The following is a 72,089-nucleotide window of genomic DNA, read 5'->3' on the forward strand; positions in this document are numbered from 1 at the left end:
CCTCAAAGCAGCCCAATCCCGCCAGAAGAGCTACTATGATAGTAAGCACCGTGATTTGGCTTTCGAGATCGGAGATCATGTTTACCTCCGCGTCTCTCCTATGAAAGGTACTCGTCGCTTCGGTATCAAAGGGAAGCTTGCCCCAGATACGTGGGACCTTTCAAGATTGTCAGCAAGAGAGGCGATCTCGCCTATCAACTCGAGCTTCCTTCAAACTTTGCAAATGTTCATGATGTGTTCCATGTCTCTCAGCTCCGAAAGTGCTTCAAGACTCCTGACCGCACTGTCAACTTCAAGGACATTGAGCTCCAAGAAGATCTCTCCTATCGTGAGCACCCCGTGGCTATTCTGGAAGAGATTGAACGCAAGACTCGCAATAAGTCAATCAAATTCCTCAAAGTCAAGTGGTCACACCATTCCGACCGTGAAGCTACCTGGGAACGCGAGGATCACCTCCATTCTGAGTACCCGACGTTCTTTCAATCCTAGATCTCGGGACGAGATCCTTTCGTAGTGGTGGAGTGTTGTAACACCCCGGATATGATTTACCCAATATGTACTCCAACTCTTGCCGTTTCCGGCCTTAACTTATTTTATTTTCTCGGGTTCGGGTTTTTGTCTCCGTGTGTTGTTGTCGTTGTCATGCATCTCATATCATGTCATCATGTGCATTGCATTTGCATACGTGTTCATCTCATGGATTCGAGCATTTTCCCCGTTGTCCGTTTTGCATTCCGGCACTTCGTTCTCCTCCGGTGGTCAATTCTACCTTTCTTTCGTGTGTGGGGATTAAACATTTCCGGATTGGACCGAGACTTGCCAAGCGGACTTGGTTTACTACCGGTAGACCGCCTGTCAAGTTTCGTATCATTTGGATTTCGTTTAATACTCCAACGGTTAACCGAGGGACCGAAAAGGCCTCGTGTGTGTTGCAGCCCAACACCCTTCCAATTTGGCCCAAAACCCACCAAAACCTTCTCCATCATCTAGAGCGTTCGATCACGATCGCGTGGCCGAAAACCGCACCTCATTTGGACTCTCCTAGCTCGCTATGCCTACAAATAGAACCCCTCCTAATCCGGATCTTCTTCTCCCCCGAAAACCCTAAAATTCTAACCGCCGCCGCCGGACACGTCCGACCTGCCACCGGACATCGCCGCCGCCCCAACCGCAGTGTGCCACCTGGCGAGCCGCGCCCACATCGCCGCCCGCGGCCCTCCCGGCCCGCGTAAGGCCCCCGCGGCCCAGAGCGGCGCGCCGCCGCCCGACTCCTTCCTCCTCCCGCACACCCGAGCGCCCGCCGGCTCCGGCCACCGGGAGCTGCGCCGCCGCCGCCCTTCGCGAACTCCGACCGCCCAAGGCGCTCGGGAGCCGCCGGCCCTCACTGATGCCGTCCGACCCCGTGCCAACGCCGACCAGCACCGCGGCCACTCCGGCCATCCCCGCCCCCGCGCCTACCTCCTCCTCCGTCGACCGACTCCAACGCCGGCGAGTAGTCCGGCCATCCTCGGAGTTCATGCCGCTGCTACAGTGGATCTGGATCTGAGATCCAAAATGAGGGTTGACTTTTTCCCTAACCCTAATTCATTTGCTCTTGTTCATCGTGCCGTAACTCCTCATCCGTAGCTCCGTTTTGGGCATATAGCATATCAAAATGTTCGTCTCAGAGAGTACATCATTTCATCTCATTGCATCATTTTCATTTGAGTTCATCTTGATGCCCGAAATGATGTTAGGAAAGTGCTACTAATTGTCAGATCTTCTGCTCCATTTAGATATTTGTCATTTTTGCCATGATTATTATGTGCATGATATGCCCATGAGCTCTACCTATGTTTTTTAAGGGTTTTGCCATCTTTCCAGAGGTGCAAGCCATGTATTTTTGTGATGTGTGTGGTGACTAGCACGAGCTTGCAAAGTGAGGCATTTGCTAATGCTGATTTCAGAGACTTAGCATTTCCACTAAGTCCTTGGTCTGTTTATCTCATATGGCCATATGTTCATGTTGTTTCCTAGTGATCCGTGCCTCTTTTGAGGATGATCAGTAAGGATGATTTGTTAATCTTGTAGTGCTCTATCCATCCATGTCTTTGTTTGCAATTATGGAGCACCCTAGCTTGAGTCAATCGAGCTCTACTTTTGCTATTTCGTGAATCTGGGCAGATTGTCTACTTATTAGCGATTTTGCCGAGGATGTTGTAGTTGATCCGTGCATTCTATGTTATTGTTCTTGCCATGTCTAGCTTGCATTTTGTGTATTCTTGATGGGTGTATGCTTAGATTGTCATGACATGCTCTGTAGTGAGTGCATCGAGCTCGTAAAACATGCCTACTTGATATCTGTTTCAGCATGTTCCAGTTTTCACTAAGTCTGTGATCTGATTATGTTTTTGCCATGTTCACATGCTTGCAAATGTATTTTCTGATCCCTTTTGGCTCAAGGTCACTAAGGGACTTTTGTTAAGCTCTTTGAGTAGCTCCATGCCATGCTTTTATTTGCCATGTTCAGGTCCTGTAGCATATAGTTTTCATGCTCCGAAGAGTGCTATCTGATCTGAAATTCCAGACAAGTGTTAATTTCACTAAGTCTGAAATCTGTTTGTCAAATGCATTTTTGCCATGCTTGTTTGAACCTGTTAATTGATGAATTGGCCGTAGCTCAGTGCTAGACTTTAGTTAAGCATCATGAATGGATTCCTGCCATGTATTTTGATGCCATGTTTGGGTGCTGTAGCATGTTCATCTTGTTGCATTTAGATGGCTACTTGCTATAAATCGCAGAAAGGTGGCCATATTTGAATTGGTTGCCATTTCCAAAACGTAACTCCGATTCCGGCGTCCTTTATATCGTTTTCAAGCATTTTCATCTCATCTTTCCAGTGGCACACTTGGAATTCCATTTTTAGGCCAGGTTCATGCTTTCCTTGTCACATCTTGCATATGCATCCCGCATCGCATCCCGCATAGCATACCATCCTTGCATCATATTGTTTGAGCTTTGCACGTGGTTGATTGTGTTCCGTTTGCTTGTTTGTCTTGTTTGGGTAGAGTCGGGAGACGAGTTCGCTAACGACGAGCCCGTTGAGTTTGCTTTCGAGGATCCAGTCAACTCTGACAACTGTGTAGGCAAGATGATCATACCCTCGAAATCACTACTATCTTTGCTTTGCTAGATGCTCGCCCTTTTGCTATGCCTATGCTACGATGCCTACCACTTTCTTCTCATGCCTCCCAAATTGCCATGTCAAACCTCTAACCCACCATGTCCTAGCAAACCGTTGATTGGCTATGTTACCGCTTTGCTCAGCCCCTCTTATAGCGTTACTAGTTGCAGGTGAAGATTGGAGACCGTTCCTTGTTGGAACATTATTTACTTGTTGGGATATCATTATATTGCCATGTTATCTTAATGCATCTATATACTTGGTAAAGGGTGGAAGGCTCGGCCTCTCGCCTAGTGTTTTGTTCCACTCTTGCCGCCCTAGTTTCCGTCATATCGGTGTTATGTTCCCGGATTTTGCGTTCCTTACGCGGTTGGGTTATAATGGGAACCCCTTGATAGTTCGCCTTGATTAAAGCTTTTCCAGCAATGCCCAACCTTGGTTTTACCATTTGCCACCTAGCCTCTTTTTCCCTTGGGTTTCCGGAGCCCGAGGGTCATCTTATTTTAAACCCCTCCCCCTGGGCCAGTGCTCCTCTGAGTGTTGGTCCACCTGTCAGCTGCCGGTGGCCACCAGGGGCAACTCTGGGCTGGCCTACCCGTACCTAAGACAATCTGAGTGTGCCCTGAGAAAGAGATATGTGCAGCTCCTATCGGGATTTGTCGGCACATTCGGGCGGTGTTGCTGGATTTGTTTTAACCTGTCGAAGTGTCTTGAATTACCGAGGTACCGAGTCTGATCGGAACGTCTCGGGAGGAGGTCTATTCCTTCGTTGACCGTGAGAGCTTGTCATGGGCTAAGTTGGGACTCCCCTGCAGGGATTTGAACTTTCGAAAGCCGTGCCCACGGTTATGGGCAGATGGGAATTTGTTAATGTCCGGTTGTAGATAACTTGAACCTTAACTTAATTAAAATGAATCAACAGTGTGAGTTACCGTGATGGTCTCTTCTCGGCGGAGTCCGGGAAGTGAACACGGTGTTGGAGTAATGCTTGCGCAGGTTGTCCTCTAGTTTCTCGCTCGCGCTTTGCCTCCTCTTCTCGCTCTCTTTTGCGCACAGGATAGCCACCATATATGCTAGTCGCTTGCTGCAGCTCCACATATTTTTACCTTGCCTTTCCTATTAAGCTTAAATAGTCTTGATCGCGAGGGTGCGAGATTGCTGAGTCCCTGTGGCTCACAGATTACTTCCAAACCAGATGCAGGGCCTGATGATTCCGCTCCAGGTGACGCGCTTGAGCTCAAGTGGGAGTTCGACGAGGACTCTCAATGTTACTACGTGTCTTTCCCTGATGATCAGTAGTGGTGCCCAGTTGAGGGTGATCGGGACCGTGTCGCATGTTGGGTTATCTTTTATTTTGGCGATGTAGTTGGGCCATGAGTGTTTGAATGTTGTAATGCTATTTATGTACTTTGTGTGACGTGGCGAGTGTAAGCCAACTATGTATCTCCCCTTTATTATTTATATTACATGGGATGTTGTGATGATTGCCTAACTTGCGACATTGCTTTCAATGCGGTTATGTCTCTAAGTCGTGCCTCGACACGTGGGAGCTATAGCCGCATCGAGGGCGTTACAGAGGCCCAGCGGGTAGCCGAGGTAAGGGGCCTTTCCCTCTCTTTTAGTTTTTCTGTTTATATGAGTAAACAGTCAACAATGGGGAACGTTCATGTGTTTTTGATCAGTAATATGGATATAGAAATATATATCTGGAACCCTGGATTTATGCACTATTTGACAAAATTGATTTGGCAATTTTAGAGATAGAAAAAATAATTCAAGTTTGAATTTAATTCTAACTTGAGCCATTTTTTGAACCCTACCAAAGCAACTACAAAACAGATGAAATTTGGCAGAGAGGGTGTAGACAAGGTGCATGATTAACAGGAAATAAGTGAACATTAAAGGAAGAGGGGAAAATGTCACCTGCAAAAGAATCATGAAAGAAGAAAGAAGGAAGATGTGATGATGCATGGCCAAGGTTTGAGAGAGAGGGATGGCAAGGGGTGATGTACACACATCAACTAGAGCAACACACAACATGTATAAGGGGCAATGCACAAGATGATCATGGCAACAACATAATGCAATATGACAATGAGATGGGCATGGCAATGCAATATAACCAAAAGAGATGAATGGTGCAAGAAGCAAAGATATGACAAAGCACTCAACAGCGAATAACTAGGAGACACCTGGCGCATCGGTCTCGGGGCGTCACAATGCAGCACCAGCACCCAAAGCTCAAAAGCTTATGGGAGATACTATAAGGGTAGGGGCTGCTCTATCTAAGCCCAAAACTGCTCCTAAGACTGCTGCTCCAGCTCCAAAGCCAAAACCCAAGAGGAGCACTAGGAACATCCCTGCTGAGGAGAAGAACAAGGCCTAGTGCCTCAAGCTACTGAAGAAGAAGATGATTCTGTTGTTTTGAGGAAGTTGAAGCCCAAAATTCCAGATCACAATGATGCCCACCCAGTTGCAGAGAACATGAAAATCAAGAAGGATTCGGGATTAAGGCTATGGAGAGAGTCTGATCCATATGCCACTAGGAGAAGGACTGTTGTGGACTATAGGTTCCATACAAAGGAACAGCAGGACTTCTATGAGACTATTTTACTTGACAAGAAGCCCATAGTGTGTGACATGAGATGGGTTGATTGGAAATTCATTGAGGAAAATGAGGATCACTTCCCTAGTGTATATGACAACTTCAAGGCATCTGCAGTCGATGAGTTTGTGGCTCAGAAGCTCACAAAGTGGAATGATGAGCTTATTATGCAGTTCTACTCCACAGCTCATTTCTACCCATATGGAAGGATTGTCTGGATGTCTGAAGGTACTAGGTACCAGCCAACGGTTGAAGAACGGGCAAAATTGATCAATGCTCCCGAGGAGCATGAAGATGACTTGGATGTATATGCCAAGAAGACGAAGGATCATAACACCATGGAACATATGTACAAAGAGATCCCAGATGCTACTCTTGAGGCACACAAGTTTGGATCAGTAAATTACCTTCTGTCAGGCTTGCCAACAATCAACTGGATCCTCAGGCACACTCTCTTGCTAGGTGATCACAAGATGATCATAGGCCATGCAATTAACCTGCTTCACATAATTGATGTGCCTCAAAAGTTCAAAGTCATGATCCTAATTGTGGAAACCATAAAGAGAACAGCTGCAGATCAGAAGCGAAGTTGTGGGTATGCCCCACAGATCCAGGAGCTAATCAACTCCTGGATGGGCACTGACACATATCTCTTGGACAAGGAACATATACCCATCTACCCAGACTTTGAGGACAACACTGTGGTGATGGATGAGAATGAACCATCTTCTGTGCAAGCACAAACAAAGAGGGAGAAGGCAACGACTGAAAAGGCTGCAAAGATGCCAACCATTGATGAGGCATCTCAGTATCTTCTAAAGAGCAAGCAAGATTAGCTTGGCTACTTGATTGCCTCCACTCTGAGGATTGAGAATGGACTGGCCACCCTGACTCAAAACCAGGAGAGCTTGGAGAGGATCATGGAGCATAAGTTCTATGATTTAGATGTGAAGGTCACTGAGATCCAGTCAGTTGTTGAGCAACTTCAGGATGAAGTGCAGGAGAAGAAGGGAAAGCATACCATTGATGCTTTTGCTAGAGTGCCCAGAGGACAGAGATCTGCTGCAGTGCCTGTTACAGACACCAGAGCAACTTCATCTGCACCAGCTACAGCTTCAGTGCCACCAGCTCCAGCACCCACTCCACTAGCTCCATCTACATCAACTGATGCATTGGTCCTTGGAGTTTTATCTACACCACCACCTTAAGACCAAGCCTGAGAGTCGATCTAGCTCTATGCATTTTTTATGAACTTTTTGGTAACTTGTTGCCAAAGGGGGAGAAAATGTATAGATCATAGGCTTCGAGAGAGAGTGTTGCTTTTTATTCTCTCTTATTTTTTGGTGGTTGAACTTTGTTTATTTGCTTGTTTGAGATACTTGATGCTTGTGTGTGATACTTGGATGATGATGTGTTTGATCATATGCTACCTTAATGCTTGTTGGATGACATTATCCTTTTATATCCCCATATGATCATTCACTTTGCTTGGTGATGAGTGAATGTATTTAATTATTATCATTTTGAGTGCTCCACCAAGATGTATGTGACATGGAAGAGTAACCCACGTTCCTAACTCATTGTGCATTTCCAGTCCAAAGCAAATCTTAAACTATGCACAAATTTAGGGGGAGCTCTTACTTTCACATACTTCTCAAAGCAACAATGTCTTTCACTCTTATTATCATTTGTCGAAGCTTTGATCTATATGTTGTCATCAATTACCAAGAAGGGGGAGATTGAAAGTGCAACTATCCCTAGGTGGTTTTGGTAATTCCTAACAACATATAGCTCATTGAGCTCATGTTATTTCAAGATTAATATCTCAGGAAAGCTCAATGATTGGCATGGCATGGATGAGAAAAGTGAACCCCTCAAAATGCTAAGGAAAAAAGGATTGGCTCAAGCTCAAAGCTCAAGACTCTACATTTTCTATTTTAGTGATCCAAGATCACATTGAGTCTATAGGAAAAGCCAATACTATTAAGGAGGGATGAGGTGTTGCTTAATGAGGCTCTTGCTCAAAATGCTTAGTGATATGCTCTGAAACCCTCAATTACTCTCTCACATCCACATATGACCTAAACCAAAAGTCAAACTCAGCCCCACCGATTCTTTCTATCTGGCGCCATCGAGTTCAAATGTCATAGCCACTGCCACAAACCCTAGGCAAATCGGTCTCACCGATAGGGATCTCGGTCTCACCGAGACGGCGGAGGTGCTCGGAAATGCAGCTCAGGTGACCAAATGAGCGGCGGAGAGGCTCTACGGGGAGCTAGTGATCGTGCGCATCTAACGGGACAAGCATGAGCAGCTGGGGTGGACCGAGCTCGTCGGAAGCAAGCTCACGGCGGCGGTCGGAGTTCGGCCAACGGCGGTTTGCACGTTGTGGGGCATGTCCGGAGTCGCGGATGGCCGTGATCGACTCGCGGGAGTGCAGCGAGTGCAGTGGTGGGCTCGGGCGCGCGCTTGCACGGCCGTAGTCACGGTGGCGACATGACCGGTGGCGAGGAGCTGTTGGCTCCGACGGCCACGGTGGTTAGAAGGTGCGGATGAGCATGGGGAGAGAGGGGAAAGGGGAAGGGGCTCACGGTGAATCCAGCAGAGGCAACGGCGAGGCCAGGGAGGGGCTAGGGCTCGTGAATCCCCGGTGAGTTCGCCGGCGGTCAGAGGTTCCGGCGGGGTGTGGCTCCGTGGGGAGGAAGAGGGGGTCGAGGCGGAGCTTCTAAGCGCTTCGGCGAGGCGAGGCAGTGGCTGTGACCATGGCAACAGCGAGCGGCGGCGGCGACGACTCTCGGGTGATGCCAGGGAGGAAGCCAGATGAGGGAGAAAGGCATGGGGAGGGCGAGAGAGCGGTTGGGGGCTGCATGGCGTCACCCGAAGAGGCCAGGGCGAAGCGGCAAGCAAGAGGTGGCCAGGCGTGCGCCGTCGTGCGTCGGCCACGCGCTTGTCCTCCTAGCAAGGAGGAATACGACAGGGGAGGGGGCCAGGTGGCTGGGCCGGCCACTTGGGCCGCCAGGTAAGCCCAGGTGAGGTACCTTTCTATTGTTTCTATTTTATGCAATTGTTTTGGCTTTATTAAAAATGCCAAAGCATTTCAAAAAATCCTGAAAATATTTGTGGGCACTATTGAAATTATTCCCAACAGCCCTCAACTAGTTTCAGAATTATTAGAGCATTTAAAATATTTATAGGATTTAAATGCCCCAATTGAAATACAATATGAGTTAATTCAAAAATCCAAAATGACCTTGAAATATGTTTATCATTTTTGGCAGAGGTTTTTACATTTATCAGAAATGATGAACATTTCCAAAGGGCATTTTGGGATCATTGGAAAAGATTTTTGTAAACCCTAGTTATTTCCAGGGGGTGCTGGGGGTTCTGTCATCCCCATTTCAACTTTTTGTGAAAAGTAAACATGATGCAACACCAGATGCCAGAACTAGGCATGTCAGAACTAGGTATGTCACAACTCACCCCCACTAAACAAGAATCTCGTCCCGAGATTCAAGCGTAGGGTAAGATGGAAGGGGGGACACTGAAAGTGCAACTATCCCTAGGTAGTTTTGGTAATTCCTAACAACATATAGCTCATTGAGCAAATGCTATTTCAAGATTAATATCTCAGGAAATCTCAATGATTGGCATTGCATGGGTGAGAAAAGTGGACCCCTCAACATGCTAAGGACAAAAGGATTGGCTCAAGCTCAAAGCTCAAGACTCTACATTTTCTATTTTAGTGATCCAAGATCACATTGACTCTATAGGAAAAGCCAATATTATTAAGGAGGGATGAGGTGTTGCTTAATGAGGCTCTTGCTCAAAATGCTTAGTGATATGCTCTAAAACCCTCAATTACTCTCTCACATCCACATATGACCTAAACCAAAATTCAAACTCGGCACCACCGATTCTTTCTATCCGGCGCCACCAAGTTAAAATGTCATAGCCACTGCCACAAACCCTAGGCAAATCGGTCTCACCGATAGGGATCTCGGTCTCACCGAGATGGGATTGTAATCTCTCTGTTTCCCTTCGTGACGTTTCAATCCCACCGAAATGAGCGATCGGTCCCACCGAGATTGCAATGTAAACTCTCTATTTCCCTTTTGTAACATTTCGGTCTCACCAAAATGAGCGAATCGGTCCCACCGAGTTTACCTGACCAACTCTCTAGTTAGCTTATTACCAAAATCGGTCTCACCGAGTTTGTGTAATCGGTCTCACCGAGATTACATTATGCCCATAACCCTAACCATATCGGTCCTACCGAGTTGCATGTCGGTCCCACCGAAACTCCTAACTATCACTAGCTTTGCTGAATCGGTCCGACCGAGTTTATCAATTTGGTCCCACCGAGATTGGCAAGTTGTGTGTAATGGTTAGATTTTGTGTGGTGGCTATATATACCCCTCCACCACCTCTTCATTTGTGGAGAGAGCCATCAGAACAAACCTACACTTCCAACTTACTTTTTCTCAGAGAGAACCACCTACACTTGTGTTGAGGCCAAGATATTCCATTCTTACCATATAAATCTTGATCTCTAGCCTTCCCCAAGTTGCTTTCCACTCAAATACTCCTTCCACCAAATCCATATCTTGTGAGAGAGAGTTGAGTGTTGGGGAGACTATCATTTGAAGCACAAGAGCAAGGAGTTCATCATCAACACACCATTTGTTACTTCTTGGAGAGTGGTGTCTCCTAGATTGGCTAGGTGTCACTTGGGAGCCTCCGACAAGATTGTGGAGTTGAACCAAGTTGTTTGTAAGGGCAAGGAGATCGCCTACTTCGTGAAGATCTACCGCTAGTGAGGCAAGTCCTTCATGGGCGACAGCCATGGTGGGATAGACAAGGTTGCTTCTTTGTGGACCCTTCATTGGTGGAGCCCTCCGTGGACTCGGGCAGCCGTTACCCTTCGTGGGTTGAAGTCTCCATCAACATGGATGTACGATAGCACCACCTATCGGAACTACGACAAAAACATCTGTGTCTCCTATTGCGTTTGAATCTTCCAAAACCCTCCCTTTACATTCTTGCAAGTTGCATGCTTTACTTTCCGCTGCTCATATACTCTTTGCATGCTTGCTTGAATTGTGTTAAGATTGCTTGACTTGTGTTAAGATTGCTTGACTTGTCCAAAGTTGCTAAAATCTGCCAAGAACTAAAATTGGGAAAACGATAAGTTTTATTTGTTTAAGTAGTCTAATCAACGCCCTCTAGACATACTTTCGATCCTACAGACACAAACTATCACAAACTTCAGGATCCAACTTGCACTTCATAGGAACGTTGATTCGTCACCATCTTTGTCTCGACGTCTTGATCTAAAAACTCCAACCAACATGGCATCGAGAGGAAAGCAAAAACTCTAGAAGGATCGATCTTCTCGAAGATCGAACAACCGATTATCAACTCACGGAATGAGACATTGAAACATCTCTCGAGCTGAGACATGAAACATACATCCATAGGGATGGAGTGTAACAGATGATGAAGGTTCACTAGGTAGACAACAATTTCTAGCTTAAGAAGGTGGTGAACGGTTGTTAATGTAGCGAGGAGTTGAGTTTCCATGATACCATAACGAGACATCTTAGAGGAAGGTGACTCGCAGAAATATTCCTTTAAGTGGAAAAAAGAATTACTTTTGATTCAGAGATCATTGAAACTCTTTATACCAGCCTAAGGCAAATCACAACAATCGTTAGCGAAGTACAAAGGGATGGCATACCCAAACTAGAATGGATGATGTGGACTACCTTGTTGAAGACAACGCAAGGGATGGTTTTGCTTGCGCGTGCTCTCAAGAACTTGAGCATTTCCATATTCATCAAGGTTCTACCAACATCTGTGTCAAGGATCCTGGCAACACAACATACTGCCATGATGAATAGTGATGGATGATGTAGATGCAAAGGAAGACACCACTTTCTTAAATTTCACCTTAGCGAGGCTAAGGGAACGAAATTTGGATGATTGACCGAGAGACATTTAGCACTCCGCTTCTAATGTTCCCCTTGTTGTGCTAGCGTAACCCATTTATAGATATGATTTGGTATCTAGAACATCAAGTAAAAGGTCGGAATTCGGGAGCACATGAATCCATAAGGAATAACTACGGAAGTAAATCCTGCGAGATCCTTACGGGGATGTGGCCAACTTCCTCAATCAAGATACTACAATAATAGGTCTTCTGGCTGGTGTGTTGGCCACGACATCCACTTTACCGGGTTACAGAGAGACCAATATTATAGTTCATAGGAAACGTTCCAACCATCATATCTGCCTGAGATTTAGATCTGGTTGGTGTCAGAATATTCCAGACTCTTCCAGTCTAGAGAGAAAAATGGAAGTTTGCAACACAAATCAACGAGATGACGTTGCGGGACTCTCGGGAGATGAACTATGATAGCAAGCTTCAAAACATGAGCTGGTTCTGCTGCAACATGTGAACACGCTGTTCCAGACAAGCATGACCACGTAGTAGTCTTATAATAAAACACTATCGAGTCCAGGTGGGGAGCCATCATCAAGGATATCGAAGTCCTTGCACAAGTCTTGCTCTTAAGAAGAGACTTCTTCTCCTTGAACAAACCAATCAGTGGCTTGGTGTGCTAGGGATACATATAGAATGAAAATGATCAGTCTATCAGACCATAGAATACTTAGCACATGCATGACTGACTTGGGATGATTCCAGAGGAAGTAAAACAAACTTTCTAGAATTCACGGCGGCAACTTACATCAAATGCACATGAATCAAAGGAAGTCACTTCTTTCATCCAAACATATACTTGATGAACGGGGCATGAATAAAATGCTTACACAAGTTTTCAACACTAGCTGGATGTTCAACACAAATCATGGAGGAGACAAAAATGTTGTTGATGGGCTCAACAGCAACTCATCGGAATTTCCATATCACTGGACTTCCACCATTATGTGAACAATGTGATAGTATTGGTCAGACCAAAAGATGTAATGGTGTATGCTCGAGGAGTCAACCACGAGTAGACAACAATACGAATATCGTTGGTTCTGATTTGATTTGAGGATAGCCCACACTCAAATCAAGGTTGGACAAGACGATAGATTCAAGAACTGATCATGAGGATCAATCGGTGAAGATATCATCTTTCTTCAACACACACACAACACAAGGATATCCCTTTGAAAATGAACTAGGTGGGAAAAGCTTTCATCTTCCAACTCCCCAAGTTATTGTTTAGCTTAACCAACTAGCTTAGGGGTATCCAACACAGATTCTTGGAGAAGGGGTGGTTTACAAGAAACCAACTTGATCACAAACTCAACATAGAGGTCAGGTGACAACCTGGGGATACCTCCGAGAAGATATTCGGAAAATCACGAACCATCGATATGATACCAAGCTCGAGATCAATCATGCTTTTCAGGGCAAGACGATATGATCAAAAGAGCAAGGGTTTGGCAAAATCCTAACTCGTTGATCGAAGAGTGCACCAGGAAATAAGGACTAGGTAGCACGATCAACCTTATGGTGATGATTCAATAATCAGCACACTAAGAATGATATTAATGTTCATTAACTACCAAGCAAAGGGTTGCTAGGAGTATTGACTTCACACATCACGATTCACTTGTCAGTATTCCTGTTACAATAACACGGAGACCGTGCAATGAACGATGATGGCGAGAAGTATCACTGTATCAAGAGTTCATAGGAGGTGGTGCAACTCCCATGACATTCCTGACATAAAGTGGGTAATACTTCAGGGTAGAACAGAACAAAAGCTGGATTGGCATTTTGATATGCGGAATACAACTACTTTGACCAGTCCAAGAAATGGATGAGGTGCTTGAGTTTGTTTCTCCTAGTCATTCCGGAATAGAATGGCTTGACGGACCACAAGAATAATAGGCATCGATAACACGAATGCACAACTACTCCTGACTACAAATTGATAGTCGGAGGTCAGAAAACAACTAATGAGGGACAACTCAAAGAACATATGATTTTCTGAGTTATGGATGCATAGATTAGTATGTCGAACAAGTTCAACATATTTCTTCCGTATAACCCATGCAGAAGAAAAGGGACTGGCAGATTCACAATATGAATGGAGTACTCCTCAAGAGCACCCTGGTTCTCATATTTTGGTTCAAAAGAACTTCTGCCATGATGGTTCATGGTATTTGGAAGAATGATATACCAGGGACCTCGAAGACTATCACAAAGATTACTACTATCCTAAAGGTTCAAGCAACACTATCAACACGAAGTAAGTAGGGTGAATCTCGGGTCCAAGAACCCAGGAATAGAATACGTACTACTAAATGGCATCACGGGATGCTATCAAGAATGGTGGAAAAATCATCACACCGGAGACACAAAACATGGCTAGATTACTAGGTGACTCCCTAAAACACCTAGGGTCATAATAATAGCCCCAACATATATACCGAGGCAATAGAGTACCTCAACGTACCGGTTTGTGTGCTTATTCTGACCAAAAAGGATATCGGGAACAGAAAGAAAGGATTTGCAAATGCATTAGACTATTTAGAGACCTGGGATGACTCGGACAGCATAACAGCTGTAAATGCTCAAAACGATTTGAGATATCCTGCAAAATGGTGGCATAACCACTCAACATCACAATATCAAGGTTCCGAGATCAACTGTCAATATAGGAAAGTACTGGAAACTGAACTAAGACATGAATCCAACAATCATATAAGTCTACAGATTAGTAACACGTGATCCTGATAGAAGATGAGAAAGCCTAGTTCTTAATCCCCGCAGAAAAGAAGAGGATGACTCAGATCAGAAGGGCATAGGGTATAAGAAGTAAAAAGAGCCTTACATTCCCTTCCACAATCAATTCCCTTACATAACTAAAGAATTTGTAGACTCAACTTTGACCAGTTTGGCTTGGTAATCCTACAGACAGTCAGGCTCTAATACCAAAGCTGTCAGGACCCCGATTCCAAGTCACATCGATCTAGCCGGTAACACCTCATATCACTTTGCGGCCTCACGCACGGTATTCCCACGGGTGTCGTCTTACCATGGCCCGGGACCGTTTGCGCCTTTTTGCTCACGTATATGATAGTGTAGCTAGCATCCATATGACAGAGAACCCGGGCCGACATGACTAGTCGTGAACCCAGACTTGGTGTACTAATCTGGTTATTAAACTCGATTACGCCTCCGTCTACCACCCACAAACCAACGGTCCAGTCGAATGAGCCAACGGTCTTATTATGAGCGACATCAAGCCTAGACTAGTGCAGTCTTTGAAAGAATCAGACAAGCACTGGGTTGAGGAGCCCGGCTCCGTACTCTGGGGGCTGTGGACCACGCCCAACCGCACTACCGATACACACCTTTCTTCATGGTGTATGACACAGAGGCCGTATTGCCCTGCGATATTATTCATGACTCACCTCGAGAGCGTATGTACAAAGAGAGAGAAGTCGAGCTTGATCGGCAGTATGGCCTAGATTCCTTGGAGGAGGAACGCGATGTCGCAAAAGCCCGTTCAGCATTTTACCAATAGCAGGCTCGAAGATATCAAAGCAGAGAAGTACGGGCCAAGACTTACAACGATGGCGAACTCGTTCTACGCCTGCTAGAGAAGAAAAAGGACAAGCTCAAGACCAAATGGGAGGGTCCCTTCATAATTGACGAAGTTCTCACTGGAGGAGCGTACTGTCTTCGCTATGCATCAGACAATCGCCTCGAACTGAAGCCAGACTATGGAGATTCTATGCCTAGCACCAAACCCCTTGTTCGTCTCCTCCTCCCCTGTAGTTTCCATTATTTTTTCTCTCTTTTCATATTATTTTCTTCTCTCTTGCTTTAATTCTTTGGTACGGCTAGACCGCACATCATCGATACATACATCTCTAAATACGTATGTCACTTGTATATGAGTTTTCGGACAGAAGTTCTTGTCATTCTTTGCGCATTAAGCACCTCACATATGAGTTTTTCCATATGTATCTTTTCTTTGCCACTATATGCATCGATATGACTTAAGTTTTGGCCAAGCTGGGTTGCCTTGTTCCTGTACTTATGCCCTATGTTCCCGTTAGTTCGGCTAGGGCATAAAGGGAGCACCTCTGTGATTGTTAATGCCGGGTCATCCGGATGTGTACCTCAGACTGGGTGAAGCCGAAATCTAGCATTCTTAATGGAATATTCAGTCAGCAAATTAAAGATGTTTTCTAAACTCACTCCATTATGCACCCCTAGAAGTTATACAAACTGTGGTGATCGCATGACAATTCGGACATGTACATGAAATACATGCACACCCAGGGAAAGGAACCCTTAACAGAACTATTATCTCTAGAAGATGTTTCTTACGATATCAATGTAATATAACATAGCTAGCCAGATACAACTTGTCTGTTCAAGCAACTATGACCCCTACGCCTAGTTTTCCAGGCATACCCCGGCCTATTCGGCCGCGACGGTATTTGGAAACACACCGCACCTTCGGGTCCGGAGGTTGAAGCGAAAATGTCTGCCATGGCAAATAATATACAATTCCGCTAGATGAGGAATGTACATAGTCAGCTGGACTTGAACACCTCTTCCTCTACACCTTCCAACAGTCAGTCTAACTTACAATCCTATTGGGAATATTTGGCGGCCAACTCTACTTGGTAATATACTATACTAACAGGAACTTCTTCCCCATTCGGCCCTACCAGTCTGACACGAGCCATGTGATTAGGATCCATCTTGGTATATCGCGTCTTCACCATGGCCCAGGCCTCTCGCGCACCCTCTCGGCAGGCAGATATCTTCCACAGCCGGATACGTTGCCGCGCTCCTTTGAACAGCTCTACCAGCTTCTCGATGCTTCCTGGAGAGGAAGTCAGATGGCCATAAAGCCTTGGCTACACTCCGCATAGCCTGCCGAGCTTGCTCGTGCAATTGCGACAACCCTTGCAGAAGATCATTTGATGATCCGAACACTTCCTCTTCGGGGCGGTTCGTCAATACACCTGCAATTACAGCTATATTAGCTACCGCTACCTCCAAACTGCTATAAGATACAAGTGGCCACATACTGGATATGCCGCCTTGCAGCTTCTTGTTCTCCTTCATAGAGTCAACTAGATGCGCTCACACATCTTTCAGCTCTTCGCCCAGTTTGGTGTTCGAATCCTGGATTTTCTTTTTCTCTTCAACGACTTTGTCAACACACGCTCGCCCGATGCTAATAGCTTTTATGGCTCCGTTTTCTTTGCTTCGAGCGGCGTCCAGCTGCTCTTGTACTTGGTCTAACAACCCAACACGAATATTAGAACCCAGATTCACACTATCGGTGTATCATTATGAATTTTCGGTAGAGGAAAATATTGCCGGGAGATGCCTTGTATTTCTCCAGTTCGACATTGGCAGCAAGTAGTTGGCGCTGACACTTCTCTAGTTCCTGAGCTAGCTGGGTATTCCTCTCCGTAAGCACCTGGTTGTACATTGATTCATAAATCAGTTGTTTCAACTCCTTTAAGTCTCGGGGGCTACTGGCATATGGTTATCATAGTCAGACAACGCGAATTTACCTATAAATCTTTCAAATGTTGCTTTGTGGCCCTGTTAATCCCATCTCGAGCAGCCTGGATGTATACATCGGTGGAGTTGAAGGCGCTACACGACTCTTCTGAAAAGCCAGGGTCTTGTAAAATGGCCCGGCGGCACCGATGATTCATGGCACTCTCCACTTCCGAGTTGGTGACGGATACATCATCCGAGTCCTCGGCTGGAGGATAGTCCAGCGTCGCCCCTGCATTAGCCCCCGTCTGCATGGCAGGATTTGAATCCTGGCTGCGGGAAGTACGGCCGCTCGAACCTCCGGATATAGTCCGGCGCACCTTCCTCCTCACACATGAAAAACGGGAAGGTCACGGTTGGACGTGACTGCTCAGGTGTGGGTTGGCGAATTCGTACCTCTTCGACGAAGGCACGGCCGTGTCTTTGTTTGCTTTCCTCTTGGAAGGCTTGCCCAGCGCGATCGCCGAGCGTCTCCCCTGTGAAGCACGATACAGTGCGGTGGGTGAGGAAGAATAAGTGCACTCTTTTAGAGAAGGTGTTTTGTAATTATTTACATGTGATGCGGGAAGAAGGCCAGGATGGTCGGCGGTGATGGCCACTTCTGTGATGTCATAGCTTGTCTGGTAAAACACTCCCCTGCAAGCACCATGAATATATCCGGATCCTCTTCAAACCCAGGATCTAGCTCCCGGTTGTGGATCTCCGGCTGTGGGGCAGGACTATGAAGTCCTTCGGTGACCTTCCACCAGTGCTGTCATAAACAGACTTGAAATTTATCAAAAATAATCTGGAGGGGAATGAGTGGAATAGAGGGGTCGAAGCTTACCCAACTGGGAGGATCATACATAGAATATCCATCTCCGCGCTTAATGCGAAGGAACTCCTCTTCCTTCAATCCCCTTTAAACAGCTCAACCAATATTTTGGCCAGAGCGGCAGGGGTATCCGGACCCTTCCGGCCATAGCGGGAGGCGTCATCCTCTCCATTATAATGCCACATGGGCAGCCCTCTGTATTGTAGCGGCTGAACCCCACGCACTATGGAGATCGCCATTACCTCGATTATTGTGAGTCCGGACTGAGCGAGCGTCCTTATCTTGCTCATAAGCTAGCAAACTTCTGCGCTGGCGTCCTCTTCAAGACTCCGGGGATGCCAACTATGGCGTTTCTTCAGCGGAACGCTCGCATATTCAGGAAGACCCTTTCGAACTGGGTCGGGAAGCGCGATGTCCTCAATATAGAACCATTCGGCAGGCCATTCTTCGGATGCCATCCCTGGTGTGCCGGACAGATATCCGGTACTAGCGATATGCCATACTTCAGCTCCGCCCACTTCAAATATTGACCCCTCATGATTACGTGGGACAAGACAGAACAACTTCCTCCACAAATCGAAATGAGGCTCGATACCCAGGAATAGTTCACATAGAGCGACGTAACCCGCAATGTGCAGAATGGAGGCAGGGGTGAAGTTGTACAGCTAGAGGCCATAGTATTCCAGAAGCCCTCAGAGGAATGGATGAATGGAAATCCAATGCCCCTTAGCAGGTAGGGGATGAAATATACTCGCTCTTCCCCGGATGGATTGGGGGAGTCCTCTGCTTGAATCTCACCGTTGAAGGAATCTAGCCCCGCTCGAACAGGAACTAGATCTGTGAGGGGAAGGAATCCCTGCGTCTACAGCTTCGTCAATTGACTGTGGGATACTGAACACCTCTCCCACTGGACTGTCTGTGGGTGCTAGCCATGCTAGAATGGTTTTCTCCTGATCAGTTTCCGGGGATTTCCTCTGCGTGATGCCGAATGGATCTAGGATCCAATCTCTTTAATAGGTTCTCTTCCATGCATGGACGGGGTGTTATGTGCAAAAATACCCTGACCTTCCACCTTCACTTGACACGTGCGAGGCGAAGTTATTTAATGCGCAGAAGCCGAGGGGAGCGACATTGAGCCGATGGCCGAATACATCACCTAAAGATCATTAAAGGAGGAACCCGCCTTGCAATGCTGAAGACAATTTGTGTGTCGAACACCTCGCTATTGAAGACTGTTTCGGCGGCTACTGAGGGAGTCCTGGACTAAGGGATCATCGGGCATCCGACCTGTTATCTATTGGGCCGGACTAATAGGCTGTGAAGACATGAAGGCCGAACACTGTACCTGTGTCCGGATTGGGCTCTCCATGGCGTGGAAGGCTAACTTGGCGATCGAATATGAAGATTTCTTCTTATGTAACCGACTATATGTAAACCCTGGATCCCCCCCCTGGTGTCTATATAAACCAAAGGGGTTAGACCGGAAAAGATATACTCATTACCATAGTCATATAGGTTAGACTTCTAGGGTTTAGCTATTACGATCTCGTGGTAGATCAACTCTTGTAACACTCATATTCATCAAGATCAATCAAGCAGGACATAGGGTATTACCTCCATAGAGAGGGCTTGAACCTGGGTAAACATTGTGTCCCCCGTCTCCTGTTACCATCGATCCAAGATGCACAACTCGGGACCCCCTACCCGAGATCCGCCATTTTTGACACCGACACCGGGTCATACCAACGGCGGTTCATCAAGACAAAGCGCATGAAGATGTTGAAGATGGCGGTTCATGAAGTAGACTTGCTAAGGGCCCGAACCCCAATGGCGACTTAAGGCCCACATATATAAACCGCCATATATGTGTGACTTGTATTGTAAGGCATGAGTTGTTGGTCAATGAGCCAGATACGTTGTATAAGTCGGCTGGGACTCCATGAGCCACTAGGCGTCAACTTGTGTATATAAAGGGAAGACCCGGCGGTGGTTTAGGGACAAGAAACAAGAGAGACCGAAAGCTAGGTTAAGCGTATTCGGTCCCTGGTAACCGAAACCCAAGCAATACCACCTCAACTAGAGTAGGTTTTTACCTTCTTAGCAAGGGGCCGAACCAGCATAACTCATGTGCCCTTTTTCCTGTTTAACCCCTTCAAGCTAACCTAGTTGCGATGGCTCCACGACTAAGTCCTTCCACTAGGACATCTGCCATGACAAATCCACGACAGTACTACTATGATGCTTCTGTAAAAAAGGGAATTAGTTTTCATGATTTTCGAATACTACATTTCTTTGCTAAGAAATTTGGCACTTCCCGGACGTGATTCCCTCCCCTCCCCCTTGCCTCCAAACTCACGTGGGGGTCTCCCCCGGTGGTGGGAGAGGATTTCCCATGGCCATGCAAAGTCCCCCTCATGGGATTACTACCCTGTGATATTTTCAATTTGCAATGAAATGAGGCCAAAAGGCGCGGTCGCGGGGATTTGTTCCCGGGTCGCCTAGGTAACAAAGGGGAAGGCTATCTAGTTGGGCTGCTGCGCGTGTCGTATGCATAAGGCGGTGGATTTCTTGATAGCCAAACAAACGAAGTGGCAAGCTTCAGCCATGGCTACACCAAGAAATCTCACGGCAACTGCGAGCAAACTCGTCGGCGATCTCTGCTACTAGCGTCAACGGCCGTGCGGGAGAATGTGTGTGCGCAACTGGATCGAACGGCTGCTGCTGCGGGCATGTGTGTGCAAGGATGCGGGTGCGGGTGCTCGAGGACAAGCTCGTGCTTGTCTCGGGTATGGTGAGGTCGGGCGGCTGTGGGGCTAGCGAGGGCGTGAGGGTGTGTCGATTATGCGTGTGTGGGAGCAAACATGTACAGGACCGAGCGAGGCAAGCTCCAGGAGCTCGTCCATGGCGGACATGGCATCAGCTTGCTCGGTAAGAAGACTACAGCGATGGAACCAATCAAAGAGGTGCTGGGAGGGGCGGCTGCTCGCCAAGGGGATGCTGATGGAGTTGAACAAGGTCGGCGGTGTCTGGCGACAGCGAGAAGACGCATTGGTCGAGGCGGTGGTGCTCGGGTTCGTGAAGCAGAGGAAGCAGGGGAGGAAGACATAGAGGAGGAGGCCTTGGACTCCTTGTGGTCGCGTGCGATGGTGAGGAAGACGGTGATAGGGATCGCGACGCTCCCGAGGAAGAATATGGACGGAGATGGTCGGCCGTGACGATGGCGATGACGTTGACGTTGCATGGCCATGGCGATGATGTTGCATGGGCAAACTCACCTGGGCGGCCGTGAGGTCGGGAGAGGGAGGGAGCTGGGCAAGGATGGCTAGGCCAAACCCTAGGGTTCCAGTGCCACCTGCGGAGCACTCTGGCGGCTCAGGAGGCCAGGCATCACGCAGTCCTGGCAGAAATGGTGACGGTTCTTCATGAGCCTACTGCCCCATCACTCTGGACTTAGGCGGCTCATGAGGGGAAACTTCTTCAACATGCATCTTCAGCTTCTTCAACATCCCTCCAGCAACGGTTCCAGGTGACACTTTCCGATTCATTCAGTTGGGGGCGCCCCTCGGGTAGCATTATCCCCATGTCGCACGGGGCCGTCCCTACCGTGTATCCTTTTGCATCTTTAACTTATTCTATTGGGGGCGCCCCTCGGGCTGCATCATCCCCAGGCCACATGGGTCCGTCCCTACGGCATGTATCGTTCTTGCATTTATCCAACTAGCTTGCCTCCTTCCATGAGTTACCTTAAGATTATTCATGTCCTATACTTCGATACCATGAATGTCGTACGCCCTTGCGAACCCACCCACGACCGCCTCATGATTAAGGGCTGGCACGGCGTCTGTGCTCGGGTCCGTCCCTGCAGTGTTGCTAAACCCAACAGGCTGAGCTATGGCTCGCGGGCCAGCTCCCATGTATGTCACCTCCCATGGCCCTTGGTTCCTTGTTCTCGCATGAGCTAATCGCGGGCGGATGAGCCAGGGCACGCAACCTGGTGCCCCGCCACCACGGGATTCACGCGCCGGTTATCTTTCTTCAGGATCTTCACATGAGAAAACTGGGCAAGGCATCTGTGCTCGGGTCCATCTGTGCAGCGTCGATAAACCCAATGACTAAGCTTTGTCTAGTGAGTCGGACCCATTCACGTCACCTCCGGAGGTCGTTGGTGCCTGGCCTTCTCATGCGATCACCTTAGGAGATTCATTCGGTGCAGGTTGCCTAACCATCTCGCAGGACCATCACAACTACTCCCTCCTTCCATCTACATAGGGCCTAATGCGCTTTTCGAGGCTAACTTTGACCAAATATCAGAGCAATAATATATGACATCCAACTTAGACAAAGCACATCATTAAATTCGTGTATGAAAGGAGCTTTCAATGATATAATTTTCACATTGTGCATGTCATGTACTATTAATCTTGTCAATAGTCAAAGGCGGTCTCAAAAAACGCATTACGCCCTATATAGATGGAAGGAGGGAGTATCAAGAATCAAATTCAGGCGCAACCTGCCTTGAGGTAGGGCCTCGTGAGTCCTGTGCTGGCTCATGAGTGCCCAGACACACCTCGTCTAGCCCTGCCATGCAAGCCACGTGACAGGGCGGGGCTGTATACGCCCTAGGGGCTCCACTCAGAGGGAGCCCTCACCCACGCACAAGTGGAAGCACCATGATCCGCGCTGGCAGTCGACACGGTCGACGCGCGGCTATGCTCGTCCAAGTGCGGAAGTGCCATGCTCGGCACTGGTGATAAAAATTGAGGGCGGCCCCATGGCCGCATCAAGCTCGGGGAGCGATCAAGCTTTGTGACCAGCGTCATCGCAACACTTTCCCCTTGGGAGAATCGTGCAATGGGGCTGGGCACAAGGGCTGCGCTCAGGTCACGCCTAGTGCACGCCACCCTGCCAGGTCCCTCGAACCTGGTCATCGCGCGTCCCTCCCAAGTGGGAACTTGGCGAGGAAAGGTATGGAGGTTTGTTTGCGCGTCAAGGGGGACTCCTAAGCATCGTGACTCAGGAGTCTAACTGGTTATGTAGCCCATCACCCCTAGGTCTCATCCTATTGATCCGGATGACCCAACAGCGGTTGAGGTACGTGCGGGGTCGGGCCATGCTGATGCAGAACACTAAGGCCTACTTTCGCGTCTCCTTCCCGCAGGTCGTTAGTGCGTCAAGAGGGACTCCTGAGCATCGCGACTCAGGAGCCTAACTAGTCACGTAGCCCCTCACCCCTTGGTCACGTCCGGGTGATCCGGACAACCCAACGGCGGCTGAGGTATGCGCGGGGCCGGGCCCTACCAACGTAGAACATCTAGCAAGCGGGAAGGAAAACACGGAATCCTAACAAATTATTACAAGATATGTTGTTCCTCAAATACCAAACAAAAGTTTTAACGCCTCCACGAGGCACGATGCATGTTGTAGGAAAGTAAAAGTAGAAAGGAGCACCGCCACCAAGCCTCCTCTTCAACCTTGGGCGCTGCCGTCAGGGAGCGCCCCATCGTCGGCAGCGTCGCCATCGCCCGTGTCATCGGCCGTGGTCTTGCGATCGGCGGCACCATCAGCCGGAGGCGCAGGGTCGATGGCGAGGAACTTCTCCAACAGGCCCTCCACCAAGTCCTTCACGGCGTCAGCAGCAACTGCATAGTGCTTCTCGTCCACAGGTTCAAGCAGAGCTCCAAGGTCGATGCTCAGGTCATGAAGGTGGAGGTGGCTGAAGACGCACGTCATAACCAAGGAGGAGAGCACGCGAGCTTCCCCTTCCACCATGGTGCCAACCCCATTGGTGATGCCCTCGAGCGCCTCGACAAGCTGAGGGAGCAGCTCGGCAGAGCCCTCCTCGACAGTCACCAACGACTTCTTCCACCCCCTCCCGTAGAGTTCCCACAATGCCTCGGGGGATCTCTTCTCAAGAGAGTCAAAGGCGGAACGGTCGTTGGCAAGGATGCTGGCCTTGGCCTCCAACAGGGGCTTCTCCCCTTCCACCTCCTCCTTCAGCTTCTCCAGGCGGTCGCGCTCCGTGGCCTGCACCCACGCCAACTGCTCCAGCTCGGTGTCACGGCCGACAACAGCGCCCTCTCGAGCCTTCAGCCTCTCCTCCCGTGCCTCGTGTTGGCAAGCCTCGGTAGCACGTTTATTGCACAGGTTCTTCAGCTCAGTCTCTGCCACTCGGCAACGCTCCTTGGCGGCCTCGGCATTCTTCAACACCACCTCGCTGGTGGTTGCGGCCAGGTCGGCGGCCCGCTTACCCTCCTCATAAGCTGCCACGGCCTGACCCCATGCCTCCCTCACAGACACATCGACTTGTAGCCACCCCACGATCAACTCCAGTTGCCCCGATGCCCCCGGCTGTCAGCACCCTGAAGGTCATTGCGGAGCTGGGTCAGCGCGAGAAGGGCGTCCTCCAGGGCGTTAGCCCAATCAGAGATATCATGACCCAGCGATGCGACGGAAGGGGGAAGAGACGGCATCGGCGCTAGGGTCTGCAGATTTGCGGCACCAGAAGGAGCCAGGGACTCCTGAGCCTTCGCGACATCAGCGGGTGAGCTGGAGGCGGAGGCCTCAGGAGTCCGCTTGGCTGCGGAGATCGCCTTCTCCTGAGGACGGGCTTCTAGATCTCGCGAGGATGACCCGGAAGATGAGGCTCGGGAGCCATCACCATCCCTCCGCACCGGAGGAGGCGCGGCAATAGCTGGCTGCCGGGCGTCAGGGGCTGTGGTCGCCCCCTTCTTCTTCTTCACCACTGACATTGGCCTAGCAGTGCAACGGGATACATCAAGGAACTACGGCAAGGACGGGAACGAAGGATCAGGATGGAGCGCTTACTGGTCTACGGCGGCATACTCCCTCGCCCTCTTTTGGAGCTCCAAGCCCGAAGGCTTCGCGGCCTGGGGCACCGGCACGTGAGCCCCGAGGTAGGCAAGGGCACTGCGGCCGGACTCGCAGTAGCTCCAGTTGGCGGCGGAGCAGAAGCATCGCCTCAGGAGATCAGCGCCGATCTTCTCTTCTTCAGGACCCCGTCTGGCGGCTTCTTCGGAGGGGTGCCCGCGGACCTCGTCATGACCCCGGCGGGGTTGGGCGACTCCCTCACCGGATGCGTGTTGGCCTCGTCGTTGTCAGCGAAGGTGCATAGGAGATCCGCCACACGAGGAGGAGAAGTCTCCCCCGCCCCCTCCCGGGTCGCCTCCGAGTCAAGCCACTCCTCCTTGCCGGACTCGCCAGAGGACACCATCACCGGGGCCGCCACCACCGGGTCCCTGGTAGGAGCCGGCGGCTCGAGCCCACGCTCGTTGAAGATGGGCATGGCGGCAGCGATCTTTGCCCCATCCGGGCGGCGGTACAGCAGAAGACGGGTATCAGGCAGGTACCCATGATCCTCCACAACCAAGAGGTGGAGAACCTTGTACAGCTCCTCGTCGAATAAAGTATCCGGGCGCAGGCGGAGGTCGCGTCCCTCGTCCGAGAGCTTCCACAAGGTGCGCGAGTGTGCCTGGAGCAGAGCCAGGTGCTGCGACAGGAACTCCTTGATGATCATGGCCCCCGTCAGCCTCTCCGCCTTCGGATTGTCAGGCTTCAGGTTGGCTGCCATCCTCCCCAACATCTGCTCCACCCATGGGTCGATGAGCTTCATGCTACTCCACCCGTTGTGAGGCACGGGCATCCCCGTCGGCAGCACCAGACAAGGGTAGGGGCTCATGGCATCCATGAGGATCCACTTGTTCTGTAAGCCGTCCGCCTTCTTCCTGGCTCTCGAGATTGCATTGCTTCCTTTGGCCACAACGAAGTTGGGCACCCCGAGCATGGGCCATCCTTGTTCCAGGGGTAGAAGAAGTGGCGAAGCATTGCCACGGACGGCATCAGCCCCATGAATGCTTCGTAGTAAAAGGCGAAGATCAACAGGAGAAGGACCGAGTTGGGATGAAGATGGAGGGCGTGGAGCTTGTAATGGCGGAGGACGGCGTAGAAAAAAATCAGAGAAAGGGGGGACCAGCCCCGCGAAGACATGTGCCTGAACAATGGCTAGAAGGTACTACCCGAGGCCTCCGGCTTGGCGGAGCCAGCCCGAAGCGTGGTCTCTCCCCCCTCATTGTTGTCGCCCGCCGCCAGCAGGAGCGCGGTGGCGAAGTTCTTCTGCGAGACATTCGACGCACTCAGGGCAGACTCAAGCCAGGAAGGCGAGCGCATGGCCTTCGCCTTGTCGGATGCCATCGGCTGCATGGTCGAAGAGGAGTCCGTGCGAATCTGGAGTCTATTGGGGTGAAGAAGAGGAAAGGGGGTCTGTAGCAAGACGAAGGAAGGCAATGAAGGCTCTGTAGCATGCACCAGCCTTTTGTTAGGCGAGAATGGTTACCAAGGCGGTGTGGGGAAGCGGAGGCGCCCACGTCCCATCAATCGCCACACGTCGACCAAGGCCACAGGCGGTTGGGGCTCGCGGCGCTCCGCACTTGCCCTTTGGCTTCGCCTCGTAGCCAAGCTCGAGCGCACCTTTGGCCCAGGGGCTACTGTCGGCATCCTAGGAACGGGGGTACCCAGACTTGCCTGCCTGCGGCCCATGGTGTGGCTCCATCAACGGCCCGGTACGGCCCATCTTCAGCAGCAACAACTCAAGACCATCGCGAGGGGCTGAGCCTCGCGAGGCTGGCGACATCAAGACCTCCCTAGGGGCAGCCTCACTAGGATGGATCCCGAGGAGCGGAGATATCTATGCAACGGGCACCTCACGAGGTTCGTGTGACGTGAGCCATGACGACCAAGGGCGGGCGGGTGCTAGCGGGCGCAGTGTACCAGTTTCCTCTTTGGTGCTAAGGAGGCAAGTGCAGGCACGGGGTCCCGAGGAATCAGGCAAAGGTTTCCATATACGTGCAACAAGACCAAGACCAGCAGGACGGCAGGACGGAGGTCATCATGGAGCCCACAGCAGCGTCACCACCAGAGCCTTTGGCAGGTGAAGACTACTTTTGTCAGGATAGCTTGTACTAGTTGTCCCCCTTCAAACTTGGCCGTTGTGGGATCCCTTCCTACCTAAACATTTGGGAAGAGGACCAAGGCCACTTTAAATAGGACCTAGCCACCACCGTAGAAGGGGACAGATCATTTAGACCACCCTCTCAACCACCAGTTCATCGAGCTCAAGAACACCTCACCTCCGGAGGCTGCTCATCCATTGTACTAGTTCATCCTCAACCCCTCGAGGCAATCCACACACAAACTGCAGTAGGGTATTACACTGCAAGGTAGCCCTAACTAGTATAAACTTGGCCGTTCTTTGGGTTCGACGAGCTAGGCCGTGGAATCGTTGAACGAGCGATTCATGGAGAGAGTGTTCTTCGTGCACACCCAAGAGTTCGAACCTCTCAAGGGTTTGACGGAACCCGTAATCCAACAAAATCCAACCATAGCATAAAGTATCAAGTCCTCTTTACTCCCATATGCCATAACCCACTTACTCGGGTTTAAGCTTCTGTCACTCTCGCAACCCACCATCAGCGAAGTACAGACATATTGCAACACCCTACAACGAGGATCCCCCATGTTTGCATGGGACGGAGGGCACCGTAGGACAGCACCATAAATAAAATATACAATCATACCAACCAAGAACACGATTAACCCACAGGACAAAATGGATCTACTCAAACATCATAGGATAGACAAATATCATTAGGAAATAATATATGACGTTGAGAACCATGTTTAAGTAGAGATTACAGTGGGGAGAAGGTGTGTTACACCGCTGCATAGAGGGGGGAGTTGGTGTTGACGGTAGCAAGATTGTTGATGTAGATGGTCGTCACGATCCTAGACCTGGCGGCACTCTGCCGCCACCGAGAGAGAGGGGAAGAGATCCCCCCTCCTTATTCTTCTTACTTGGCCTCGCCCCTAGATGGGAGGAGAGTTCCCCCTCTGGTCCATGGCCTCCATGGTGGCGGAGGGGTGGGAGCCCTTCCGCGATTGGATCTCCCTGTCTGTTCTCTTTTGTTTCGTGTTCCCCAGATATGGCCCTTCACGGTTTCCTAAATTCTCGGAGATCCGTATCTCCGATTGCGCAGAAATTTTTACACGATTTTTTTCCATAAATTATCTTTCTTGCGCCAGAAGAAGGGCCCCAACCGACCTTCGAGGAGGGCACAATATAGCATTGATTCCACCTCCCAAAAATAACATATATTCTAAAATAATTCTCCGTAAATTTTTATCGTGTTTGGACTTCATTTGATATGGTTTTTTGCGAAACAAAAACATGCAACAAACAGGAACTGGCACTGGGCAATGGATCCATAGGTTAGTCCAATAAATCATATAAATTGTTACCAAAAGAATGTAAAAGTTGTATGATACTGGCATGAAACAATCAAAAATTATAGATACGACAGAGACATATCAACGTCCCCAAGCTTAATTCCTACTCGTCCTTAAGCAGGTAAATGAGAAAAAATAATTTTTGATGTGGAATGCTACCTAGCATAAACTTCATCATATATCTAATCATGGCATGAATATTAAGATGTAAGTTATTCAAAGCAATAGTCTATAATTTGACATAAAGACATCAATACTTAGGCATCCCAACCAACAATCATGTCTTCCAAAATATCAACGCTAAAGAAAGCTATCCCTACAAAACCATATAGTCTTGTCATGCTCTGTCTTCTTAACACAAAGTATTTGCCATGCACAACCCCGATGACAAGCCGAGCAATTGGTTCATACTTTTTAACGCGCTTCAAATTTTTCAACCCTCGCGCAATACATGAGCGCGAGCCATGGATATAGCACTATGGGTGGAATAGAGTATGATGATAGGGGTAAATATAGAGAATAAAAAAAAGTAAGAATGTCTCACATTGATGCGGCTAACCAATGGGCTATGGAGATGCCCATCAATCAATATCAATGCGAGGAGTAGGGATTGCCATGCAACGAATGCACTAAGAGCTATAAGTGTATGAAAGCTCAATATGAAAACTAAGTGGGTGTGCATCTAATCGTATAATGAAAAATTCCCACTTGCATATGAGTGTGACAACATAGGACACTCTCCATATGAAAAACATGGTTCTACTTTCAAGCACAAGTGTGGAACTAGCATGCCCCTTCTCTCTTTATTTCTTTTTCTTTTTTCCTTTCTTCCTTTTCTTTTTTATTCCTTTTTTTCTTTTTTTGTCTCTCATTGTCCGGAGTCTCATCCCGACTTGTGGAGGGATCATAGTCTCCATCATCCTTTCCTCACTGGGGAAATGCTCTAATAATGAAAATTGATGATCATCACACTTCTATTTACTTACAACTCAATATTACAACTTCATACCTATAACAAAATACGACTCTATATGAATGCCCCTGGTAGTGTACCAGGATGTGCAATGACCTAGAGTAACATGCATAGAAATGATGAACGGTGCTGAGCCACAAATTCTATGTCAACTACATGATCATGCAAAGCAATATAACAATGAATGCTCAAGTCATCAGAACGGAAGCGGTGGAAGTTGCATGGCAATATATCTCGGAATGGCTGGGGAAAGGCCATGATAGGTAGGTATGGTGGCTATTTTGAGCAACATATGATAAGACTTATGTGTTATAGAGCATATCATATCACGTGGTTTGGATGCACCTACCAAGTTTGCACCGACTCTCGAGGTGAGAAAGGGCAATGCACGGTAATATAGAGGCTAGCAAATTGCGGAAAGGTAAGAGTGCGTATAATCCATGGACTCACATTAGTCATAAAGAACTCATATAATTAGTGCAAAAGTTTATTAGCCCTCGAAGCAAAGTACTGCTATGCATGCCCCTAGGGGGATAGATTGGTAGGAAAAGACCATCGCTCGTGCCCGACTGCCACCCATAAGGAAGACAATCAATAATAAATCATGCTCCAGCTTCATAGCATAACGAGAGACTATACGTGCATGCTTCGAGAATCACAAACCTTAACACCAATATTGTTACTAACCACAACTGTTTACTAGTACCTCCCGAATATTCTATCTCTATATCGCAATACTATTGCAAGGAATCAAACATATCATATTCAGTGGTCCATAAGTTTTATATAGGATTTTATAACTAACCATGGAAATGACCAATTCATGTTGACTCTCTAAATAGGTATAAGTAAAGCATGAGAGTTTAATTCTTTCTACAAAAGATCATGCTCTAATAATTATAAGTGAAGGAAAAGATCATTCTACAAATAACGGTTTTCTATGTGAAGAGAAACACACAATCAAAACTTCAAATGATATAAGTGAAGCACATCAAGCATTCTATAAAGCCATACTCAAAAATAAGTGAAGTGCAATGAGCATTCTATAAATCAACCATGGACTATCTCATACCAGCATGGTGCATGAAAGAAAAATAAAAACTAAATGCAAAAGACGCTCAAAGATTTACACATATCACATGAACGAAATGAAGATGAAAACATACCGATACTTGTTGAAGAAAAATGGGATGCCTTCTGGGCATCCCCCAGCTTAGACACTTGAGTCTCCTTGAATATCTACTTGGGGTGACTTGGGCATCCCCAAGCTTGAGCTCTTGCCTCTCATCCTTCTCCTCATATCGAGACCTCCTCAATCTTTGATCACTTCATCCACACAAAACCCAACAGAAAGCTCGGTAAGATCCGTTAGTATAATAAAGCAAATCACTACTCTAAGTACTGTTGCAGACCAATTCATATTTTGTTTTTGCATTGTAGCTACTATAATATAACTTTTCCATGGCTTGTACCACCGATAGAATCGATAGTTTCATCAAAACAAGCAAAACAATGCATCAAAAACAAAATATGTCTTAAACAGGACAATCTTTAGTAATCTGAACATCAGCCATACTTCTGGTACTCCAAAAATTCTGAAAACTTAGGAAAAATAAGCAATTTATATAGCAAGAATGTGCAAAAAGTTTCAGAACCTTTGGACGTTCCAGTAAAAAAATGAAAATTTAGGCTGTACAGCCAAAGTTTCTATTTCTACACCGCACATACCAACAAGCAATTTAATCATCCTAAAGGCAAATCTTGGCACATTATTTTTATAATACAATGGAATTGTATAAGGGGATAATTATTTTTGTGAGAATCTTCATGAAAAATTCTACATTGTTTCCATGAGCATGAACAAAAGTGTTCATGGTCGACCCTCACTTCTCCAATGCATAACTTCCAATCGCTTCACTTTTGTGACAAAGTTTTTAAGTTCCCCTCTATATTTTTTGTTTTTAAACTTCATAAAAGCACTCAACAGAAAGAAATGACTCACCAAGACTAGCCACAGTGGGAGTAACTTCGGCAGTAACATCGAGTCCAACTCAGCAAATTTTCTTATGTGGCAAAGAGTTAATGAGGAGAGAGCTAGTTTGAGTAACTTAGCTAGTTACTATAACATCACATGTCTCAATGCAATATGAGTCTATAACCAAATAAATGAAATTTTGCATGACACCACACTTATGTTACTACCCACTATGAACGTAGTAACATAGTCTAGAGATATGTGTATGTTACTAGTTTATGTTACTCTCCATTGTGGCTAGTCTAAAACTTCCGGGGGTGTCTCCCTAGTAGTGCTTTCTTTAAAGCCATTAAGCTAGGCATAAAGTTCTCAAGTAATGGATTCACCCGGATCCCAAGGTATATCAAAGCCAATTTTAATTAATAATGATTTGGCATTTGGTAATGAGCACAAAGCAACATATATCATGCAATGACGAAGTCTAACTCTCTTCATATGCATCGGCATGTCATACAAGAACAATGCATGCACATCAAGTAAAGGCCAATACATAGCATAAGCAGTTTCTTGCAATTTTATCGTGTTCTAAACATAAAGAGGTGGAGATGTAGTTCCTCTCTCATAATAATTGCAAGTAGGAGAAGCAAGCACATGCATATTACATCCATCAAAATTATCATGTGTAATGGTAGAATCCAACCCATCAATATAATCCTTAATAAGAGCAAACTTCTTCGATATAGTGTAGTTTGGATAATTCAAAAACATAATAGTACTATCATGTATGGGTGCAATAGAAAAATTTAATTCTTAACATAAGGAACTATAGCAAGTTCATCTGCATAAGCATAATTTGTATTGGCATCTTGGCCACAAGCATAGCAAGCATCAAGCTCATCAAAAAGGGATATTTCAAAAGAATCAACAGGATCATAGCATTCATCCTTCGGTAAGCACGAAGGGAAATTAAACAATGTATGAGTTGGAGGGTTACTCTCATTAGAAGGTGGGCATGGGTAGCTAATCCGCTCTTCCTCCTTTTGTTATCCGCTCTTCTCATCATATTTTTCATGCAATGAGCTCACAGTTTCATCAATTCCTTCTTACATAGACTCCTCTAAATATTAGTCTCTTCTCGGACAACGGAGATTTTCTCAATAAATTCATCAATATCGGAATTATATTTATAATTAGCATAGCAATATTTAAGGATGGCAAAAAAATTAGGTCGATAAACTAAATCATCAAAATATTCAAACCTTTCAAACAAAGATTCAATTTCATAAGCACCCTTAAAATCAACAAATTCTTCTATTCATTCCACATCATAGTAATCATATATACCATTGGCATAAGAAGCCAATGTTTCATTATCATTAAATTTGCATGAAAAAGGAAGGTGTGGAGCGTTCATCCTAGAGCAACAAGTATAATCATATCTCTGGCATAAATTCCAAGCATACAAATTCAACATATGAATTTGATCCCATAATAATTTCCCTTTTTGTGTCAAGCGATAATCCGTAAAGTATTCACGTTGATCCAACGTTACTACCATTATCAAGTTGAATGGGGTTTTCTCAGGATTTTCAAAGTAGTGCATAATATTTTTCACATAACGAGCATCGAGGGTTTTAGGAGGTTCCCCATCTCCATGAGTAGCATGTACAACTAATTTTTTGGTGTTTTGTGTTCCATATCCATAACTAAAGATGGAGAACAACTTAGAACAGAAAATAAAAACTACTTAGTGATAAAGCAAACAAGCACACACAAGAATATTCAACCCACGCAATTGCTCCCCAGCAACGGCACCAGAAAAAGTTCTTGATAACCCACAAGTACAAGGGATCATTTTTAGCCTTCTTTGATAAATAAGAGTGTCGAACCCAACGAGGAGCTAAAGGCGGAACAACTATTCCCTCAAGTTCTATCGACCACCGATACAACTCTACGCACACTTGACGTTTGTTTTACCTAGAACAAGTATGAAACTATTTGGAAAGAATGAAACTATGAGTACTTTGTGATATTAAAAACTACAAATAAATTGCAAGGTAATAAAAGTGGATAGATTTTGTCAACAAGAAATTCATTTGTCCCTATGCAATCGATAACAAGTACCGGTAATCATTCTTGCAATTTTACATGAGGGAGAGGCATGAGCTAACATACTTTCTCTACTTGGATCATATGCACTTACGATTGGAACCCTAGCAAGCATCCGCAACTACTAAAGATCATTAAGGTCGTGAAACCCAACCATAGCATTAAGTATCAAGTCCTCTTTACTCCCATACGCCATAACCCACTTACTCGGGTTTAAGCTTGTGTCACTCTCGCAACCCACCATAAGCAAACTACGAACATATTGCAACACCCTACAACGAGGATCCCCCTTGTTTGCGTGAGATGGAGGGCACCATAGGTCAGCACCAAAAAAAATCATACCAACCAAGATCACGATTGACCCACAGGACAAAACGGATCTACTCAAACATCATAGGATAGCCAAATATCATTGGGAAATAATATATGCAGTTGAGCACCATGTTTAAGTAGATATTACCACGGGAAGAAGGGGTGTTACAACGCTGCATAGAGGGGGAGATAGTTGGTGTTGACGGTAGCAATATTGTTGATGTAGATTGTCATCACGATCCTAGCCCCGGCGGCACTCCGGCGCCACCGGGAGAGAGGGGGAGAGAGCCCCCGTCCTTATTATTCTTCCTTGGCCTCCTCCATAGATGGGAGGAGAGTCCCCCCTCTGTTCCATGGCCTCCATGGCGGTGGAGGGGTGGGATCCCATACGAGATTGGATCTCCCTCTCTGTTCTCTTGTGTTTTCCGTTCCCTAGATCTGGCCCTTCACGGTTTCTTAATTTCCCGGAGATCTATAACTCCGATTGTGCTGAAATTTTTACACGATTTTTTTCCATAAATTATCTTTCTTGCGCCAGAAGAAGGGCCCCAACCGACCTTCGAGGATGGCACATGATAGAATTGATTCCACCTCCCAAAAATCACATATATTCCAAAATAATTCTTCGTAAATTTTTATCGCGTTTGGACTTCGTTTGATATGAATTTTCTATGAAACAAAACATGCAACAAACAAGAACTGGCACTGGGCACTGGATCAATAGGTTAGTCCAATAAATCATATAAATTGTTGCCGAAAGTATGTAAAAGTTGTATAATATTGGCATTAAACAATAAAAAATAATATATACGACGGAGATGTATCAGTCATACTCATCGTTTAAGCACAAGTGGGATTACCACTTTTACATAAAGCATTGTTGTGTTCACACCATTAGAGTTGCTTTAGCTTATTTTTTAGAGCAAAGCTCCCCCTAGATGTGATATCCCCCCTAAGAGGGATGAACTAACCTTGTGTTTTATCGATGATGACTTCATGTAGATGTTGAAGATGTGGATGCTCAATGTTGATGTAGATCTTTTGGAGCAATCCATTCGAGTGTTGAACTTTTAATACCTACATGGGTTAGTTCCAAAAGGAATATACAAGCATATCCATAGACATAGAATTTATTACACATATGATGATGTCCATGAAAGCGTTAGGTTACCTTATCCCTTGTCTTACCAGCAAGAAGGTTTGTGACTTAATGAACTAGTGCAAGATATGAAAGTTGATTACACATGTCCTTGCCAAAATGAATATGAGTGAAGTATGTTGGCGGAATCACCCTCAAGAAAACTCTCGTTCTTCTTCTTTGGGATCCACATCAACTTGATGGGAATCCTTGGAGTTGTAGTCGTACTTGATGAATTAGAACTTGATGTAGTCCTGGGAACCCACTTGACCATGGCCTTAGGAGCTTCTTCAAATGAATCAATCTCTTCTTGAAGCTTGTCCTTCCCATAGCTTGTGGTCTTGTGGTGGAAGATCATCTTGTGCTTGTGTTCCCTTGAAAGAACTGGGGTCATACTTCTCTTGTTGAGGAACAAACTTATTCTTGGGGTATTGACCTTCTTCCCACTCAACTACATTGGCATTGAATTTTTGTTCAAAACCAACACCTTGGTTCTTCAAGTGCCTTTCTTGCTTGCATACAATTTCCTCGAATTGCTTACTTCCGGCAAGGCTCTTGTAAACACCTTTCTCTATAATTCCCTTCAATAAGCGATTTTCTTGATCAAGTGTAACTTGGCTAAGAGAATCATTAGTGGAATCAAGAGAACTACTAGAAGCAACAATATTGGATTTAACATGGTTATTGTTACTACTAGAGGAAGAATCTTTCTTTCCCTTGTTGCTAGATTTTACTTGTGGCATATAAGTAGACAAGAGGAGACATTTGGCAAGATAAGAAGAACTCTTCTTTCGAATATCATCATTGATAGCTTTTAGGAACGCATGCTCTTGCTCTAAATTTAGCTTCTCGAAGCGTAGCTTCTCATGAGTCCTTAGGACCTCTCTATGATCCTCTAGAGTTGTTTCATGAGCCAACATAAGAGTGTTTAGTTCCTTTGTTAGACGCTCAATCTCATTCCTATCATTGTCATTTGTTTCACTTGATTAGAAGGATTACTAGCAAGTTCATCATAGTTTTCATCACTAGTGTTGTCAACAAGTAAACCATCATCACCTAGCAAATCATCTTCATCACTATTGAAATTAACATACTCAGGTGTTATACCTTACGGCCTTTAGCCATGAAGCATCTTCCAACTCCTTCATTTGGTGAGTCAAATATGTCATAGGAGTTGGATGACACGAGTGCAAGACCGGGAACACCTTCATCTTTAGTATATTCGGAGTCGGAGTGATAGCTTCTATCGGAGTAGTTGTCGGAGTCGGAACTGGATAGCCATTCACCAACGTGAGCTTGATGTCTTCCTCTTGTGTAGCTCTTTGATGACTTGTCCTTCCTTTCCGAATCCTTGCTTCCATGAGAGGGTCTTCGTTCATAACGATCATCTCTACTCCTTCTCTCACTTGGAGGTGATTCATCTCTTCTACTCCTCCTTTTTGGTGAATCTTCCTTTTTCTTATAGGGAGCTGTCGTGGTTTTTTCATGGAAGATGTCCTCGTGAAAGGACTTAGTCATGGAGCCATCGCTACAGGTTAACTTAAAGGTGTTCAACCGGACAAGGGACACAAGAGTTTATACTAGTTCGGCCCCTTCGATGAAGGTAAAAGCCTACGTCTAGTTGTGTTGGTATTGCTAGGGTTTCGATGACCAGGGAGCGAATCCGCTTTGCCTAGCTCTCAAATTGTTGTGTGTCGTCTCTAAACCGCCGCCGGGTCGTCCCTTTATATACACAGGTTGACGCCCGCTGGTTTACAGAGTCCCGAGGTCGGATCATACACATGTCCGGCTCGGTCTCTATCCTTCCAATCTTCCAACACATGTTACATGAGAAAGTCGGTTTACATCTACAGGCCTTAACCCGCCTTTGGGCCTTTGGCCTTTGTAAAGTGCCACCATCCTTACATCTTCATGGGCTTCTAATCTTCATAGAGTTAACCTGGCTACTCTTGTCCGGTTTACATCCAGTAGTAATATCCCCAACATTAGGCCCCAGATTGATTTGAACTTGTTCATGTCAATCTTCAACACTTAGAAAAATTCCTCCTTTGCATCTTCACTTTGATCTTGTAAACCGCCGTGACGTCATACTCCAGGATCATGATAAATCGCCATCACGTCACTTTGTTATTTAAAAATGATACAGGTCACCTTTAGTTAATGAGCCTCCGACAATCGAGGCGACCGCTCTGTTTGGTATCCAATATATAGGCTCCTCGATTCTCGCGCCTGTCACCTCTCCACTTACCTTATAAACAGGACCAAGGGTCATTTTCTTTTCCCCCTTCTTCTCTTCACTTCTTCTTCCTCCTCACGACGCCCCTGCACCCGAGCGCCGCCTCCATTGTCGAACTCCGCCTCTGCATCTCCGTTGGCTACTGCATCAACCTGGTTGCATCAGAAAAATGTGGCGCATCTCCGCTACCTCAACCGCTGCTGTAAGCCTCTCCTCTTTCCTCTATAGATCCGTTAGGGTTCATGCGGGTTCATTTCTATCTCCTCGTGTTCTTTGTCAACCCATAGATAACAGAGCTTGATCTTGATGTGTTCCGCATAGTAGCTATGAAACTCCTTATCTCAGCCATTTGCTCCAAACCTTAAATACATCGTAACTTGATCTGGACCTTTTGTGAACTGCTTCAGGACCAAACTTTTAAGTCTCAATATTTTTCCTTTTCCTGACTTACGGTAGATCCAAAATTTCAATGCAATCTTGTGAAACCTGTTTTATCTTACTTAGTCGTTCTTGCCTTAGATCTGTACCTTCTTTATCACATAGGCGGTTTACCCTTGTAGAGAGTAATCTATTATATACCATTAGTCCCCTTTGTAAACCAGCAATCCCTTTTATCTCCGTTGTCATACTCCGGTTTAATAATATGTGTATATCTCTGTTTCTGCTTATCACTTTATCATTCATAATTGTATCAGCCTCCGATTCACCAATTTCACATATTTGGATTCCTTTCTCCTGTTGTACCTTATGCATCACCATGAATGAATTGTAAACCGGCATTTCTTTTCAGCTTTTCACTTGCAATGGCCAAGTAGTTTTATTCCTGCAATTGGGCTCCCTCCCGGGTTATAGAGGAGCATCTGAATGGAATGGTCAAGATAGGTACCTTACCAAAGAAAAATGAAATCCGGTGGCGAGTTCCTGGACTGGAGAATCCTCCTACTCCCAAGCAGGGTGAAGTAGTGGTGTTTGTTGATCACATAGGCCATGGCTTTAAACTGCCCGGATCGAAGTTTTTCCTGGATGTGCTTGCCAGCTTTCAACTCCACCCTCAAGATATTGGACCCAACTCGGTATCCAATATATGCAACTTTCAAGTTTTTTGTGAAGTGTATCTACAAGAAGAACCAACTGTTGAGTTGTTCCGAGATTTATTCCATCTGAACCGTCACACTGAGTTTGTAGATGGATCCAATACTGAACTCGTCGGCGTCTCTATTCAGAAAACAAAAGAGGTTGAATTCCCTCATGCCAAGCTGCACAGTCACCCCAAAGAATGGAATCAAACTTGGTTCTACTATAGAGACACCTCCCCTGAAGATGAGAACCCTGTGCCGGGCTACCGTGCCCACTGGCTTGCCAATACTCATCCACTTCCACAACGACTAAGTGCCTAGGAACGGGCCCCGTACGCACCGCAACTCGCCAAGCTGAGAGCCTTCTTGGCCAATGGTTTAACAGGTGTAGACTTCGTCCGTTGCTGGATATCCTGGAGTATAATGCCATTAAGTCGCCGCTCCAGCTTAATGTGCGAGTATACTGGTGAAGTAGAAGACTCCCAATGTCATATCAATATTCATCTAACAGATGAAGAAGTCACTGAGTCTGTCAAGAAAATATTGAACGAATCGGAAGCTGTCTGTCACCAAACTGTATTAAACCCCTTTTACACGCAAAACAAACCGCCTGCTATAAGTATTGTTCTTCTGCTTTACACTTGATATCTTTAGACTGTACAATCTTTGAATACCCTCTGCTTATTTTTAAACAGGGTGACGATCCGTTCTAGAAAAATATACCTCAAGAAAAAGCGGCAAAGCCTTCCCGTCCTAAAATGAAAGCCGCCAAGAAAACCACAAAGAGGAAGGCATCTGAATGCATCAGTTTAGAACTGGATGATGACCCGGATGAACCGGGAGTTGAGGTAGAACTTGATTCACTTGGTTCACTTTTCATGCATCTCATTGACAATGATACTTATCAGGAGGACGTTGAGGGCAGCCAAGCTGACGATGCAGAGGTGATTATCCTTTCCTTTGGCTCAGACTCTCTGCCAACACAAAAAATCCGTCAAGCGGTCCGGAAAGTAAGCTTTTCTCATCCCCTTGCTCACTTGGATCCAACATTTATTTTGAAGAAACAGCGGCACGAGGCTCGCCGCACAACCTGGCACAACGGTCAAAAGGTCACTTCGACCGGTTTACCGGACACACTGGTTCGAAAACGCCAATCTGAGGTCTCACCCACTTCTGACACTTCTTATCCCAAGGCAGGCTATTTCCGACAACCTCTTAATCCGTCCGATTCAAATTATCAGGTGACACCTCCTTCATCCTCTAGCGAGTCAACAACGACCCAACTCCCTCCTCTCAAAACTGTAGCTGGGTAAGTACTTCAACCCCTTCTTTTGATGTTTCATACTTTATATGCTCTACTAACCTTTGCATCTTCTTCTGTTTAGAGCCAAAGCCAGACCCAGTAAAAAGGCTCGGGTGAATAATCTTCCCGAAGACCAGGTGGTTATTAAACCGGAGCAAACTGCTGTACCGGAGGGTCCAAATACTGAAGTCATATATTATGAACCACCTCCTCAAGATCATAACACTGATGAACAAGCAGAAGCTGGTACTGCTGTGCCTGATGATGAACCGGCAAATCCAATCTGGACTGATGACAGATCTTCTAGTCCAGTGAGAACTACCAACATTCCGTCAACTCCAGAAAAGGTTGCTGGAGACAAAGAAGGTGAGGTTATCATTACTAGTATTTGTCACACCTCTCCTGGCCATCCTGTTATTTTGGCAAAACATAGTGCCAAGGAAGAGCGTGCTGCTATGGAGAAAGGCAAATGGAGCACCGATTTATCCATCTATGCCCATCTTAGTGCTCAAGAGATCCACTCTGGTTTCCTAAACCGTCTGCACTCAAACCGTGATTATGAGGCTGGTTTGGTAAATCTAACGGAGGAGCGCTATGAGGCATTTTCATAACTTTTCCTTTCGTAAATCCAATTTGTAAATACCAACCCAAGTAGCCCCCAAGGGCCGGTTTATGATAGCAATCATAAATCGGGACTTTGTAATACCTCAATCCTTGCATGCTTATCCTCCATATGTCAGGTGATCCTTGGAAATAAACCGGTACTTTATCATTGTATTCCTGTAGTTTTCATCTGTGTAGCCCCCAAGGGTCGGTTTATCTTTCCATGGTAAAACGGGTCTTGAATCGATTCTTCAACTTTGAATAGATGTACATTAGCCCCCAAGTGTCAAAGATAATGCTTGCATTGTACTTGAGACTTGCAAAAAATATTTTGATGACAGAGCAAATAGGCATTATCCCCCAAGTACAAAGTGCATAACTTGTTATACGCTTGGTACTTCATAGCCCATTGATGATATATCTTGCCTTTGTAGGCCGAGCAGAGTAAGAAGGATGCTCAAACCGCTGACCTTCAGGAGAATGTTAAATCTCAGCAAGCAGAGGCTTCCAAGGCCAAGGAAGAGCTGATAAATGCCTTAGCAGCCATGGAGAAGCTGAAAGAAAACTTTAACAAAGAGCGTGCAGACTGGGAGACAGAAAAGGCAGGTTTAACAAAGAAGGCCGAAGACGCAGAAGCAGCCCTGAAGCCGGTGGTTGAAGAACTGACCGGCTTAAAGCGGCAGATTAATGCTATGACTTCTGCTATGTATGGTGAGTACCCTCTCATGAAGTTTTTCTAATTCATAATATCTTATCAATGACCGGTTTACTGATGTTTTACCATGACAGGGACCCGCATTACTCATCTGGGCTCCGACATGCGGATGAAGCTTAAAGCGTCCTATACTTTGATAGAACAATTGTATTCGGGATCCCAGTGAGTGATTTGCACGGCAGCTTATAACAAGCCTCCTACAACGCTGATAAAAGAAACCATTAGAAAGTTGGCTAGGCTGCCTGCCCGGTTGGATGAACTGAAGAGATTAGCTGCAAGGTCCGGTGCGCTGACCGCCCTAATCCGGGCTAAGGCGTGGATTCTAGATCTTGAACCGGCAGATATCGTCAAAGGCTATCCTGGTGTGAAGGAAGACGGTTCAAATTTCAATAATGATGATCTCCGAAGGCTGACAAAGGAGATGCGGCCTATGGCAAGCAAATTGGCGGATGATACATATCTATCTCATTTCCAACCGGTTTATGATTTTGAGGGGAAAAACAGCCCGTGCTGATTCATAATGTAGAAGATCTTGTTCCGCCAATCCGTAAGCATACTTATGCTCCTGACATTGACCCTTCCAACCTTATTCATGAAGAAGCCGTTTTTCAAGACTTAACTGGAATCGATTGGTCAACGATTGATTTCCAGCGACTGGGTAGGGATGAGGAGAATGTGACCGTTCAAGATGACCCTTAATCTTCAAGCCGTAAAGATGAGGAATCATAAACCGGAGGCCGGTTGATCAATTGCAGTCTGCCACTCTTATTAAAACAACTATTCAATTTGGGCTGTTTAAAGCGCCTTTTAATAGGATAGCATGAACACTTTATCTATCATGCCATCGAGCATGTTTGCCTCGCTTGATACTAAGAACTTGCCATGCCTTTGTGATTTATATGCATAGTCCATTATGGCTTTTATTTCACTTGCTCCTGCAGATAAGAACTTGAAAGTGTCCTAGTGGTTTACCACTGGACAGGTCATGATGCCCAAAATATATACATAACTTGGATGGATAACCAAGATTGTAATAACCAGCTATATAATAGATGATACCTATGATATATCTTGTTGGCTGTCCAATCGTTGGTATAGTAAGGGTGAAAACACCAATGTGGAGTATTGATGACTCCTTTGCCTCTTGCTGGTTCTGATAACCACCGGTTTGTTCGTATAATGCTGGTGACATCTAGTCAAAACCAGACCGGAGCAACTTACTACCAGTTTAAAACTGATCATATACTGACAACTGAGCGTTGAAAGCCACGTCGGGTTTTAATAAACACCGGTTTATCAGAAAATATTCATAAATCCCTTATCAAAAGATGTTTTGAAAACACCAAATCCAAAATAAATATTTATGGCTTTTGATGGGCTACCAGGCCCTAAATCGAGGCTTTTCATGGGCTGCTAGGCCACTGAGCTAAACCATTTTGCAAAGCCTTTTAAGATGGACCTCAATCTTTAACCAATCACCGTTTTAACTTTGACAAGTTCAGGGTCTATGAGATTGACTTGTCAAACGTTCGATGGGTCATACCAGGTTTACCTGGACGTAGTGGGTTACGTAAAGAGGCAGGATAACCCGGGGTTTTAGGTGAATACACCTGGCTTCCAAGCCTGGCTTGATAGCCTATTACTACGGTGCAAGCTCGTTGTTATTTGAGAAGCAAGGAGCCCCCAAGTAATATTTGAGATATGCTCAGTGGTTACCTATGCTTGAGTTGTGCTTTATGCAACAGACTCTCTTTGGTTCCACATAATTTCCTTTTGGCTTTAAGCCTATCAAAAGGTGTAGCTATGGTATAAATACAACCAAGCCCCCTAGTGATTTACCTTTTTGGTCTTAAGCCCATCAAGAGGTGTGGCCATGGTTCGGATACGACCATGCCCCCTAGTGATTTCCTTCATATCTGTGTGGCTTTATAGGCCGGGTTAATAAAACTCCGCTTTGTAAGTAGAAGCCCCCATGGAACCACACATGATGTAAAAAAGAATAGAGACCCCGCTTTAGCTAAGGCTCCGGTTTTTTATATAATATATACATTGTCATAAGTATGTACATAAGAAGAGCCTGTGGCTCAAGTATAGTAAGGCCAAAGAAGAGCTATGTTCCATGGCCGCTGGGTCTCCTCCTCCGATTTGCGTGAGTCTTTATGCTCTCGAACATCGATAAGGTAGTATGATCCATTGTGCAAATTTTTGCTGACCACAAAAGGCCCTTCCCAAGGTGGGGATAACTTATGCATATCAGTCTGATCTTGGATGAGCCGAAGCACCAGATCGCCCTCTTGAAAAGTTGTGGTCTTAACCCGGCGGCTGTGATAACGTCGGAGATCTTGTTGATAAATCGCCGAACGTGTTGCTGCTAAATCACGCTCCTCATCTAACAGGTCTAGTGAGTCCTGACATGCTTTCTCATTCTCAGCTTCAACGTAAGCCGCCACCCGGGGCGAGTCATGACAGATGTCACTAGGAAGAACCGCCTCTGCTCCATAAACCATGAAGAAAGGCGTGTGACCCGTCGATCTATTTGGTGTGGTGTTGATACTCCATAACACAGAAGGTAACTCCTCCACCCAACAACCCGGCGTCCGCTTTAAAGGAACCATAGGCCGGGGTTTAATGCCTCTCAAAATTTCTTGATTTGCCCTCTCTTCTTGACCAATAGACTGTGGGTGAGCCACTGACGCTACATCAAGCCGGATGTGCTCACGTTGACAAAATTCCTCCATAGCACCCTTGGACAGATTAGTATCGTTATCAGTTATAATGCTGTGTGGAAAACCAAACCGGAATATCACCTTTTTGATGAATTGATCCGCCGTGGCTGCATCACACTTACTGACTGGCTCTGCCTCAACCCACTTGGTAAACTTATCAATCGCCACCAATAGGTGAGTCTTTTTGTCCTTGGACCTCTTAAAGGGTCGAACCATATCTAGCCCCCAAGTTGCAAACAGCCAAGTGATTGGAATCATTCTCAACTCCTCAGCTGGAACATGAGCGCGGCGTGCAAATTTCTGACAACCGTCACACCTTTTTACTAAATCCTCAGCACCAGCATGAGCCATCAACCAGTAGAAGCCGTGACGAAAACCTTAGCCACCAAGGATTTTGAACCTGTGGTGACCACAATCTCCTTCGTGTATTTCTCGCAAAATCTCACAACCCTCTTGAGGAGATACACAACGCTGAATTGCTCCTATGACGCTGTAATGATGCAGCTCCCCGTTGATAATGGTCATTGACTTGGATCGCCGGATTATCTGCCAGGCCAAGGTTTCATCATCTGGTAACTCACCCCGGTTCATGTAAGCCAGGTACGGGACCGTCCAATCTAGTATGACATGCAAAGCCGCCACCAACTGGGCCTCCGGGTTGTGACGCCCCAAGACCGGAGATTCAGATGCCATCCATGGATTCTGGGTTTCGTCAGGTGTTTTATTTGCTTGTTGCTTTCTCCTTTGCATCATGTGCCTTGCATCATGTCATCATGTCAATATGCAACCCGTCTTAAAACCCACTAAATAATTTGTGTGGATCTTCGATCCATTTAAATCGAGGGAAGGGTGACTTCTCTTTATAACATTATCCTCCTAATATTTATGGAGCTATTATAAATATTTCCATTCTTTTGGAATCACCCATAACACACTTGCAAATAATCACATGCCTTTTCTCGCTTCAAGTTTGGTCCCCAAACTTTGTCCATAATTTCTTTCATCGCTTTCCCGGGGCTCCTCCAAAAATCCGAACATTTTTGGACCTTCCTAACCCTCACTTCCTATTCAAACCATTTGATTTTAAATCAAATGAGTTTGAATTTAAAACTTTCAAAAATGCCCACTCCATTTTTCTTGGAACATGCGCATTTTTGCGAGTCCGGGAATATTATTCGCATGCCCAAATTCTTCCTCTAACCTTCTTTTATCTCTTTTCCTTTCTCTTTATTTCTCTATTTTTTTAAAGAAAAGGAAATAGGAGAGAGAGGAGAGAGACCAGCAGGCCAGCCTCTAGGGCCATCCCTAGGCCCAACCAGCCGTCGGCCGGCCCATTCTTCCAGCGCAGCCTCTAAGGCCCAGCCTCTCCCCTCGCTAACCCTAGCCCTACGCCATCTCGCTCCCTTCCCCCGGTCCCTCTCGCGCCGCCAGGGACAGAGCGCCCGCTCTCGATCCCTCCTCTTTCCCTCGTCTCCTCCCTCAGGCCGTCACCACGCACAGAAGACGGAGCCCGATCCCCATAGCCACGCACCCCCACGCACGGTCCCTCTGTCGGCTACCTCCGCCGCCTTGAAGCCTCTGCTTCTCCTCGCTGGCAAGACTCCTGCGCCTCCTCCATGGCCCTCCTCCTCCGGCCTCCTCGTCGTCCTGCCATGGACGCCGAGCTCGAAGCTCCGGCCGACCCTGCCTCCATGACCTTTGCCGAGCAGTCCCTCTCCTGGAGCCGCTCGCTGCTGTTGCTTTTCATCGAGGCGCCAAGTTCCGTCGATCTGCAGTCATCTCCCTCGCGCCTTTCCTCCTCGCCGGCGTTCTGCTCGAGGACCAGCCCCGCGCACCCCTGTGCTCGCGGGCAGGGGACCCCAAGAGCGCCGCGCCGTCTCCCTGCCTCGTCTACGGTGCCGGCGTCAACAACAGAAGTGGACCGGAGCCCCTACCTTGCTCCACCACGTCGCCGACCTCTTGCCGTGGCCTCCTCCTCGCTTCAAGTCCTTGCTGTCAAGCATCATGTCGCCGCCCTGCTACGTTCGTCACCGGAGATCGCCAGATCCGGTCGCGTTGGGTCGGATCCTCCCGTCCCTGCATTGCTGCTGCCCACCAGAGGCCTTCCGTCCCGCGTGTGTTTTGGATCAGCAAGGATGAGACACCAAGAACCCAAGAACCCTACCCGGACCGGCAAGCACCTTCTCCGAGGATTTTGCCAAGTACCGTGACATGAACGACCCTCGAACGCGTCAAGTACCACTACCGTCAAGTACCTCTTCGCAAGACCAAGTTCCTCTACGATGCATGTACGACTACACGACGAACCGCCAAGACCCAAGTACCACGACGACCTTCGACTTGTACCCTACATCGCACCGAAACGCCGAGTTCCTCGCGGAGACCCCGAACATTTACAGAACCTTGTGTGACTATGGATGTGAACGACCACCGTTGAACCCAAGTTACTCGGATTCGTCAAGTCCCTCTACGAAAACGTTGTATGACTACTTCCGTGGCCGAAGGCCCGTGTACAACGACCGTCGCCGTGGACGACTACTTCCTCTACGAACCCGAACCGCTCCGAGAATGCACCTGGAAGGTATAACCGCTGAGACGATGACCCGTAGACGAAAGCATGTGTGTATGAGATGCATGTTTAGTTGTTGTTTTCGCCCGTGTACGTTAGTCATTCCTCCTCGGTTGCCATGCCATCGACCCATGGGAAAACCGGTATCCGGGATCACCCCACCATCCTCGCATGATCCGTTCATCCACATTTTCTCTTGCACCGACATCTCAATGAGTTGTCGGATCACCCGGAATGTTGCCGTGGCACCATTTCCGTTGTAGTTGCCGTGACACCCCTTTTGTTCCGCCATGGCGACCAAATGCTTATTAATATGCTCTTGTCAACTTTTCTTAAAATTGCATAAAACTTGAGCATGTCATCCGCATCATGTTAACAACATTAAGATGGCTTAAATTGTTGTTGCATCAAATTACTAATGCATATGGGGATTTACCGGATTTGATGTTTGCTATATCCGGCCCCATTTAAATTGTTTAGATAGATAATCCCTTTATGTTTCACCTCTTGACATGCTTAACAACATTTAATATTGTTGGGTACATAACCGAGAGAGAACTAAATAAGTCATGTGGTGTTTTCTTCAATATACAACTCCATTGCATATTGTGCTCCACTTAACTTGTAGTGTTGTTTGTTGCACTTTGCCATGCCATGCATATTTAAACCGGACATGCATCATACTTGTTTGCGCATCATGCCATGTTATGTGTTGGTTGTTTACTATGTTGTGTGCTTCTTTCCGGTGTTGCTTCTTCGGGTTGGTTCCGATAACGTCGTGTTTGTGAGGACCCGTTCGTCTACGTCCGTTTGTCTTCTTCATGGACTCGCTCTTCTTCCTTGCGGGATCTCAGGCAAGATGACCATACCCTCGAAATCACTTCTATCTTTGCTTGCTAGTTGCTCGCTCTTTTGCTCTGCCTATGCCGCGATACCTACCACTTGCTTATCATGCCTCCCACATTGTTGAACCAAGCCTCTAACCCACCTTGTCCTAGCAAACCGTTGTTTGGCTATGTTACCGCTTTGCTCAGCCCCTCTTATAGCGTTGTTAGTTGCAGGTGAAGATTGAAGTTTGTTCCCTGTTGGAACATGGAGATGTTGTTCCTTGTTGGAACATGTTTACTTGTTGGGATATCACTATATGTCTTATTTAATTAATGCATCTATATACTTGGTAAAGGGTGGAAGGCTCGGCCTTATGCCTGGTGTTTTGTTCCACTCTTGCCGCCCTAGTTTCCGTCATATCGGTGTTATGTTCCCGGATTTTGCGTTCCTTACGCGGTTGGGTAATAATGGGAACCCCTTGACAGTTCGCCTTCAGTAAAACTCTTCCAGCAATGCCCAACATTGGTTTTACCATTCGCCACCTAGCCTTTTCTTTTCCCTTGGGGGTCCGCGCCCAAGGGTCATCATTATTTTAACCCCCCGGGCCAGTGCTCCTCTGAGTGTTGGTCCAACTGTCAGCTGCCGGTGGCCACCAGGGGCAACTCTGGGCTGGCCTACCGACGTTTAGACAATCCGGTGTGCCCTGAGAAAGAGATATGTGCAGCTCCTATCGGGATTTGTCGGCACATTCGGGCGGTGTTGCTGGTTTAGTTTTACCCTGTCGAAATGTCTTGTAGAACCAGGATACCGAGTCTGATCGGAATGTCTCGGGAGGAGGTCTATTCCTTCGTTGACCGTGAGAGCTTGTGATGGGCTAAGTTGGGACACCCCTGCAGGGATTTGAACTTTCGAAAGCCGTGCCCGCGGTTATGGGCAGATGGGAATTTGTTAACGTCCGGTTGTAGAAAACCTGAAGTTGACCTTAATTAAAATGAATCAACCGCGTGTGTAACCGTGATGGTCTCTTTCCGGCGGAGTCCGGGAAGTGAACACGGTGTTGGAGTTATACTTGACGTAGGTTGTTCTAGGATCACTTCTTGATCATAGTTTTATCGATCGTGCTTTGCTTCTCTTCTCGCTCTCATTTGCGTATGTTAGCCACCATATATGCTAGTCGCTTGCTGCAGCTCCACCTCATACCTTTACCTTACCCATAAGCTTAAATAGTCTTGATCGCGAGGGTGCGAGATTGCTGAGTCCCCGTGACTCACAGATACTTCCAAAACCAGCTTGCAGGTGCCGATGAGTCCGTGCAGATGACGCAACCAAGCTCAGGAGGAGCTCGATGAAGATCTTGTCCTTTGTGTTGTTCCGTTCTAGTTGATCAGTAGTGGAGCCCAGTTGGGGTCGATCGGGGACCTTTGTCGCATTTGGGGTTCTTCTTTTATTTTGGTTCCGTAGTCGGACCTTGATTGTATTTGGATGATGTAATGCTTTATTCATGTAATTGTGTGAAGTGGCGATTGTAAGCCAACTATGTATCTCTTTCCCTTATGTATTACATGGGTTGTGTGAAGATTACCTCACTTGCGACATTGCTTTCAATGCGGTTATGCCTCTAAGTCGTGCTTCGACACGTGGGAGATATAGCCGCATCGAGGGCGTGACAAGTTGGTAATCAGAGCCTTCCCCGACCTTAGGAGCCCCATTGCTTGATCGTTTTTAGCGGCCGAGTTGTGTCTAGAAAAAATGTTTTGAGTCATTTAGGAATTATATATCGGAGAGTTTAGGAATTCTTTTTACTTCCCAGTCTCCTCATCGCTCTGGTAAGGCATCCTGACGTAGAGTTTTGACTCTTCTCTTCTCAAATTTCACTAAAAAAATTTTAGGATCACGCGGGTATCTTGGAATCGTTCCGATGGTTTTGTGACGAGAACATTGTCTTGGTGCCTCCTGTCAGGGGTTTTGTGGCAGTGTCCCGGGGAGTTGAGCTCCGAGGTGTTGTCGTCATAATTTTATCGTTGCAGTTCTGGAATACCTGAGTTTAGTACGCCGACATCGAAAATCTCTTTTATGCAGTTCGTTGGTGAGATAACCTCGACGCCACCCAGTACTGGGGCGGGAGTTCGGGAGTATTGCCATAACTTGTATAACGGATGCTTTTCGAAGGTTGAGGTAGATGATTTCCGAAGGTTTCTTGGTTATGTGTTGAAGGATGGATACAGCTGGATGTAGGATTTGCTAGTTTTGGGTGAGATATTATGCTTCCCCTGTATCCCCAACACCTGATTGCATAACCGGAAAGGTTCGGGAGTTTCATAAGTGGGAATTCAAGTAGCTCTTAGGATATCTTTCCAACAGATGTATGATATGAAATTGGGTTCGACGTCTAGTGGTCCGCCTATTCACGGTTGGTTTTACAGTGGTCTCATTGTGTCTTAAAGAGTCCTTGGCTATGCCGACTCGGGGACGGTTCGTATGTCATGTGCACTGCCTTGTACATGATGGTGCTGTACGATTGAGCCCGTGTAGGCCCCACCACGAAAACTTCGGACGAAATCTCTATCATATATTTGTTCTGTCTTATTCTGCAAGCCAATCCTTTGTTTTGTTTTTGAGTTGTGGTATTCGAGTTGCTTCAATCTCAAGTGTTGATTCCATACCTTTCCCAAATGGTGTTCTCATACTACGATTTAATACCAATCCTTCTTGATCATCGAGATTGTGTTGTCAATCCTTTTCAACCGGCGTGTTTCTCTTCAAGTGAATCTGCTCGTTTTCAACATCCGCTTGATCAAGTATCAGTTCTTCTCTACGGTGTTCGTTCCATCCATTCCAAATTGTCTTTGTTTTTCCCACCCTCCCTCCCTTGTTTTTCTTCAAGGACTCAGATTTCTTATTCAAGTATCATTTTAATGTTGTGAAGTCTCTCCATTTTTTCCGTCAATGTTCTTACCTGGTGGTTTCAATGAAGATGTTCTACTAGTTCGTCGTTCTTCATTCTTTTCTTCTCCGGTGGTTTCAAATCAAGCTTTCGGTGTTGATCTCATATTCCTTTTCCCTCATTTCAAATACCTTCTCGTACTGGTGCACCTCATAATAATTCACTTCTTGCTATTTAATTGTTCCGGAGTGCTAAAGATATCTCAAAAGATTCGTGTTTTCCACTCTGCATTCATTCAAGATCTTTCGAGGTTGTTATCTCATTCAAGTCATTAAATTCAACCGGTGCTACCTCTCTTTTAAATCATTCCAATGGTGTTTCTTTTGAGTGGGCCCTGACCCACAGGTCTTTTCCCAGGATCTTACCTGACTCTTCTATTTTTCCGGAGCTATCCAATTTTCTTTTCGAAGTTTGATGTAAGAATGAATGATCATCAGTCAAATGTAATTCTTCAAGATCCTTCAAATTCTTTTCATCTTTGGCTCAACCTCTCCTCTTTTCTTCATTCCGGAGTGTCTAAATAATTCATGGTGGTGCTTCTCGTCGTCATTCTCGGATTTTGAAGACCGAAGAAGAGTTTCTCTTTAATCTTGCTCCATTCTCTTCAAGATTCGTGATTCTAGCTTGTTGCCATCCTCTCATAATTGTTTTGATCGTGAGAATTCTTTTCGCCCATCCGAAGCAATTCAAGAGTCTTCTCAGTTTGTTATCCGGAGTCCATCATCTCAGAGTTATTCATTCTCAGCTTTCAGTTCTCGTTCCCCAAATCTTACCGGTACATCATTCAAATATTCTCTATTAAGCTCGTGACCTATTCGTCCTCTTGTATCTAAATTCTCTCAAGCATCTTCGTTTAATTGCTAATTCTTCCCGGTGTGTCTTCATGTTTTAATCGTTCTTTTCTATTCTTACGGTGGTTCGTTCAAGAGTTTTCTTCCTTCGTGTATCATATCTATGCATTCGTGCTTTTCAAATTCTACCGATGGATCGTTGAAGACTTTCTCAAGTTTGCGCCATATCTCTCTTAATCCTTTCTACGAGAATAAGTAGTGTGCCAAATCCGTTGCTTGTCATCAATTAAATTGGTGAAGGTTAAGCATAATGTAATTCTTATTCTTGTTCCATCCATATGTTAATCTTTTCCTCCGGAGTTTGCTCATGATGAATAGTTTCTTGATCGCTTTGGTTAATCTTTCTTTTACGGAGCTCCAAGTTATTTCAATTATATCATTTCAAAGCTCCATCTAATCATTGCAAGGTTTCAATCTTATTCTTTTCATCCTTCACTTCCTTTTGATCATCCTTTTATTACCGGAGTTCTCACGAAGGTTCTACATGATGGCTCATCAAGGATTTAATTCCTTCTCGGAGTGTTCATCAAGATTCTTTTCAGAGGAGCTCCAGCATTCTTCTTCTTGCTATCCGGAGTGCAATTCTTTCTTCCGTATCATTGGAGGTGGTATTATGTCATTCTTGATATCTTGAGTTCATGTTTCATGATTCACATGTTGTTAAGAATGAGGTATTTTAAATCCACCAACCTCTTCGTTGGAGTTATCTTGTGTCATGTTTCACCTATAGCCTTCGCTAAGGATTGTTCCTAGTTATGGTGATAATAAATGTTCCATGTTCTTCATTTATCCTATCGGTGAGATAAGTTTCTCGTCTCCTTGTTCCCATCAATCCAATCTTGTTTCCATTAGTGGCAGAATTTCACCTCATAATCTCGAGATGTTTTCCATAAGCCCAATACAGGATTATTCTTTTCATTGTTGGTTTTCCAACAACTCCGCTCTAGCATTTGTGGTAAGCGTGATCTTACAAGATCTTGTTTCCTTCCGTTCATACCATCCATTCTTTCTTTTCTTTCAGTGGCATTGTGATGTTTCTCTCTTCAGTCATCATCTCGAATGGTGAGGATCATGTTTTTTCGTGCTTATCCATTTAACCAGAGTGTTGTGTCCTCTGCTCAAGTTTTTTTCATCTTGTCAAGCTTCATATCACTTTTCAACCGGAGTTCTGCCCGAGATTATTCTTCTTTGATCTTTGTTTATCTCAACCAGAGTGGTTTCAATTCCTTCTTGTCCTTTGCGCTCGTCATTCTTACCTTTGCAATCTCAAGGTTCCATATTGTTCCTTGTTCCTCTTTTCCAACGGAGTGTTTTCAACTTCGTTTATCTTCGTTGTATTTTTTTCTCGAAATGGCTTAACCTCTCAAGGCTCGTGGTTTCACTCGTTTGTCAAAGAAGCAGCTTAGCTTTACCTCTTCTCTTTCTCTTCCGTTTTCCCTCCGGTGCCATTCTAGATCTCGGGACGAGATCCTCTCGTAGTGGTGGAGTGTTGTGACGCCCCAAGACCGAAGATTTAGATGCCATCCATGGACTCTGGGTTTCGTCAGGTATTTTGTTTGCTTGTTGCTTTCCCCTTTGCATCATGTGCCTTGCATCATGTCATCATGTCAATATGCAACCCGTCTTAAAACCCACTAAATAATTTGTGTGGATCTTCAATCCATTTAAATCGAGGGAAGAGTGACTTCTCTTTATAACATTATCCTCCTAATATTTATGGAGCTATTATAAATATTTCCATTCTTTTGGAATCACCCATAACACACTTGCAAATAATCACATGCCTTTTCTCGCTTCAAGTTTGGTCCCCAAACTTTGTCCATAATTTCTTTCATCGCTTTCCCGGGGCTCCTCCAAAAATCCGAACATTTTTGGACCTTCCTAACCCTCACTTCCTATTCAAACCATTTGATTTTAAATCAAATGAGTTTGAATTTAAAACTTTCAAAAATGCCCACTCCATTTTTCTTGGAAGATGCGCATTTTTGTGAGTCCGGAAATATTATTCGCATGCCCAAATTCTTCCTCTAACCTTCTTTTATCTCTTTTCCTTTCTCTTTATTTCTCTATTTTTTTAAAGAAAAGGAAATAGGAGAGAGAGGAGAGAGAACCAGCAGGCCGGCCTCTAGGGCCATCCCTAGGCCCAACCAGCCGTCGGCCGGCCCTTTCTTCCAGCGCAGCCTCTAAGGCCCAGCCTCTCCCCTCGCTAACCCTAGCCCTACGCCATCTCGCTCCCTTCCCCCGGTCCCTCTCGCGCCGCCAGGGACAGAGCGCCCGCTCTCGATCCCTCCTCTTTCCCTCGTCTCCTCCCTCAGGCCGTCACCACGCACAGAAGACGGAGCCCGATCCCCATGGCCACGCACCCCCACGCCCGGTCCCTCTGTCGGCTACCTCCGCCGCCTTGAAGCCTCTGCTTCTCCTCGCTGGCAAGACTCCTGCGCCTCCTCCATGGCCCTCCTCCTCCGGCCTCCTCGTCGTCCTGCCATGGACGCCGAGCTCGAAGCTCCGGCCGACCCTGCCTCCATGACCTTTGCCGAGCAGTCCCTCTCCTGGAGCCGCTCGCTGCTGTTGCTTTCCATCGAGGCGCCAAGTTCCGTCGATCTGCAGTCATCTCCTCGCGCCTTTCCTCCTCGCCGGCGTTCTGCTCGAGGACCAGCCCCGCGCACCCCTGTGCTCGCGGGCAGGGGACCCCAAGAGCGCCGCGCCGTCTCCCTGCCTCATCTACGGTGCCGGCGTCAACAACAGAAGTGGACCGGAGCCCCTACCTTGCTCCACCACGTCGCCGACCTCTTGCCGTGGCCTCCTCCTCGCTTCAAGTCCTTGCTGTCAAGCATCATGTCGCCGCCCTGCTACGTTCGTCACCGGAGATCGCCAGATCCGGTCGCGTTGGGTCGGATCCTCCCGTCCCTGCCTTGCTGCTGCCCACCAGAGGCCTTCCGTCTCGCGTGTGTTTTGGATCAGCAAGGATGAGACACCAAGAACCCAAGAACCCTACCCGGACCGGCAAGCACCTTCTCCGAGGATTTTGCCAAGTACCGTGACATGAATGACCCTCAAACGCGTCAAGTACCACTACCGTCAAGTACCTCTTCGCAAGACCAAGTTCCTCTACGATGCATGTACGACTACACGACGAACCGCCAAGACCCAAGTATCACAACGACCTTCGACTTGTACCCCTACATCGCACCAAAACGCCGAGTTCCTCGCCGAGACCCCGAACATTTACGGAAGCTTGTGCGACTATGGATGTGAACGACCACCGTCGAACCCAAGTTACTCGGATTCGTCAAGTCCCTCTATGAAAATGTTGTACGACTACTTCCGTGGCCGAAGGCCCGTGTACAACTACCGTCGTCGTGGACGACTACTTCCTCTACTTCCTCTACGAACCCGAACCGCTCCAAGAATGCACCTGGAAGGTATAACCGCCGAGACGATGACCCGTGGGCGAAAGCATGTGTGTATGAGATGCATGTTTAGTTGTTGTTTTCGCCCGTGTATGTTAGTCGTTCCTCCTCGGTTGCCATGCCGTCGACCCATGGGAAAACTGGTACCCGGGATCACCCCACCATCCTCGCATGATCCGTCCATCCACATTTTCTCTTGCACCGACATCTCAATGAGTTGTCGGATCACCCGGAATGTTGCCGTGGCACCATTTCCGTTGTACTTGCCGTGACACCCATTTTGTTCCGCCATGGCGACCAAATGCTTCTTAATATGCTCTTGTCAACTTTTCTTAAAATTGCAGAAAACTTGAGCATGTCATCCGCATCATGTTAACAACATTAAGATGGCTTAAATTGTTGTTGCATCAAATTACTAATGCATATGGGGATTTACCGGATTTGATGTTTTCTATATCCGGCCCCATTTAAATTGTTTAGATAGATAATCCCTTTATGTTTCACCTCTTGACATGCTTAACAACATTTAATATTGTTGGGTACATAACCGAGAGAGAACTAAATAAGTCATGTGGTGTTTTCTTCAATATACAACTCCGTTGCATATTGTGCTCCACTTAACTTGTAGTGTTGTTTGTTGCACTTTGCCATGCCATGCATATTTAAACCGGACATGCATCATACCTGTTTGTGCATCATGTCATGTTATGTGTTGGTTGTTTACTATGTTGTCTGCTTCTTTTCGGTGTTGCTTCTTTGGGTTGGTTCCGGTAACGTCGTGATTGTGAGGACCCGTTCGACTACGTCCATTTATCTTCTTCATGGACTTTTTCTTGTTCCTTGCGGGATCTCAGGCAAGATGACCATACCCTCGAAATCACTTCTATCTTTGCTTGCTAGTTGCTCGCTCTTTTGCTATGCCTATGCTGCGATACCTACCACTTGCTTATCATGCCTCCCAAATTGTTGAACCAAGCCTCTAACCCACCTTGTCCTAGCAAACCGTTGATTGGCTATGTTACCGCTTTGCTCTGCCCCTCTTATAGCGTTGTTAGTTGCAGGTGAAGATTGAAGTTTGTTCCTTGTTGGAACATGAAGATGTTGTTCCTTATTGGAACATGTTTACTTGTTGGGATATCACTATATATCTTATTTAATTATTGCATCTATATACTTGGTAAAGGGTGGAAGGCTCGGCCTTATGCCTGGTGTTTTTTTCCACTCTTGCCGCCCTAGTTTCCATCATATCGGTGTTATGTTCCCGGATTTTGCGTTCCTTACGCGGTTGGGTAATAATGGGAACCCCTTGACAGTTCGCCTTGAGTAAAACTGTTCCAGCAATGCCCAACATTAGTTTTACCATTCGCCACCTAGCCTTTTCTTTTCCCTTGGGGGTCGCGCGCCCAAGGGTCATCATTATTTTAAACCCCCAGGCCAGTGCTCCTCTGAGTGTTGGTCCAACTTGTCAGCCGCCGGTGGCCACCAGGGGCAACTCTGGGCTGGCCTACCAGAAGTTTAGACAATCCGGTGTGACCTGAGAAAGAGATATGTGCAGCTCCTATCGGGATTTGTCGGCACATTCGGGCGGTGTTGCTGATTTAGTTATACCCTGTCAAAATGTCTTGTAGAACCGGGATACCGAGTCTGATCGGAATGTCTCGGGAGGAGGTCTATTCCTTTGTTGACCGTGAGAGCTTGTGATGGGCTAAGTTGGGACACCCCTGCAGGGATTTGAACTTTTGAAAGCCGTGCCCGCGGTTATGGGCAGATGGGAATTTGTTAATGTCCGATTGTAGAAAACCTGAACTTGACCTTAATTAAAATGAATCAACAGCGTGTGTTACCGTGATGGTCTCTTTCCGGCGGAGTCCGGGAAGTGAACACAGTGTTGGAGTTATGCTTGACGTAGGTTGTTCTAGGATCACTTCTTGATCATAGTTTCTCGATCGCGCTTTGCCTTCTCTTCTCGCTCTCATTTGCGTATGTTAGCCACCATATATGCTAGTCGCTTGATGCAGCTCCACCTCATACCTTTACCTTACCCATAAGTTTAAATAGTCTTGATCTCGAGGGTGCGAGATTGCTGAGTCCCCGTGACTCACAGATACTTCCAAAACTAGCTTGCAGGTGCCGATGAGTCCGTGCAGATGACGCAACCAAGCTAAGGAGGAGCTCGATGAAGATCTTGTCCTTTGTGTTGTTTCGTTCTAGTTGATCAGCAGTGGAGCCCAGTTGGGGTCGATCGGGGACCTTGTCACATTTGGGGTTCTTCTTTTATTTTGGTTCTGTAGTCGGACCTTGATTGTATTTGGTTGTTGTAATGCTTTATTCAGGTAATTGTGTGAAGTGGCGATTGTAAGCCAACTATGTATCTCTTTCCCTTATGTATTACATGGGTTGTGTAAAGATTACCTCACTTGCAACATTGCTTTCAATGCGGTTATGCCTCTAAGTCGTGCTTCGACACGTGGGAGATATAGCCGCATCGAGGGCGTTACACGGGTCAGGAATAGCCAACTCCTCCTCTGTAGGTATTTTGACCGACGGATTATGAAGTACGTCGAGGAAGACATTAGGTGGCACTGGTTTACGCTAAGATCCTGGACGACTTAAAGTGTCTGCCGCTTCATTCTTTCGCCAGTCTATATGGTCAACTTCATAACCTTTGAAATGACCAGCCACTATGTCCACCTCCCGTTGATATGCAGCCATAAGTGGATCCTTAGAATCCCAAGTGCCAGATACCTGCTGAGCCACCAGGTCCGAGTCACCGAAGCACTTAACATGTCTTAAGTTCATCTCCTTAGCCATCCGCGGACCGTGCAGTAAGGCCTCATACTCAGCTGCATTGTTAGTGCAAGGGAACATTAAGCGGAGAACATAACAAAACTTGTCACCTCGTGGGGAAGTTAATATTACTCCAGCCCCCGAGCCCTCCAATTGCCTGGACCCATCAAAGTGAATAGTCCAATAAGTGTTGTCTGGTTTTTCTTCTGGTGCCTACAAGTCTGTCTAGTCATTGATGAAGTCCACAAGTGCTTGAGATTTGATCGTTGTGCGAGGTGTGTATTTGAGCCCGTGAGGTCCAAGCTCAATAGCCCACTTGATAATCCAGCCAGTTGCCTCTCTGTTTTGGATGATATCTCCCAGAGGGGCTGAACTAACCACTGTGATAGGATGACCTTGGAAATAATGTTTGAGCTTCTGGCTTGCCATAAACACCCCATACACCAGCTTCTGCCAATGCGGATACCTCTGCTTCGATTCGATAAGCACCTCACTGATATAATAAAACCAGCCGTTGAACCGGATACTCCTTTCCGGCCTCCTTGCGCTCCACAACAATAGCCACACTAACAGCCCGGGCATTAGCAGCCATATATAGCAATAAGGGCTCTTTATCGACCGGAGCCGCAAGGACTGGCGGTTCAGCTATTCAAATCCTCAAACGCTTTATCAGCCGCATCGCTCCAGACAAAGTCATCCGTTTTGTGTAGCATCTGATATAAAGGGATAGCCTTTTCCCCAAGACGACTGATAAACCAGCTCAAAGCCGCAATCTGGCCCGCCAGACGCTGAACGTCATTGATACATGCCGGTTTAGCCAGAGAGGTGATAGATGTGATCTTCTTCGGATTAGCCTCAATGCCCCTGTTAGACACCAAAAAACCCAAGAGCTTGCCTGCCGGAACACCAAAGACACATTTGTCCGGATTAAGCATCATCTTATAAACCCGGAGGTTGTCAAAGTTTCTCTCAAGTCATCTATCAATGTTTCCTCATGCCTGGACTTTACCACAATATCATCCACATATGCATGAACATTGCGCCCACTCTGCTTATGAAGACAATTATGAACACAGCGCTGATAAGTCGCCTGGGCAATATTGAGCCCAAAGGGCATAGAGACATAGCAGAAGGCTCCAAAGGGAGTTATAAAAGTTGTCTTTTCCTGGTCCTTAACTGCCATTTTGATTTGGTGATAACCAGAATAAGCATCCAGAAAACACAAACGGTCACAACCTGTCGTAGCATCAATAATCTAATCAATACGAGGGAGGGCAAAGGGATAAGTTGGACAAGCTTTGTTCAAGTCTGTGTAGTCCACACACATATGCCAAGTGATGTTTTTCTTAAGAACCAGCACCGGATTAGCCAGCCACTCTGGGTGAAAGACCTCCACAATAAACCTCGCGACCAACAGCCGAGCTACCTCCTCACCAATAGCCTTACGCCTTTCTTCGTTGAAGTGGTGGAGAAACTGCCTGACCGGTTTAAACTTAGGATCTATATTAAGTGCGTGCTCAGCGAGTTCCCTCAATACACCTGGCATGTCAGAAGGCTTCCATGCAAAGATGTCCCGGTTCTCACAGATGAACTCGATGAGCGCGCTTTCCTATTTGGTTTGCGCTGATGCTGAACTGCTTGGATGAATCGCCGGGAACAAAATCAACCATCTTAGTGTCTGTAGCCGATTTAAACTTCAACGCCGGATCATCCTCCGTAGTTGGTTTTTTCAAAGAAGTCATGTCTGTCGGATCAACCTTGTCTTTATAAAACTTGAGGTCCTCTTTGGCACAAATCGACTCAGCATAAGCCACATCACCCTGTTCACATTCCAAAGCAATCTTCCTGCTCCCATGTACTGTGATGGTCCCCTTATGACCCGGCATCTTAAGTTGTAGATACACATAACACGGCCTTGCCATGAACTTGGCATAAGCCGGTCGTCCGAACAGGGCATGATACGGACTTTTGATTTTCACCACCTCAAAAGTCAATGTTTCTGACCTTTAATAATGATCATCTCCGAAAGCCACCTCTAGGGCTATCTTGCCTACTGGATACGCCAATTTACCAGGCACCACACCATGAAAAACGGTGTTCGACTGTTTAAGATTCTTATCTGTCAATCCCATACGGCGGAAGGTATCATAGTAAAGGATATTGATACTACTTCCCCCATGCATAAGCACCTTGGTGAACTTATACCCCGCAACTTGTGGTGCCACTACTAAGGCCAGATGACCCGGATTATCAACCCGGGGTGGGTGATCCTCTCGACTCCATAAAATTGGTTGTTCAGACCAGCGCAAATACTGAGGCACTGCCGGTTCAAGAGAGTTCACGGCCCTTTTGTGAAGCTTCTGATCACGCTTCACAAGCTAGTAGTGAAGACATGATACTGCCCACTATTCAACTGTTTTGGATTGCTCTAATAACCCGACTGCTGCTGCTGATTCCCTGATGGTTATAACCTCCCTGTGCCCGGATTACCTTGATTACCATGTCCGGTCTGATGGCTTTGGAATCTTGAATTGGAGCTGCCGCCTCCATAACCTGGCCCATGGAAACCACCTCCTGAACTGCTGGGCGGGCCATTATCATATTGGAACATATTGCATTTTTTGAACTCTCGCATGATGAAGCAATCCTTGCAAAGATGTGAAGCTAGTTTCTCCTTTGATCCATGCTTTGGACAAGGTTGATTTAACAGGCGCTCCAGATTGGGGCCTGGCCCTCCACCCCTTTGGGGCGGTTTGCCCTTACGATGTTGACCATTATCCTGAGCATTGGTGTTAGCCACAAAGTCCAAACTATTGTCTACCTTGTGGTTACCATTATTCCCATGACCTGTCGGATTGTGCTGCTGCCCCTTGTTATTGCCGTTCTTTTTCCCCTTCCCCGGTTTGTCATCCTCAGACTCAGGGTCTTTGGTACTACCTGAATCGGTGTATTTCACCAAAGCAGCCATAAGGGTTGATATGTCATTGCAGTGGCGCTTGAGCCTCCCTAACTTCAGTTTTAATGGCATGAACCGGCAATTTCCTTCCAGCGTCAAAACTGCCGTATTCGCGTTGATGCTATCCGACGAATGCAGAATAGCTGAGACTTGCTTCACCCAATGGGTTGTAGACTCCCCATCCTCTTGAACACAAGCGGCCAGGTCCACAATTGACATAGGCTACTTACAAGTATCTTTAAAATTCTGGATAAACCAGTGTTTTAACTCAGCCCATGACCCGACGGAGTTAGCCGGTAAGCTCTTTAACCAAGTACGAGTTGTCCCCTCCAACATCATGGTGAAGTACTTAGCACACACCGCTTCATCCACATCCAGCATCTCCATCGCCATCTCATAACTCTCAACCCATGACTCAGGGGTAAATCGGCAGTGTAATTGGGCACCTTACGAGGGCCTTTAAAATCCTTGGGCAGTCGTACATTACGCAGAGCGGGGGTGAGACACGACACCCCTAAAGAACTGAAGACCACGCCTAGCTGCACTGAAGTGGTAGGACGAAGGAGTAAGCTGTCGAGCCGCATGCTGTGTTGCTAACTCGACTTCTCGACATGCACGACTATGATCCACCACATCCTACGCATTAGCACCGCCACCTGCCGGGTTATGCCCTCGTGGCGAGTTACGGTGACGTGCACTGCTTGACACGGCCGGTTCATCCTCAACGTGCCTGCTGTAACTCCGACTCGGACAGGGGGTGGAATGAGTCCTCTTGTGACTATGCCAATAAGCCTGTTGCTGGTTTAAAGCTGTTTGAAGGAGCTCTCTGGCCCGTCATGTCTCAATCGCCACTGGTGACTTGCCGTCAATTGGGAGGGCTGCCAATCATGAGGCGGCGGCCACTATGTTATCCAACGGGTTGGAGTAATGCCCCGGGGGCGTCGGAACGTACTGTGGCACAATGTTGTTCTAACGAGGCGGGTTCATCATGCGCGACTGAACCAACGCTCCTGTTACTGGTGCCTCAGTCCGGTATACCACCCGCTGGTTACTGGTTCCTGCTCCTAGCGTGTTGAAGAGATTTCTTGGCTCATAGCCCGGTGGGAGGTGCGACCGATATCTCCTCCTCATGACATCATCTGAGGCACTCTGATCCAACCTAAGCCGGTAGGCCTCAGCTTCCAACTCGGCCCATTCTGTAACCATCCTAGCGTTCTCTGCTGCCAGGTCCGCTTTAGCCTAAGTTATTTGATCTTTCACCTTTGCAATCTCCGCATTGTGCTGATCTCGAGTTGCCGCATCCACTTCTGCTGCCAGCAATGTTGCTAAGGCGTCAAACAAATTAGACAGAACCTGAGCCGGAGGCGGCACAGAGCCCCCTGCTCCTGCTAGTGTTGTTGTTGCTGAACCGGAGAGCATTGCCGCGGTGGTAGAAGAGTGTTGCACTAGTTGTGTACCGGCCATGAAGACTGCGACCCGGCTTGGCAGATCGAGGGGGTCCGAAATACTGTTGCCATCGGAACCTCCACTAATCCGGCCGTCCTGTAGCTGATACAGCGACTCGGTCTCTCCAGTTGAAGACTCATCATTAGAATAGACAACGGTTTCTCCATCAGATGCCGGTCTGTCCTCATATTCCGCTCCATGGATGACACCTATGAAAACATGCCTTGCTGCGGGCTGAACGTGGGCAGGGCTTGCACGCTGAGCTGTCTCGATGATGTCGGTGCAGGTGTCCGGCTAAGGGCCCGGTTCGCCGATCTTGCCGATGAAGACGTGAATGCCGCCAAAGGGGACCCGGTACCCATATTCAATTGAACCGGCCTTGGGACCCCATCCTGCGTCGTCGATGTAGAGCTTGCCGCGATGACTCTTAGTCATCCGGCCCACAGCGTATCCCTTGAGTCCTTTGAAGCTGCCCTTCAAGACCTCGAAACCATCATGCAATATCCCCATGATGGGCAGCAACTGTCGTGGTTTTGTCACTACACATGTCCTCATGAAAGGACTTAGTCTTGGGTTCATTTCTACGTGTTAGCTTAAAGGGGTTAAACCGGACAAGGGACACGAGAGTTTTATACTAGTTCGGCCCCTTCGATGAAGTTAAAAGCCTACGTCTAGTTGTGTTGGTACTGCTGGGGTTTCAATGACCAGGGAGCGAATCCGCTTTGCCTAGCTCTCGAGTTGTTGTGTGCCGTCTCTAAACCGCTGTCAGGTCGTCCCTTTATATACACAGGTTGACGCCCGCCGGTTTACAGAGTCCCGAGGCCGGATCATAAACGTGTCCGGCTCGGTCTCTATCCTTCCTATCTTACAATACAAGTTACATGAGAAAGTCGATTTACATCTATAGGCCTTAACCCGCCTTTGGGCCTTGGGCCTTTGTAAAGCGCCACCATACTTACATCTTCATGGGCTTCTAATCTTCATAGAGTTAACCCGGCTACTCCTGGCCGGTTTACATCCAGTAGTAATATCCCCAACAGGAGCCGTACACTCATTAGAGTTGTGTCTGAGACTTCCACAATTGTAGCAATTACGATCATGACTAGAAGATCTTTTGTCATTGTAGGATCTTGACTTGGAGCTTCTCTCTTTGTTTGTATTCTTGTAGATCTTGTTGAAGTTCTTTACCATTAAGCTCAATTCTTCATTGAAGACTTGCTTCTCACTTGATGTTGTATGAGCATCACTAGAAGCTTTGTAAGCACCACTTAACTTGTTGTGGAGCTCTTCCTTATCCTTGAGTGACATCTCATGAACAACAATTCTACCGGTGACTTCCGTGGGCCTGAGATCTTTGTAATTGGGCATCATTTGGATCAAGGTCCATACGGTATCATATTTTCCATCCAAGGGTCTTAGGATCTTCTTGATGATGAATTTGTCGGTCATCTTTTCGCTTCTTAAGTTGGCAATCTCATTTGTGATGAGAGCAAGCCTAGAGTAGTTCTCGGCGACTCCTTCACCATCCTTCATCTTGAACTTGTCAAGTTAAATTTGAAGCATATCCAATTTGGATTGCTTAACACACTCGGTACCTTCGTGCATGTCAACCAAAGAATCCCAAATTTCCTTTGCATTCTCAAGGCGGTTAATTTTGTTGAAGTCTTCGGGGCACAATCCATTGAAGAGAATATCACAATCTTGAGCATTGTATTGCAACATCTTCATTTCTTCCGCGAATGCTTCACGATCCAATTCTTTTCCATCCTCGAATAAATCACCTTGCAAGCCAATATGCACAATAGCCCAAACGGCAGGGTTTTGACCAACAATATACATTTTTATCTTATGCTTCCAACTAGCAAAATTAATACCATCAAAGTAAGGACCTCTACGGTGGTAATTTCCCTAACTAGACGTCATACTCTCCTAGGTTGTGAAACCAAGGCTATGATCACCAAAGCTATGGAAATCAAGGCAAATGGAGACCAAAGCTCGGATACCACTTGTGGGATCGAAAGTAGGTCTAGAGGGGGGTGATTAGACTACTTGACCAAATAAAAATCTAACCTTTTCCCAATTTTAGTTGTGGGCAGATTTTAGCAACTAGCACAAGTCAAGCAATCAACCTACACATGCAATTCTAAGAGTGTAGCACTGGAAAGTAAAACATTGCATAAGTTAAAGGGAAGGGTTTGGAGAATGCAAACACAATGAAGACACAGAGAGTTTTGGCGTGGTTCCGATAGGTAGTGCTATCGTACGTCCACGTTGACGGAGACTTCAACCCATGAAGGGTAATGATTGTGCGAGTCCACAGAGGGCTCCACTCACGAAGGTTCCACGAAGAAGCAACCTTGTCTATCCCACCATGTCCATCGCCCGCGAAGGACTTGCCTCACTCGGGTAGATCTTCATGAAGTAGGCGATCTCCTTGCCCTTACAAACTTTTTTGGTTCAACTCCACAATCTTGACGGAGGCTCCAAAGCGACACCTAACCAATCTAGGATACACCACTCTCCAAAAGGTAATAGATGTTGTGTTGATGGTGAACTCCTTTCTCTTGTGCTTCAAATGATAGTCTCCCCAACACTCAACACTCTCTCACAGATTTGTATATGGTGGAAAGATGATTTGAGTGGAAAGCAACTTGGGGAAGGCTAGAAATCAAGATTCTTGTGGTAGGATTGGCATATCTTGATCTCGACACATGAGTAGGTGTTTCTCTCTCAGAAAATGTATGCTGGAAGTGTAGGCACATTCTGATGGCTCTCTCACAAATGGAGAAGGGTGGAGGGGTATATATAGCCACTACACAAAATCCAATCGTTACACACATTTGACCCAACTCGGTCAGACCGAATAGATGAACTTGGTGAGACCGACTTAGTTCAAAATGTGAACGTTAGGAATCTTGGTGGGACTGACTGGAACAACTCGGTTGAACCAATGTGCTAGGGCTTAGGGAAAACATCAACTCGGTGGCACCGATTGCATCAAGTCGGTGAGACCGAAGTGAAGCAATAGGGCAACAGAGAAAATTTCAAGCCAACACGATGAGACCAATCATTATTTTTGTGAGACCAAAATAATTGCAATATGTAATAGAGAATTGGCAAGGCCATCTTGGTGAGACCGAGATCCGTATCGATGTGATCGAACTGTTAGGATTTCTGGCTGTGGCTATGTCATATGAATTCAGTGGCTCCGAATAGAATGAATCGGTGGGGTCGAGTTAGAGTGTAGGGTTTTGCATCTTTCGAATGAGAAAGTGGTTGAGGGATTTGGAGAAATATCAGTAATCATTTGAGCAAGCTAGCCATTAAGAGACACCTCATCCCCTTTTAATAGTATTGACTTTCCTATGTACTCAATGTGATATTGGATCACCAAAATATAAATGAAGAGTCTTGAGCATTTTGAGGGCTCCACATCTCTAGTACATGCCATGCCATTCATTGAACATTCTGAAATATAGACTTAACTGGATATTAGTTCAATGAGCTATATGTTGTTATAAATTACCAAAACTACCTAGGGATTAGTTGCACTTTCACCATGGCAGATAGTGGCTACTACAATGGCGCGCGATAGCACTGCCAGTGAAACGAGGCTGCAAACAAAGGGAAAATGAGGTGGAGCTCACCTAGGGGGCACGAGGAGGCTCGGCGACAACTTTTAAGCGCAGTAGATCATGAATCATGGTGATGACAGCCAGCGACTGGAGGGGATGAAGCGGATGATTACATCGGCTCAGGGTGCTCCATCTTGTTCCAATAGGCGTAGCCAACGAGGATGACGGAGAGGAAGCTCCCGACTAACGAGTCACGACCCGGGGAGCTCATTTGCCATGATGGCGATGGAATTCGTGGCGGTAGCTTTGCGAGCGAGCAGAGGAATGATGGAAGCGGCGCGAGGGTGAGGGAATGGAGGAAGTTAGGGATTCTGGCGGAGAGAAAGGGACCTTGTAGGGCGCCGGGGAAGCACCGAATGAGTGCTACATGGCTCATCCGTGGAATGGCCCCGCTGTGGTTGCTCATGGCGCCCTGGTGAACAGAGGTAGGAGAAAAAGAGTGCTGGTGGGCTTTGCCTGGTACAGTGTGCGCTGGACCAAGTTCTCAGGGGGGGTTTCTCCTTTTTCTTTTTTTCTTTTTTTCCATTTCTCTTTTTCTCTCATTGTTTTGCATTTAGTTTTGTCATCAAGTGATTTTAGTTAAATGTGAAAATTGGCACATAAATATTAGGCAATATATTGAAGACGCCCACCATGTTTGAGGTCAATTGGAATTGTATTAATATTTGTTTATTTTGAAAAGGCCATTTTATTTGTTGCTGGAGCATTTATTAATTTCCTAGGAATTATTTGGTGAGTCAAATGATGTTGGTTACAACATGACAATGATCAGGAGGGCTATAGAATCATTTGAACATTATAGTTCTAGTATTTGAATAATTATTATTTTTGACTTTATTTTAAATTTCAATTTGACTTTGATTTTTCTCAGGTGGAAATTTGGCTTAGTCAAACTTGATGACATGGCGTCGTTAGCATGAGATCATTGTAGCATGACACTGGGGTGTTACAAATCTCCTCCACTACAAGAAATCTCGTTCTGAGATTTGAGAGGTAGACTTAAGGAAAAAGAATTGGTTACGAAATTCTAACGGATCTTCTTGTTCTTGTTGCTCTCACCGAAGAGGTTGATCCATGATGTTGATGTTTTATATTTTTCTGCTCCAGGTCATCATGATGAAATTGTCATCCTTTCTTTGGGAACTCCATCGTACGCACGGATAGGGTAGAAGGGGGAAACTATAATGGGGTAGAAGGACGGATATCTGGAAGGATTGGCATTCGGTAGTTACCTCAGGGAAGGAGATTTTAGAAGCACAGGAAACATATCGACACTGATATAACACTACTGCAGGATGCTGCTAACGGGACACTACAATCAGAGACCCTTCGACGAAACTATGTGCGATGCAATAATCGCAAACTGTGGTGTAAAAAGCCGTCAAAAAAGGTGCAAAATGTTTGCGATGGAGGACGCATTAAACACGGTTCAAATTTTAGTTGTGTGTGCAATGCAGGGCATATGGTTCAGTTCAATTAACTATTTGCGATGAGGAGGAACAAAAGAAATGGGCAGCCGGATGAAGGTGTGTGCAATATACAGCATACTGTTCACTCGGATGAACTGTTTGTGATTAGGCAACAAAAAAGAAACCGCCAGCTAGATCAAGGTGTGTGTGCGATATACGGCATGCGGTTCACTCGGATGAACTATTTGTGTTGAGACAAGAGAACAGAAATGGTTCAACTTTACAAGATGTCTATGATACGCGGCAAACATGTCTGTAATCAGAAACGTGTGCGAAGACTGATAACGACACATGCGATTAGTGCTAACTAGTCGTGTGTGTTGTGAGAAAACGATTGCTGGTATACAATTGTGAGTGATTGATGAAAACATCACCAATGGGTTCCATTGTTTAGTCCGTGTGTGATGTGATTTTCTTTGTCCGCACAACATCTACGCTCTACAGAGCATCAACATATATACTTAAAAAGACAACAATGCATAACCAAATTAAGCATACAATTACACAAGTGACTACACACATAACATTTCCACACACCAAAGTAAGCAATTACATGCATACTAAAGTAGCAGAAATGACGATCTAATCATCTACTTATTGTTGCGATGATGCTTGCCATTGCTCTGCTTCTGGCTGGATCCCTGGCCATTTTGGGGAAGGAGGCACTTCCTCATGTCAACAATCCGCTTGTACATGTCGTAGCTCGTGTATGCCTCCTTGGCCATGTACACGACATGAGCTTTGTCGAATTTCTCCATCCAGGCCGAGTGCGAGGAATGCTTGTCCTTGTTGCACGAATGCTTCATGTCTATGTAGTAGGGGTCGATGATGGCCTTGGCGAGGTGAACCAGTGAGTCCTTCTCATGCTCCTTGCTGCCCTAGATCTTGTATTGGCCCTGGATGTCGACAAGATTCTGGCAGGCGATGCCCGAATTCTCAAGCGCCTTTACATCGTTGGTGATGTCAATCGTAGCGAGCATGTAGTGGGGGCTGTTGACAAACCTCGTGAAACGCTCGCAAGGCCTTGTGGCCAGTCAGTGGTGGTAGACGAGGACGTGGTGGTGCACGCACATCTGGGAACCGGCGACCTTGGGACGAGACCCGGCACGAGCGCGGGTGTACTCGGAGCGCCATTTGAGCCGTTCAGGATACCCTTTAAGAATTTCTCATGGTGGGTGTGCTTCTTGTATTGGTGGGCGCGATGGAATGGTTGCAGAGACACAAGGGCTCATAGTGAAGGATTCCACTGCATGCTTGACAACGCCGCACAGCATGCGTGGGCTCAAAGAGGTGCCAAATGTATCTCCGGTGAGCCTATTCCCATGCTACCGTGCAATTTACCGCGCAAGCTTCCTGCCCGGCTAGTTTGTCCATGCGTCAGCTAGCAGAGGGACAAATCATGGGCGTTTATTGGCAAAAAGCTTTGTAAAAATGAAGTGTGTGGAATTACTTCGGTCATAAGTTTACCCGTGGCTGATGAGGTCAAAGTCACACAGAAGGGTGATGATGGACACTTGAGTGTGATAATTAATTCTGAACTCTACAGGGCACACGATGGAAGAAACCAACTGTGTGCAATAATGACGAAGTTCGCAGTCGAGTTAGCTATACAAATCATGTGCTGTGAGAGCGACAAGGTAAATAGATTCAAGAATGGTTAATAAAATCTAAGACCATTGCATATTAAGGTCAAAATAGTGCTACCAATATACGAGTCTCGTACGATGCCATTTCAACGATTGTACCATAAAAGCTCGAAATATTACAAGATTCAAATTCCAGAGTTATATGGCTCAAATTCAAAGATTACAAGGTTCAAATTGATATTAGAAATGAAATTCAGCTCATCAGCTGCAAACGCTCGCGTTGATCCGCTAAACATGGATATCAGAGAGGTTCAAACTAACATTACCACTTCTAAGTCTGGTTTCGAAACCTCACAATTTTTGCAAAGGGGTCAGCCACTAAGAAGTCATGTGTGGGGTTGACACGATGACTCCTGATTACTCTTTCATCAGAAGTTCCAAAATGAAATTCAGCATTTTTGGAGCCTATTCCATTCTGCCGTAGGCGCCGGCGCTGATCAACAAACCATCTATTTTTGAGAAATAAATGTAGGTCAAACCTCATTTCCTTCAGCGCCCTTGCTCTAAGAACAAAGAACCTGGCGAATATAATCTCCGGCATTCGACGTGATTGTTATATTGTATCACATTATCCACCATTGGGCCTAATGTTATCTACAAAAGAAGAAAACATGTTAGTGCCTACATGAAATTTTGAACATTACCACAAGCATATTTGGTTTGCAGGATTTGTAAAATGCACTAACATGCCATCTTCGATATGACATGATTAACATGGGCATTTGATTGCATTCTAGAAAAATGTAGCCTTCTTCACAAGAGGTTGGAGTGGATGAAAAGTTCCCTAAGAAACCTAGTACAAAAGAATCCAAATGAGAAATTCTTATTGATTGTAACCATATGGATCATGCAACCAATATGGGGGGGGCATGTATGTAATGAAATCCTCCAAACGAATCCTTCAGAAATCATAGTACACTATCATTGTAAACTTGGAAAAAGGTGTCACAAATTGAACTCCCTTATGGTTAACATTTAACAGGAAATGAACATCACCTCGATATATACCTTCTCCAGGCACGGAAAGCATCACAGGAAACTAACAGCTTGCTCCAGGTTGGGGCCGATAGATTCTAGTGCCAAGACCTTCAATGTGCGCAGTTTCAGGGTCAAGCTTGTCGGAACCATTTTCTGAATGACAGACAAACAAACATCTTCAAAATTAGAAATAATGTTAATTTGTAGAAGGAGAGGTAGAAGGAGGCTATTGTACCTGAATGAGTCTGGATCCAATAACAAGTTCGGAGTATTTGTCAGACGAGTAGCCCACCACTGTCAATTTCAGCGCAGATTTCACAGCCCTAGATTTTTGCTTGCCATTAGTTGCTTCAAAGCATCCATGCATCATGTTTATTTTTCAATTAAAGTTGAAATGGGGATGACAAACCCTAGAACCAAAATTAAGTCAAATAGTTTCAAATTAATTTTTTTTCAAGAACCCAGAATGCTCTTTAGGAAAGTTCATCATTTTTGAATTGGTCTAGAACCTCTGACAAAAATGGTGCACACCTTTCTAGGTAATTTATGGATTTTTGAATTAAATCATAAGTATTTGCATTTGGACATTTAAATCCTATAAATAATTTTAAATGTCCAGATAATCTTGAAAGTATTTTAAGGTTGTTGGAAATAATCCAAACATATGCCACAATCATATTCAAGATTTTTTCAAAATGAATTGGTATTTTTACTAATTCAAAACATAAGAAAAGTAATAGAAAAACTGAAACAAAAATGGAAAGGAGAGAGAGAACTCACCGTGGCCCAGCTTACCTGTGCGGCCCAACATTGTAGAAGGCCCAGCCCGCTACCACCGTCGTCCTCCTGGCGCCAGTCGGCAGGCATGTAGCCGACGCGCGCGCACGGGCAGAGCGCCACGCCACCAGCTCGCCTACCTGCCTCCCCTACCAGCACGACGCTGCATTGCCTCTCCTCGACGCCGCCCCGACCTCCCTGGCCTATCCACTTCTCCTCTCCTCTCCTATGCTCTCTCCCTCGCGGCCGCTCGAACGAGCCGGAGTGCGCCAACAAGTACCACCGCGACCATAGCCTCCCCCGTGCCTCTCCGACATGACCTCGAGCTCCACCGTTGACCCATAAGACTTCTCTACCGAGCCACGTGACAGGAAGAGCCCCGGAGCGCCACCCCGATGTCTTGTTCCTCCTCGGGTCACCGAGATCGCCGGCCACCGTGCTTCCGCTCCGTCGCGTCCCCGAGCCCTCCGAGTCCTCCATTGGAATCCCAATGAGCTCCTCCGTCTTTCCCCTCACCCCCTGTGCCATAATTTGCACGCTAGCCACCGCCCCGTGTGCCCCGAGCGCCGCCGTCCGCCATGACCGATGAGGTCATCGCTCCTGAGCATCTCCGCTCGGTCCAGTGGCACCAGCGTGCTCCTGGAGCTCCCAAGAGTCCGCCCTGCTGCTTAGCTTGCTCGTCAGCCAAGCGTAGCACCTCGCCCGTGCTAAGCCGAGCTCCGGCCGCCGCCGTTGAGGTCTCCGCTGCCGTTTCCGGCCACCCCAGCCGCTAACTTCAGCCCCGTTGGATGCAGAAGAATGCCAGCTACGCCTAGAGCCTCCCCACCGCTTGTTTGGTCACCGGACGACAAAACCCGCCGCCCTTCGCCATGTCTGTCGTCCCCGGCGTCGAGCCGTGGACCAAGTCCGGTGGGTTTGAACCTGCTGACTAGGGGTTTGACCTCCCCTGGCTTACTCATGTGTGGGCCAGGCCCCTTTTTAATTAGTGTTAAATTTAGTTATTACTAATTAACTTAGTTAAGTAGATTGGACACTAACATGCGGGCCCAGGCTATAATTAACTTAGGTTAGTTAGTTAGTCACTGACCAGTGGGGCCCACTGGTCAGGTTTGACCTAGACGGCTCCTATTGACCTGCTGACGTCAGCATGACCCAATGCTGATGCAGTAATACATTTTCTAGATTTATTAATAATCAGTAAATTCCAGAAAATATCCAAAACTTTGAAAAATCATAGAAATTAATCTATAGCTCCAAATGAAATAAATTATATATGAAAAATGATCAGAAAAATCCAATCTATCCATCTGTACTGTTTTCATGCATGTTTGAGGAAGTTATCATCACTGTTTAGGATGAAACATGATTAGGACAAATTTGATAATAGATTTGGAGTTGGAATTTGATCTAGCTTTGAATTCCACTTCAACCAAAATGACTTCCTGTTGCATTAGCCCAAATCACAGCATATTGTCATGTCATGATCATGCATCATATTGTGCATTGCATTGATTGTGTTTCCTATCTGTTGCCGGTGGTTGTCCCCTCTCGGTAGGCATATCCTGACGATGAGTTCGATGACACCAATGAAGAGCTATACTATCTTCCGAAGTGCCAGGCAAGCAAAACACCCCTTGCTCATTCCGATACAATCCCACTCTCTCGCTCCTTCTCTCTTTTACTGCATTAGGACAACAACGATTCAACTGTTACATGTTGCGGTAGCTGAACCCCTTTCCTCTGCATGACCTGTCATTGCCACAGTAAAGAGATGAAACCCACTAGCATGAGTAGGAGTTGTTTGAGCCTGATGTGCCTACTCATTCATGCTTGTTTGTCATGCCTGCTACTGCTTAGAGTTGAGTCAGGTCTGATTCATCGGGGATGAATTGGAATCTGGCGAACATGTCCTACTGTGGAGAGCTAAGTGTGTGAACACGATTTGGTAAAGGTAGTGGTGAGAGGCCATGTAGGAGTACATGGTGGGTTGTCTCATTGCAGCCGTCATCAAGAACTGAGTTCTATGTTTGTGATCCATGAACAGTTACTACCACACATTGGGCTTCGGGCGCTCTAAGCTCTCTCAACTTATTAATCAACCTGATCTCTGTCCAGGAGTTGCAACTAGTTTCTGGTGTTTGTAGGTAGTGTTAGTAGTCTACCAAGTGGCACCCGGTACAGGTGGGCT

This window comes from Triticum aestivum, chromosome 4A (assembly GCF_018294505.1).
Source record: "Triticum aestivum cultivar Chinese Spring chromosome 4A, IWGSC CS RefSeq v2.1, whole genome shotgun sequence".
Taxonomy (NCBI): Eukaryota; Viridiplantae; Streptophyta; class Magnoliopsida; order Poales; family Poaceae; genus Triticum; species Triticum aestivum.